At 39.4% G+C, this 72,089-nt stretch overlaps 1 protein-coding gene across 1 annotated transcript; it reads right to left on the reverse strand.

Moving 5' to 3' along the window:
- Positions 1–6,894: 6,894 nt before the first annotated feature.
- Positions 6,895–43,889, reverse strand: TXLNB (taxilin beta). Its single transcript, XM_079939432.1, has 10 exons — positions 43,841–43,889; positions 41,163–41,615; positions 34,540–34,631; positions 29,098–29,268; positions 24,888–25,082; positions 22,943–23,062; positions 19,132–19,206; positions 11,867–11,959; positions 9,641–9,736; positions 6,895–8,403 (listed from the first exon to the last, which is right to left on the reverse strand). Exons 2-10 carry the CDS (start codon positions 41,599–41,601, stop codon positions 7,270–7,272), a joined length of 2,415 nt encoding a protein of 804 aa, XP_079795558.1. The 5' UTR covers positions 41,602–41,615; positions 43,841–43,889; the 3' UTR covers positions 6,895–7,269.
- Positions 43,890–72,089: the final 28,200 nt, after the last annotated feature.

Below are 72,089 nucleotides of genomic sequence, written 5' to 3' on the forward strand. Positions count from 1 at the left end.
GGACATACCCATAGCCTTGCCTGAGGATGGGACTTGTGAGTCAGTGGTGGCCGTCACCTTGGGCTGGTGGTGTATGCATGTATTTCATGAATAGCTGCCACTACCACTTACAGCCTCACCCACCTGCATGTTTGTTCAGAGGCAGATTGTCAGCCAAAAAAGAATGAGCCCTGTGACACTGCAAGCAAAAAAAGGATTAGCTGTGCAAACAGAAGTCTGCAACAAGACATGATCCTCTGAAAAACAAGCCAGCCACATGCCTAAAACCTCATCTATAGTATTTCAGCTTTTCCGTTCCCAGCCTCATCGCGCACACACCATTAACTTGCACACGCCAGAAACTCTCACACAGCCACACACTTATGTAGGCTCACGTCAACTTAATATGCAGAAATATAGTCACATACAATTATAAACATTCACACAGAACTACATTCATACCACACACCTGCACAAAACTACACACATACACTGATACATGTTGCACATACATCCTCATACATGCCCTCACATACAGGTACGCACTCACACACATTATACATTCACACACAAATAACCACACACACATTTCATATAACCTTCCTTCTCTACCAGGAACACACACTTTCTCACCTGGAGATCTGGGTAGCATTTGTAATAAAAATGCTCCCAGAAGTTTCCTTCCTGCTGTTTGGCTGCTGAAATTTGTGGGACAAGTAGTGGGGGGGACACTCAGGCCTGAGTCAGATGACCAAGTGCTCTGACTGGGAGCTCTGACTGGTGCTCTGACCAGGGGCGACCACAGAACCTCACACATAGAAAGACTTCAATATTTATTGAGAAAAATCAAAGAATTTGTGATTTACCCCATAATCTTTTCTTTGTCTAAATTTTAAAATTAAAAACAACTTTTTATTAGAGTAATTTCTTGTCTCTTTCCCCTTGCCTAACTTCTAACAGACATGCCCAAGGTGATATGCAGATCTCTTATACTAAAACCCTCTCTGGAGAGTAGAAAACCCACATAACTTCCTAAGTCTTTTGAGAATGTAATCGGAGCTGTCAGAACCTTAGAGCTCATCTAATCCAAGGCTGTCATTTTATAGATGAGTGAACTGAGGCCCAGAGATATTAAGTGATTTCTCCAAAGTCACCCTGCTGGTTGGTAGCAGAACAGGGACAAGAGACTCAACAGCCTGATTCCTGGACCAGTGCTATCCTACACTTTTCACTTTGGACTTGACTGATTTTATTCCAGGGAATAACTTCCTGATAAGACTCTTAAGGAAACAAGTCTTAACATATAATATACACTATATTACAGTAGTCTATGAGGAGTTATACTGGTTTGGGTAGAGCATTAGCTGTATTCTAATAAATCTTGCTTATACTATCACACTGCCAGTCCTCCAATCTGACATATGTTTAACCTTGTGACTTTAGATGTGATGAAAGCATCCCTGTTGTACTATTTCTATAAATTTCAACTCTGACTTTCTTAGTATATGGGATCCCTGAATATTCCATGGTTGGTTGCATCTGCCTGGTAGTTATTAGAACAATCTCAGGTCACAACAGTTTTTAGCCTTGCCCTACTTAATAGATATGCTATAGCTAGTGATGGTGACCATCATTTCATTAGAGCAACAAAGCCACTAACTGTCTCATTAACTTTAAAGAGATTAGATTTGTTTTAGATCATTGACCTTTATTTAGCCAATGTAATGATTTATGGTATTATCATATGTTTCCTGTCGCTTCATAAACTGGAGTTGGACTTTTTTTTGTTTTGTTATTTAAGGCATTTGTATTTCTCTAGAGTTGGTTTCTGATATTTATATAATTTTTTGAGCTGTGTTAAGTTTAGACGTCTTACTCTAGCCCATGTCCAGTAGATTTACTTGGAAATTTGTGTATGTGTGGTGGGACGTTTAAGTGCATTGCATGGCATAACTTTTTCAAACAACATATAAGTGTGCTGTGTATCTGTATTTGCACAGTCATGCTTATTCTAAAAATAGTATAATATGCTTCCATGTAAGCATATAAAATTTGAATAACAGTGTGAACGCACAAAGCTGGCAGCTGTTAACAGCTATTACTCTCACTTGAACTACTGCACCTTCCCCCAAAGACAAACTAACACAACGTTAAATAAAAAAGATAGGTAATTTAAAATACACTATGATAAGATTTCCCTGGTGGCGCAGTGGTTAAAAGCCTGCCAATGCAGGGGAAAAGGGTTCAAGCCCTGGTCCGGGAAGATCCCACATGCCACGGAGCAACTCAGCCTGTGTGCCACAACTACTGAGCTGGTGCACCACAACTACTAAAACCCTCGCGCGTAGAGCCTGTGCTCCCCAACAAGAGAAACCACCACGTTGAGAAGCCCACACACTGCAACGAAGAGTGGCCCCCACTCGCTGCAACTAGAGAAATCCTGTACGCAGCAACGAAGACCCAATGCAGCCAAAAATAAATAAATAAATAAAATAAATTTATAATAAAATAAAATACACTATTATATAGTGAATGCTGACAGTGGTTGTTAGGGTGATAGAGTTGGGTAAATCTTCACTTTTCTCTATTTTCTAAATGTTCTATAATTTTATTATTTTAATACTAAAAAGACCACATTTATTATTTTAAAAGAAAGGCAAACAAGAAGAAAGAATAAGACAACAACACTGAGAAACATGTTTGTAAAAATTTCCCCAAGTCGACATTACGGTGTGGAGGTGTGTGAATGTCATTATGGTTCTTGCCCTTTATTATAATCCTGCTTTCACAAAAGGGACCACCAATTGATGTGCCACTTCCTTTATTGCTCTTAATAGTCTTAAAGTTTTATCTTTTTATTTTTTCTTTTATATAATAGCTCTCTCTCCTTCTTTCTTCCCCTCTCTTAACATATGTCTTCGTGCTTTTCTTGTTATGGTGGTTTTGTGTTATTTGTTATGTCATCCATTGACTGTCAGTTCTGAAATAATCAATCTGACACCTAGGTATCTTTTAATTATGATATGAGGTAATTGAACATTATGATATGCCACTTAAAAAAATTCAAAGTTAAAATATAAAATATAGCCAATATTTTATAATAACTGTAAATGGAAAGTAACCTTTAAAAACTGTATAAAAATTTTAAAAAGTGGATTTAATTAAAAAATTAATTTGGGGTTAAAAAAGAGTAAAAAAAGTTTTTAATATTAAACAGTTCATTCATTCATTCAAAAATATTTGCATATATTGCAAATAAATAAGTTAATTAAATGGGATCAACGTCGGTGTTAATAGAAAGTCTGAGGCTCTAATATCCAGCAGGAAGGACTTGCATTCAGATTTTGCCAAGGTTGATTGTCCTGCTGAAGTGATTTGTCTTGTTTCTTATCTCCAGATAGAGTGAAACAGCTTCTGTGAATAGTTTTTCTGCCATGGATCAATGAATTTGTAGGTTGCTTTTGCTAGTTAAATGTTTCTGTCAAATATCCTTATTCATGAAGAAAATGATTCCTTTTTATACTTTGTCCTTGTCAGGAAAAATGATAGTAGGTATCCTTTGAAAATACAGGTGTAAAGACTCACCTATAGGAACAGAATTAAATCTGTGTCAAATTTTATACATGTGTGTTGTGTGCATATGTGTGTGTACATTCACACACATATGCATCAGTAACTAGCATTTGTGGAAATTCTATCAGGGGATACCACCAAGGAGACGCGACTTCAGGTATTGAGGATACAACTGAACAGTGTTGAGGAAAACCTTTATTGCTATCACTTATGAATGTTTCTATTCTCACGGAATGCTCTCATGGTTGATCTAATGATAACTTTAATTTTCAGGTTCAGAAACGGAAATTAGTTAAGCCTTGTGAAAATTTAACCTATATACTCTACTTGCCTACTTACTTCCTAAATCCTACTTGCCAGTTTATGATGGGAACAAATTTTAGAGACCAGAGTTATCATTTTTATTTCATATCTTCTTTTAGTGAATCCTTTACATTTTAATTACTTTCATTTTTTCTAAATACTGGATTTAACTACTGGTTAGAGCAGGGGCTAAGGAAATTTTCCTGAAATGATCTCTCTCCTCGCTATCTCTTAGTCTTATTGAAAAGCAGCTTCAGTTTTGCAACATACACATAATATTTTCATTATTTAAAAAAAAAAGAGCTATTTTAAAAATGTGTATCTATACCATATGAAAAAAGCAAGGTTTAATCTTTTTTTTTTTCATTCTAGCTAAGCAACCCTCTTCTCCAAGCATGCTAGGAAATGCTGCGTTCCAGAAGCCCCTCCCGGATCAAGATGGGTTGGGGAGAGGGAATAAACAAAAGGCAGAACAGTGGGCCTCTTCCGATTTTGTTAGAGAAAAGTCTTGAAGCAGGTAGAAAAAGGAGAAAATGAGCTGACACCTTCTACACTCCCTCCCTTACTCCTCAGAATATTTCTGTGAGGGCACATGCCAGAGAAGTTTGTGGAAACATGGTCTCACGGGAGACTGGAACTGAAGCGTGATAGGTCTGCAGCAGCGGATGGCCAGGCCGAGGAGCCTGGGTTCTGCTCTCTCATTAGGCCTGGGCTGTCACATTCTCTCTCTCTCCCTTCCTCCTTCCCTCTTTTCTCTCACCAAGCGCACGCGTGCGCACACACCCACACCAAGATTTTCAAAGTGTTCATTCCATGTACATTCTACTCATAGACCAAAAATTCAACCAAGAGAATATAACCACAATCTTTGTTAGATATTGTTGAAACATAGAAGTAACATAAGTAAAAATAAATATAAGTGAAAAATTTTAAAATAAAACCACTACTGGAGCATTTGGGAAGAGAAGTGCCTTTTTAGTAAATACATAAATTATAGTTATTTAATTTAGAAAATACCAATAACTTCAGTGTTTCTGGAAAGTAGACTTGGCATCTCTAGAAGTAGTTATATGACCTTGATAGAGAACAGAAATTCCTTACTCTTTTGGGCCTTGTGAGTTATTGTTATAATTAGTAAGGCCAAAGGACTATAATAAAACATTCTTTGAATATTAAAATAATTCTTCCAAAGCCTATATTAAGCCTTGCAAATTTCAGGCAAGTTATTGTATCTGAAAATCTGCCCAAGATATACACCTTAGTGAGTAACGTGTTGCTATGAAAGCTTTTGGATTGAAAAAAAATGGACTTTTTAGAATATTTGATTTACTGGATTTCGGCTCCTCTCCTGCCTGTTTCTCTTGCTAAACATTCAGAGTGAGACTTTACTATGATTATCTAATCTTACCCCATTCTTGGAAGTTCAGCCTCTGTAAATAATGGGAAAGGAGACCCTCCTGGATTGCTGTAGTACATATTTGGCTCTGAATTAAATGAATGTTTAAATAGCTAAGATTTTCAGTTAATGTTGAATTTGGCTGGATACACTGTGGTTATAAAATTTTAAGCCTTTAAAAATACATGGGTTCTGCTATCTTCCTGATTTTTTTTTTCCTGACTAGCATTTTGTTACTACCCTCACTGTCTGCTTCAAACAAATATTATGGAGTTTACAATTCTTATAGCATATGGTTGCTGCCTACAAGCACTTTGTGTGCTTTAGCAGACAGCCACATGCAACACTGAAAAATGATTTCTTGGATGAGTAGTAGAGAATCTTGCTTTAAACCATTTTTCTACTTGAGTTCAACTTTTAAGGTAGGGTTGGGTTAGATCTGTTTTTTCCCTCGCTCCCTCTCTTCCCTCCTATTTCTTTGTTGCAGTCTCTCTTTACTCTAGATAGAGTAATTCATGCTGTCAGTATCATTAGCGGTTCTTGTCACGCAGTAATAATGTAATACTCATGTAGACAACCCCAGGTGTTTCTAGCTTTTGCATCTCCTAAATCCTCACCTATTTTTCAAGTCATTTTGAGTAGGGACCCACTTGTCCTTTGCTTTGAACTTCTGGCTGTACAGAATTCATCAAAGCAGAAAATGTGTTGGCTTGCAAGCCTCATCACTCATATTTAAACCCTGTGTGGATTTGTTTTGGAAAAATAATAGCTTTTACTAAGCCATAATTGAGATGAGGGCTGAATGTAATTTCCTGCTGCCAAGGAGAGGGTTGGAAAGAAGGAGCAGAAGCTTTGAGAATATAGATTAGGGCAGTGACAGCAGGAGGTGGTGGGGAAACCCTCTGGAGAGAGTGGTAGACAGCAGGGAGGCAACTGAAGAGTTGGCAGGGCCAGGTGAATATGCTCTCTCCAGACCTCTAGCTCAAAAGCCGGGGTACCAGAGCACAGACTCTCAGCCTGAGGGCCCTCAATCCCTCTATTCCCACCTCCCTTTCCCACTTCCAACCCTTTCCTTGCAGGAAGGCGTGAGTGGGCTGCTTCACCACATGAGGGTGTTGCAAGGCAAGGGGCCGAGTTGTGTAGGATAAGCAGCTGCAAGAGGTGAGCAGTCTACTGCTGTGATTGTTCCCCCATTTTTTAGGGCCTCTTTTGGCCATCTTTGTGTCTATGTGCTCTGTATAGCCTTGCGATCTAACCCAATCCTGTTCTGTCATTTAATCCATTGGTTGAATTTATTGACCTACCATTGGGTTACTTATTTTTACCCAACATTATGTAGCCTAATATTTGTGTTCTGAACCTATTTCTAATTCACAGAGCTTTAGTCTACTGTAGTCCCAGGTGCAAAAGTAAGAGATAATTTTTTTGATAAGCATCTAAATATTCTGCATGACAGAAAGCCAAAAAGAGATGATAGAATATATGTGTAATATATATTTGCATACATGTGTATAAAATATACACGTGTATATAAGTGCATAAGCACATATATGTATATATTCATACATATACACACACAATGTATATAATGTTTAAATGGAACCTGGTCATCCATTACTTACTATGGCACTTATTAAACTCTATGGAAATAAATAAAGCATCACATTTTCAGTATTTATATATTGTGATGGGAGTCTTTAAACACCAAATCTTACTGTTGATTAAGAAATTGAATTAAGTACCATCTTAATGGCAAATTAATATAAATTTGCTACTCGTATGTTTTGTTGCCATTTGAGAAAATTATCCTATCAGTGTTAAATAGAAAAGCTCCAAATCAGTTATAAGTTGAGAACAAATAGCAAAGGCTGAAGGTACTCCGCATAACATATTAAAATGTCTTGATTCTAAATAAGTCTCTTCCATTAGACGTCCCCAGCCCTTAACGCCTCTTTCAGGAGACAATCTGTTAGGACGATGGAAAGTCGGGAAGAACAGCCTCAGAAGGCAGAGGAGGCTTAGTCGACTCCTTCCAGATTGGTGTCGGCCACTTTGGGCAGCGGGGGCCCAGCTGAGGCCCCTCCTGGCAGCCCCTTTGCTGCTGCTGCTGCTGCTGCTGGGGGCTGCCTCCTGGGCTCACATCTAGACTCCCCAGCTGGCACGTGCTCTCCCGCTGCGGGCGGGGGGGCACGAGCGTCTGCCTCCATCACCCATCGAAAAGCCTCTGCCGGAGGCTCCGGGGCCTGGCCGGAAGCTGCTGCCTCTGGCTTCCGGGTCTGCCCGTTGGCTTCCATCACCGGTAGAAATGCTTCTGCTGGAGGCTCCGGGTCCTGGCCGGAAGCTGCTGCCTCTGGCTTCCGGGTCTGCCCGTTGGCTTCCATCACCGGTAGAAATGCTTCTGCTGGAGGCTCCGGGGCCTGGCCGGAAAATACTGCCTCTGGGTTCCGGGACTGCCCGTTGGCCTCCACCTCCCGTAGAAATGCTTCTGCCGGAGGCTCCGGGGCGTGGCTGGAAAATGCTGCCTCTGGCTTCCGGGGCTGCTCGTTGGCCTCCATCTCCCGTAGAAACGCTTCTGCCGGAGGCTCCGGCGCCTGGCTGGAAAATGCTGCCTCTGGCTTCCGGGGCTGCGGATCAGCCTGTGGTGCAGCAGGGGGGCCATTGCCTTGGGCCTGTGCTCCTGACCCTGATCTGAGGGGAGGTTCTGCCTCGTTGCCTCCCTCCGCCTCAGCCTGAGGACTTGGGGGTTGCAGGGGACTCCCTGAATGGCATGCTGGGCTCAGAGGGGATTGTTCCAGCCCCTTGAGGGCCGTGCCGCCGCTCCCTTGAGGACTGCTGACTTCTGTTTGGATTTCTTTGGACGCATCGAGGGTTGACTCTGGACGATGAATGACCATGAAGGCCGCGGTCAGATTTTGCACAGCATTGTGAACACTGTTGGCTTCCTCCGCATCTGCCTCTTCACCCACGGAGGTATTTGACTCCGGTTCGTCGTCGTCAGAGGTGAGCTGACCTTGGTCATCCTTTTCAGGCATTTTTGTTTCTCTAATTTTTTTATAGAGTTCGTTTCTCTCCTCTTGTAAAGCTCGACAGAGGTTCTCTAGCCTTCCAATTTTCATCACGAAGCACTCATATTCTTTAGCTCTCAGTGCTTTCTGTGATTTAAACAGACACACACACACTTATAAAACGACATGAAAAGCAAAATTGCCAGGATGCTCTATGGAGAGAAGCAAAACCATTTGTCCAGGAATTTGTCTGTCAGGCTCTGACCACAGGGTGGTGGCTGGACAGATACTCTGTCAGGGACATCACTTCTAGTTTTGTACTGTGTTGGAGACTCTGGTAGAATTTTAAGCCACGTATTCTTTTCTTTAGAAAAGAAAGATAGCAAAGCTTCTCTCTGCTTCAGTCTAGGGCTTTTAAAATCTTATAATGAACTTCCTGCTTCTAAGACTTAGAAGGCATAAGTAGAAGTTTATGACAAAATGATTGAGATGGACTGGGTCTTGGCCATCAGCAATGCCTTATCTGTTCTGTAGATAAACTGCTATATGCTAATCCAGCAACTGTTTGATTTATGTTTATGAATAATAAGCACATTTCTTTGGAATTGGTTGCAATTTGGGATGAATTGTTAGAACAGTAATTATATCCAGAGAAACTCACCACACACTCATTCATGATGCTGCTTGAACTGTTCAATTCTCCTTTCCTCTAGAAATGTTGGTGTGTTTGTGCATGAAATCATCTTACTCCTTCAGCCCCACCTTTGTGCTACTCTGTACCTTTTTTTCCCCCACTTCTTTACGTGGAGACGCCTTCACTTGAAAGCCCTGCCTCTCAGGTTAAGGACCATGTATCTTTGCCTTTATGGTCTCAGAATCTCCAGAGCCTGATGTAATATCAGTATTTAAATGCCTGTTGGAGGAATTAAACAATATATCTCTGTATCTGTCTATAAAATAGCACATACCCTGGGTGCTTGGGCTAGTGTCTTCTCTCAGTTATGTTCAAATCAACTAATTAATTTATTCTGCGCCTGTATTGTGTCAGGCACCAGGGAAATTCAAGGACAGGTAAAACACTCATCCTGCCTTTAAGGAATTCACGGTCCAGCAGGTGTGGTGCTGCTTTGGGGACAGCTTTGGAATCAACAAGTAGGCGTGTGACTTAGGGTCACAACACTCTTTATGAGTCTGGACCTAAGACTAAATTACTAAATTGACGTTTGCTCTAATTATTTTTATTACAATATCATATACCACATCCCAGAAAAATTCAGCTCTTTTTCAAAAGTAATTATTTTGTGGTATTAGACCGTAATTATTTTCTGAGTATAAATATATTGACTAGACAAGGGAAGATGAACAAGGGGAAAAACTTCCTCACCTCTTCAATCATGTCCAACAGAGCTTTGTTACAGTTCTCAAACCGAGCTTTCCACGTGGCTGTGTCCTTTTCCAGCTTCTTCATTTTCTTAGTGGTCTACAAAAATGAGTGTTTTAATGTTAATTCTGAAGAGTTAATATATCAAAGAAACTATCAGTTCCCTATGTGACTTCAAGAAAAGTCCTTTCATTACCAGCTGCTGAAGCAAGCAAAAATTCGATGTCAAGAAATGATGACTGAGTGGAGAGAGTCATGATTTATTTTTGAATCATCTAGGTCAGTGGTGAACAAACTTACTTGCACCAGAGCCAATTAAGGAGAAAGGAAAACTACTTAAGGACTTTCTGTTTTGTCATTGCTTTTTCTTTTTCTTAAAATAAAAATAGCCTTATTGAGTTCCAAGAATAAGCTTGAAATTTAGATTATTTACTGTACTGAATGGAAGATTATTAGTGAGAAGGTCGGCCTGGCTTTTCAGATGTTAAAATGTTGATAATATCTGGGCACATCTGAGAAGTAGCCACACAAAGGCAACTTTCTATGTTCTCAGCCTTCACATTTGTAGAGTGCAGTAGGATTCACAGAATGTGATTACATGCGTTATTGCTTTCATCCTTGAGACAGTCCCCCAAGGAGGGTTCTGTTTTCACTTCCACTTTATAAACGGGGAAACTAAGGTTCAGAGAGGTGGAGTAATATTCAGGTGAGTTAGCAGAAGAGTAGGGCTGGAGTTATTTCATTTAATGCAACATGTGCAGAGTGCATGCTAGTTGCCAGGCCGGGCTGGGTGTAGGGCATCCAGAAGTTACTAAAATGAAGCCTGGCTTTTTCAGACCTGAAACTACTCACGTTCCTGGTTATAGGAGCTCCTCCTCCTCTCTGCTTGCCTGAAGGACAAGGCGTGTGTTCAGGTGCAGTTACCCTGGATGAACCACACCTGGGCACTGGCTGCTTCATGCTAACCTGCCTGAGGCGGGTCTGCTTGGAGGCTAGAGGCTGGGCCCAGGCAGTTGGCCCCTGGGCCCTATAGAGAAGCTATGTGAGCCTTGAGTGCTTTTTTATTTTGATCATTTCTTAACTGACTTAAACTTTTAAAAGTCATCAGCACCTTTAGGAATTTGATGAAATCCATGGGACCACACCTAAAGAAATGCAATATGCATATCAAATTTTTTTGCTAATTCTGCTAAGAGTCTATAAATTAACTCCAGATAGAAAACTCCTTTAATATTTATTCCAATCTTAAAACTATGTAATTTTGCAATAAATAACAGCATTTTTACTACTCTAATATTTATTCCAAATTAAAACTCTGTAATTAAAAAAAATTTTTTTAAATGGATGGATCCATCGTGGAGTGAGAAAGCTGTAACTTTTAACAAATGTTGGCCCTTTAAGTTTGCTCATGAATTGTGAAATTTATCATATTAGTTTATGAAAATTTTTTCAAAGAATGCTTTCTACACTTAAAAAGGGTTAATGCCAGTGCCTGTTCAGAAACACAGTTCTGATGCTGATTTTATTTTGGGAAGACACTGAATTAAACAAAATATAAACAGTATGTCCAACAATAATATTAGCACCTTATATCTGTAAAAGACTTTTAAAAAGTTTAAGACCCTTAAAAATACATTAACTTATTTGAACTTCACAATCTTGTCAAGTAGGCAAGGGAAATCGTTTCTTAATTTATAGATAAGGGGGAAGTTAAGTGAATTGTTCACTGCTACTTGATGAGTAAAAACACACCCAGACTTCATCTCCTCATTCAACGCCCTGTCCGTTATATCTTATTACATATATTCTCTTCTGAGAAGGATCCTATGAAATGGTATTTTCTACTCTAACATTCTGCTTTTGCTTATTTGTATGAAAATTAATTTTTTTAATCTTTAAAAGATTAGTTTTTAATTTCAGTATAAACAACATAATATTAAATTTCTAGCTCTTATCTTTTCTTTTTACACCTCTCCATGGCCTAGAAAATGAAAATATTCTTCCTCAGAGTGAAAATGTATCCTAGTGTTTTCAGACTCTTCCTAAGACTAATTCACCAGATACTTACCGATAAAAAAAATACAGTCCAAATCTCATTTGCATGTATAAATGTTTCATTACTTCATGAAATGCACTGAAATATCTTAGCAAGAGAAAAATGAACCCAAAGGAGTGTTGCGTGTCGAACTAGAAGATGTCAGTATTTCGTGGGGGATAAGCAATACTCACTTTCTCCATTTCCTGTTTGAAGGTGGCAAACACCTCATTGCTTTTTGCCAGTGTGCTCTGAAACGCTTCAAACCTTTCAGAGTAGACAGTAAGCTGTAAACAGGGGAAAGAGTAGATTTGTTTTAGGACTGCTTTCAGAATGCTTCCAGAACAAAACAACATGTCATTGTTTATTGTTTGAGAACAAAAATGATATAAGGTTATTTTTAATACAATGTTAGTGATATGTTCAATTCTTTTTACTACGAGATCAGCCTAGGTCAGTGAGTATGATTGAAGTACTTCTTTAAAGAAAAATGAAATAATAAAATACATCATCACCATTTCATTATAACTTTTACCAGCAAACATTTTTTGAGCATTGAACATAAGCACTGACTCTGTGTACAAAAGCATTTAACCTGTAGTTCCTGTTTTTGAGGGACCTGCACTCCTGACAGGAAGATAATCCCAAAGACAACTTGATTATAGGACAGTGAATACAAAGTACCAAGTCAGTTAAGTACTGATCAGAGAAGGAGGTGAGTGTGGCAGGTGATCATTTGAGCCACAGTTTTGTGGAGAAGGTGAGCCTTGTACCTGGTCTTGAAGGAAGCAAGAATGAAGACAAGTATGGGCCAGACATGGACGAGGGTTGCTGCATTATGCAGGTTGTGCTATCATAAGCAATCGTCATTTCCCTTTTTGACATTGTGGTTTTGTGTATTTATGAATACAGTGTTCTAGCCAACAGCAGTTAGTTGTCCCTTTTCAAAAAAATCGGTTTATGATACCAATTTTTTTATAGATGGAAATAATGAGTCTTGAGGGAGAAATGCCTTTTTCTAATTTGCACCAATAAAACATCATAAGGATTAGCCTGGGAGTATGGAGAAGCTTTGTACCTCCACATCCTTAATTCCGAGGCTTGTATTTGGGGTAGGAATAGGGCAGGATAGGGAAGGAGAGTGCATAAATCCTTGATTGTTACTGACAGTGATACAATAATAAAATCTTTTGAAAATAATTTTAGGATAGCACATTTTGAGTGAGTGGAGATTTAATATGGGTGATTCTTGTTTACTAACATGGAAAGTTTCCGTTTTCAAATGAGACTTTGGTACTCTGACTGTCTGGAACAGTCTCAAGTCCTCGGTTGGGCGCCAGCTGGCTGGTGGTACTTGTGAGACTGTCCTTTCAAAAGCAGAGAAGAGTGACTGACCGAAAGCCAGTAGGTTGGAGAGTTCCCAGTCTTGGGGATGGGAGTTAGAGGAAGGGTGTGGGAATCAAACAACCCCTAGAACCAAGAAAATTTGCTTATCTAGGATGGCTCATTCTCACATGATTCAGAATAGCAGGGTTTTATTGCAGTACACAAGAACAACAAAATAACGTAAAACTTTTCATAGGACACAGATTTTCCCAAGTCAGACAACAGTTGACCATCATTTTGAAATCAATCATTAACTCTGTGGATATGTGATAAAACTTGAGGTAACTCTAGTGGCCTAAAATTCTTCTCATGATTCTTTGGCATACAGATTTAAAAAGACTGGGTAACGTGGCAGAAGGGAATTCATGGCCAGGAAGGTACCCTAGGGTTTTACACACATAGTGCATAAGACAATACAGCTGACCCTTGAACAACTCAGGGGGTGAGGGACACTGATCCTCCATGAAGTGCAAAATCTGTGTATAATTTATAGTCAGCCCTCTGTACTCCCGGGTGCTCATATCTGCGGTTCCCCATCTGCAGATTCAACCAACCTTGGATACTGCGGTACTGTAGTATTTACTATTGAAAAAAATCGACGTGTAATTAGATCAGCACAGTTCAAACTCATGTTGTTCAAGTGTCAACTGTACTTGATCATTATATGCAATGCACTCTTGATATAGTCTATTTAATTGTTTCATTTTTTCCCAAAGTACTGGCTGAGATCCACTGAACCTTGATTTCAGGGTGAATGAATAGGTCAAGTCCCTCAATTTGAGTGTAAGCTCCTGTGGGACTGGCTGCCTGTACTGCCCATGGTCTAGTGGTATAGGGTGGGGACAGCTACCCCCAGCTGATCCTCTTCACCTATCACAAAATCCATTCATTTGTATTTTTGGCCAAGCCTCCTGTTAACTTCTTTTCCTTACTTTCTCCTCTTTCTTTTTCCAGCTTTTCAGTAATTCCAGCAGAAGTACAGGGGGTTCGCAGATATGATCTCCTGAGCTGGTCCTCCCAGACCCTCTCCTGCACAACTAGACCCTCTCTCTAGTTGTAGGCTGCAGACAGGAAGGGAAGGAGTGGGCACGTGTGCGGTGCATTTCGCCTGCACAACCTTGACAGGCTCAACGGGGGCAACCACACGCACCCCGGCCAGCTCTCTCCTTATTCTTTGGGCAAAATGTTCTTTTGGTGTATAAATTCGGCAGATTTTGTTTCCCTTCCCCATGTTTTCTTGTGGCATGGAGAAGACAGATATACCAGAGTTCCAAGGAGTAGTGTCTCACTTCATTACCACTTCTGGCTTTTTTCTAGTGACCATCAACTTTTTCTCTCTTTTCATCTTTTAAATTGGGTAAAATACACATAACATAAGATTTGCCATCTTAGCCATTTTAAGTATATAGTTCAATATTGTTAAGTATGTTCACATTGTTGTACACCCCAATTTCCAGAACTTTTCATCATGCAAAACTGAAACTCTACACCTGTTAAACGATAGCTCTCCATTTCTTCCTTTTAGTGACTGTTTTTAATAGTCTGCTTTTCTTCCTATTTGACCTCTTTGTCATACGTGGCAAAACCTGTATGGACTGTACTTTTCTCAAGTAACCAACTCTGTCACTCTTTATTGATACGAACTAAAATGCACACTTCCTGTTTACTTTATGGATATGTGTTTGGTCATATTTTCCCTCTTACTATTATGCTGACATGATGCATGTTTTTTTTGTTTCGTTTTGTTTTTGGTTTTTTTTTTTGCGGTATGCGGGCCTCTCACTGTTGTGGCCTCTCCCGTTGCGGAGCACAGGCTCTGGACGTGCAGGCTCAGCGGCCATGGCTCACGGGCCCAGCCGCTCCGCGGCACGTGGGATCTTCCCACAACGGGGCACGAACCGGCGTCCCCTGCATCGGCAGGCGGACTCTCAACCACTGTGCCACCAGGGAAGCCCATGATGCATGTTTGATGTGTCATATTCCCTCTTTCACTTTGGTATTTCAGGGAAGCGTGGAAGGGACATCCAGAGGTCTTCCTCAGTATTTTTACCAGAGGCAGAAATATAAACAAACTATTCTAGGGTTAGTAACAACAACAGTTGCCCTGACATTTCACTTTTAAATGGGCGGAGCGGCACACACATTCTTTTACCTGAGCACAAATTTTAATTACAAACATTCATAGCATATATGAAACAGAAACGTGTCCAGGAATTGTCTTAGCCAACTTGGGAGATTTGGTTTGGGAACTAGTCCAATTATAATAGTAATTGCAGAGGAATCTCCTTTCATCTTATATAGATAAGGTGAGGCCTTCTGAGATTAAAGACTATGAATACCCATCTTTAACAGTTGACTCACTGATCTTCCCCCTGGGGTAGTATTTTGTGTCCGTGCTGCTGTGTTTTGTGGGTATTGCTGACTTCCCACATCTACCACCATCTTCATTCTTATCGATCCAATGAACACTCTATTTGTAGCCACAATTGTATCCCATTGATCATCTCTGACATTTACTCTATTGCCTTGGTTTGTATAATTGAAAGCTAAACATCTCTTCCCTAAGTGAGAATCATGCCCCAGATTGGCAACATGTTGTCTTATGACTGAAAAGTGACTTCCGCCTAGGAAAACACAATCTATCCTTGATATTTCCTTTGCTAAGACCATAGAAATGGAGACTAAGGCCTCTCCTTCCTACCATCCGACTCCTTTCTTTCTTTCTTTTTTTTTTTTTTGCTGTATGCGGGCCTCTCACTGTTGTGGCCTCTCCCATTGCGGAGCACAGGCTCCGGACGCGCAGGCTCAGCGGCCATGGCTCACGGGCCCAGCCGCTCCGCGGCATGTGGGATCTTCCCAGACCGGGGCACGAACCCGTGTCCCCTGCATCGGCAGGCGGACTCTCAACCACTGCGCCACCAAGGAAGCCCCATCCAACTCCTTTAATTGTCAAACCAAAGGAAGTGTTTGAGTGCCTTGCAAGATCATCTGTGATAGACTTTGTTTTTCAAGGTTTAAACATTTAAAAAATATAATGCTGATATTTTTCAAGAGGAGCTCATTTAAACATTATTACACATAGGGATTTGGGGCCTCTGTATTCTTCGTGATGACTAAGTAATTATTGCAGTTCTGAAAATGCCTTGAAGACAAAAGAGATAGACAAGGGAGGGTCCTTACAGAGAGAGCCACGTGCCATGGAAAGCAAGGTGATGGAGGAGGCAGGGTTATCTAGTTTAGCTGAGTTCTTCAGCTCTGGATATTCTCTACATTCATAAACTAGAGCTGAACGTGGTTTTGAGATCATCTTTTCCAGTGGTTCTTAAACTTTTTTTCAAATAAAGACTTCTTTTGTCTCATATATCATTATGTGGATCTTTACCTATGAAATAATACTAATGTTAGCGCATACACTAATCAGTTGTTAGCATTTTAATTAATATTTATCACTAGATTGTGAGTTTAATTAGGCAGGGATTTTTGATTCTCTTATTAAGTACTATATTTCTAACATCTAGAACCATGCCTAGCACTTAGATGCTCAATAAATATTAGTTGAATTAATTATGCTTACTATGGGGGCAGGCACTAAGTGTTTTTTTTTTTTTTTTAATTGTTGAATGTGTCTACTCTTTTGTTTTTTAATTAGTTTATTTTTATTTTTGTCTGTGTTGGGTCTTTGTTGCTATGAGCAGGCTTTCTCTAGTTGTGGTGAGCGGGGGATACTCTGTTGCGATGCATGGGCTTCTCATTGCAGTGGCTTCTCTTGTTGCAGAGCACAGGCTCTAGGCGCGAGCTTCAGTAGTTACAGTACACAGGCTCAGTAGTTGTGGCTCGTGGGCTCTAGAGTGCAGGCTCAGTAGTTGTGGTGCATGGGCTTAGTTGCTCCGTGGCATGTGGGATCTTCCCAGACCAGGGCTCGAACCCGTGTCCCCTGCATTGGCAGGCGGATTCTTAACCACTGTGCTACCAGGGAAGCCCTGAGCTAAGTGTTTTGAGTGCATAACTTGAAAACAAACTGCATATACTACATGTTAATTAACTCATTTTCCTTCTATAAACTTAATCAAACATATGAATAACTGCCATCCATGCTGCTAAGCAAAAGCTGATATAATGTCAGAAACAACTACATTTTAGATAGTAGCTGCTGCCTTATGTGCTATTAGGTTTTGGAAATACTGAAAAGTAATGGGCCTCCCAGAGGTCAGAGGACTCCAGCTTGGGATCATTGATCCGTTACAACATCCTTATTTTACAGACCAGGAAATTTAGGTCCAGGGAGGTTTAGGTGAGCTGCACAGAATCAGACAGCTTCACAGTAGAAGAGCCAGGACTCTGACCCTGGTCCCTGGGTTCGACCCAGTATTGAGGGATGAACGAGGAACACTGGCAAGTCTAGAACCCTGGGTGATACTTTTTCAAACTTGAGTGGGTATAGGTGGGAAATTGGATCACACCTTTATGTTATTTCACAGGTCATTAAAGACCTAGATTCTGATACCAGCCAAATGAGTCACTCTCTAGCCCAGAGTCTAGTGGTATTAATCTATTCTTCATTTAACATAGAGGAATAGAGATTGCTTATAACAGATGGAACAATGAATAGCTTCAAGTACTGCCTGTTGTACCCCTCAAGGCTCTGTGCTGTGAATGGGACAGGGATAGAGCCAGAAGCCCTGACTTGCTTCTCTGGACTCTCCCCCACAACAGCCCCCGCACTGGACAGTGAGGTCACACCTCCTTTCCCCCCTGCCTGCCTCTGGTTAGAAAACTGCCACTGCCTGCCACCCACCCCACACCATGATATGATGTGTTCCGTGACTGCCTAAAGGATCACCTTGAGTTTGTAACTTTAGAGTTTAGTCCTTCGATTCTATTAATAGTGAAAAAAAATTACGGTTCGTATTTCTATGTAGTTAATATTTTTAAACTATTTTGATCTACTAGTGGGGGAAACAATTCATCATTGGGTTTTGTACACACATTGGAAAGGTGTGCTTTAGGAAGGTTACATATCAAAATGTTATTTTGTTTTTGTCTGTGTAGTGGTATAATTTGTGATTTTAAGTTTCTTGTTTTTCCTACTTTCCTTTTTAAAAAATGAACACGTAAAAAGAAAAATGAACACGTATTCATTGAACTTGTTCATTCATACAGTGAATTTTTTTCACAATGAACAAATATTCAGCAGTCAGCACATAAACATTTACAAGTGAATTATTCAAATCTTAAATTAATGCTGCCCAGTTTGGAAGGCTTCTGATTTTCTCGCTTTCTGTGAATTTGCTCTGTGAGATTTTACAGTCCCTTTAGCACTTGGGCATTTCTCCCAGCAGGGGAGCTAGAGCCCCTCTGTGGCCCGGCCTGTGGCAGGATGGCTCTCCTGGAAACTAACAGGGAGTGTTTGCCAGCAGGGGCAGAGCCCCAAGGGCACCAGAAAGATGGATAGGTCTGGCTTTCCTCCAGAGCCAGTTGTTGCATGAGGCTTTATTTTTGAGCCTGAAATACGAATTCCCATAGTCTAATCAAAACATACACATAACATCACGAAGCCAAATCAAAATGGTTTCTGATGTCTGCCATTTTTAATCGTGTGACACTGACAAGGCCAACCTCTGATAGCACAAAAACGTGGGTGCTGACTCTATTTTTCTAATTTCCTTTTATTATAAATAATGTCAAACAAGTAAGGACATTTTCAGTATTGACAGTTATAGATGGTGCATCTGGACAGTTACATTTTACCCTTACCTTGACAGGTTAATGGGGGAGGAGAGAGAGGACATATGAACAGGTAGGCAAGGACCTGGCCACCAGCTTATTCTGGTTGTCCCTCATTTGTATTGATATGTCAGCAGACCTTTTGACTGGAAGTTGTTGGTGCAGAGCATTTATTTTTCTTAGGTATAACATTGTACTTTTATTTTTACTTAAAAATAATAAATATGAAGTTATTCTTCATTTCCAACTTCTGTCCCTACTTCCCCTCCCACATGGAAGGCCTCTTGCTGACTACCTTTGGTTCACAGCAAGGAGGGCACACCCATGCATTGTTGTACCCCTACTTCACCTGAGCCTGCAGGACTGTCTCTTGTTCCTTCAGCACTTTGGCCTGAAGTTTCCACTCTGCTGCCTGGTTCAGCAACTGTGAGAAGAGAATGCATGGAAAGACTCATTTAGATTACCGTTTGTTGTAACTTGTGTGTAAACTTAATTACTTGCTAAGTAATCCTCTTAAGTAATTTTGGGGGAACTTTGCAAAGAATCTAAGAAAGCTAAGAAAACAACTAGTTTAAAAAGTTTGATTCTCAACTAAAAATTAGTGATTCCAATGGAAAAAAAAAAAAAGAGGAAAAAAGTCTCCAACTCAAGCATGAATCACACAAAATTCAACCTCCCACCAAATTCTGGACCCGTCTGTAGAAATTCTGGCCAACTATCATTCAGCCTCTGCTTGAACATTTCCATAATATTCCCACCTGGGGCATTGTTGTGAGCAATTGTTCCTTTATATTAAACCCAACTGTTCCTTTATATTAGACCACTGTTCTCCACCATAGTATGCATTGGAATCTCCTCAGGGGCATGTTAAACTGCAAATCCTTCTCAGAGAAAATAAGTTAGGAAGTATTAGGGTGTGATTAGAATCTGTACTTAAAGCAAATACCCAAGATGGTTTGGATATTGGTGGTCCATGGATTATACTTTGAGAAACACCAGGTTAGAAATTTGACCTATTACTCCAAATCCTATATAAGGTTTACAAAAGAAGCCTCACCTCTCTTCTATAAGGCAGCCCTTCAAATACAACCAAGGCCCTCATGTCAAGTACGATCAGAACTGGAACTCATGGGTTAAATTGAAAAAGTTGTTTTAGGCGTAAAAATGACACATACATATGTAAGACATGTTATTTTAACTTAAGATGTATGTTCATTTATTTATCAATTTTGATGTAGGGCTGTGATCTTTGTTTTGGGTATGGATCTTCTGATTGGAATTCGGAGGGTTTTTGCTTGTTTTTACAAAAATCATATCTATAATATGGCATATAAGATTTATAATTTTTTTAAAACAATACTGCTAGAACCTAAAGACCTAAGATATTTGTAAAGCAGCTTGATTGGATAATTCTCTAGAGTTTTACAACTTTCTTCCAGTCTTTTGTAGTTGCTCACATCTAAGTTGACAGTTTTTTTTTGCTATTGGCCTACATCTAGGCTTTCAACTCATTAAGCATAGTTTTTTTTAGAAACAACTCTTTCTTTTAACACATATTTCATCAGTTTATGTATCATTCTGTTGATTTACATAATACAAAACCAAGGATAACTAGGAAGAAAAGGTTTGGGAGCAAAGACCCGATTCTTAGTAAGCTCTATCTTACTTAACATGGGCAACCACGGGTAGATATTCCAGAGTGGCTAACTAGCCCCAGGATTCAGCATGCTGTGGCCACCTGTCAGCGTGCTTCCAGAGAACGGTGAACATCATGGATAACCTGGTTAGTCAGTCAGGTGGCTGTCAGTTAAGAAGTTTCTATTTTATTTCAAGATAGGCTGATATAAATTTCTTTTTGTTTATTCATGTTGTAAAAAATAATGTTCATTTTTGGTATCAGAACCAAAAATAATAAAATCATTATTTGTAAAAACTTGGAGGCATCTTTTTTCTTATCCAAGTTAGTCTTGACCTCTCCATTTGTAAAAGGGGGTTGTATATGTCCCTCCATGCCTCCCAGTGAGCAGTGAGGATCAATTATTATAGAAGTGCAATTGACTCACTGTAAGAGGGGTCTGAGGCAGCCGCGGAGTGGAAGACCTGCAGCGCCCCCTCTGGCCATCTGAGCTGTGTGGCTGCAATGTACACGGCCGGCCCCTGCTTGACCACAGGGGCCCTGTTGTGATGGGTGGTTCCCGATGAAGAAGGAAGAAGGAGGCTGCCTGTTCTTGAAATGAAGAACGGCCCCTCCCCTCCCCTGCAGCTCTGACTTGATATTTCATCACTTTCAAAAAGAAGTGTCAGAGCTGGAACCCAGGAAGGTAGCCGCTAGCTTTGAAGAACTGAGGGAGACTACCTTTCTTTGACTTGTACCTGCTGTTTTGCTAAATCAGGGAAGGAAAAGAGGGCAGCATGCTAGTTTCTTGCTAAGGTTGAGTCACTCTGTGTCTGCCCCCCAGTCTCTCTCACATGAATCTTTGCCTAGTTGTTCCTCTCTCATGCCTCATATATTAAATACCAAAGGTACTGATATTCTGTAGGAAGCATATCTTACCTGAGAGTAATTACATCAACAGTGGAGTATCCGTTTTCTTGGATTCTGAATAATAAATAAATGCTTTACTTCTTACTTTGAGAGCTAGGTTGTAGATGGATTTAATCAATTAATCTTTTTATTAAGAGCACATGGACATCTGATTTGAAATTATGCAACGTCCACCAGGTTATGTTCTCCAGAATTTATCCTTTTGTTGCCAAGTTTGAAAACCGAAGTTTTAAAAAAATTCCTATTCTAACAAATTGAAATGATTATAGTCTGATTTTAGGCAAATGCAGAGCTTGTGATCAATTGTTAAATGGCTACATTTGAACAACTGGTCCATTGACTGTGTCAAATCTCTCTCTCCCCAGCAACAGACACTGCTTTAACTCATGCCTCTGAAACACATCTCTGAGTGTGATGTACTATCACAGAGCTTGGGCTTTGGGGACAGATACACTGGAGACGTGACCAACACATCTCGGTCACTTAGTAGTGTGTGACCTTAAACAAGTCACATATCCTTTTTGAGCCTCAATTCTCTCACCTGTTTTGGAGTGTTTGGGGTTAATGAGTTGTCAGTAAAAGCCACCACTCAGTTTCTTAAACCAAAAACTCAGGAGTCATCCTTGACTCCTTCCTTTCCTCACTGTCACCATCTTCCTGTTCAAAGCATTGCCTGTTGGTTTTACATTAAAAACATAACTTTTATCCACATCCAGCTCTCCTTCTCCACTGCCACCTCCCCAGTCCAAGCCGTCGTCAGATCTTGCCCAGATTGCTGCCTAGCTCTCTTCTTGCTTTCTTGTCCCTCTTTAGTTCACTCTCCACCTACGAGCCAAATTCAGCTTTTACAGATGCAAAGCAGATCATGTCACTTCCTTTGCTAAAACTACCCAGTACTTTCCTATTACATTTAGAATAAAATCCAAACTACATTTCAAGCTTACAGAGCTATACAATTTGGCCCCTGTTTACGTCTGCAATTTTATTTTGAAATTTTCTCCCATGGGTCAGCCTGCTCTTGCCACCCTGACCTTTTCCAATTTCTGGAGGATGCCATGCCGGTTCCAGCATTAGGATTTTTGTCTCTTCTGCAGACACTGCTGCTGGAGACCTCCTCTCTGACTCCCTCTTATCAGGCAGGGCGCAGCTCAAGCGTCCTCCTCTCGGTAGGCCTTCCCCAATCACCCAGTCTAAAGTAGGTCCTCTCCTTCTGCCCCATTCGAGGTTCCTCCTTATTTCCCTAGTAGCACTTACTATTATATGAAATTATCCTTCCTTATTTGTTTTGTTGTTTATTGCGTCTCTTCCCAGTTAGATTCATGCTGGAGTGTGGCCTTCTCCTTCTTGTTCACCGCTACACCCCAGCACCTAGAAGGGTGCATAGCTCATGAAAGGTGTTTGAAAAAGGTTTGGTGAATGGATGCATGACTGTTTTAGGTAAAAAACAGTGTAGTACAGTGTTTCCTACTGGGCTAGCCAATTTCATTCTCCAGGGAAGCTTAGGCTCTTTCTCCATCAGTCTAGTGCTCTATGACTGTTGTCAAAAACAACATTCTCAGGGGTTCTCTGACCCCAAGGCAGACCAGACAAGCACACAGACTCAGGTGATAAGTACATATTCCTTTTCACGTTTGTGTTGCTCCTCTGCTTCCTTCATCATTTCTTGCGCCTGCTCGAGTTTTGCATCCACCAGCTTCTGCTGCAGTTCTCTGTGTTTAAATATTTTGTCCAGGTGCTAAGAAAAAGAAAGTGCACATTATTAAGCTTGACTTATTATTGGTGCTGAAAACAATGTAAAAAAAAAAGTAATGTTGACATAAACACGTGTTCGCTGGGTTTTAAGATTTTAAAAAAAAAGAGGAGAATAAATGCATTGGCATCGCTTATGGTTTTATATGAAAGTCATAAATTGGTGGAGTCCCCTGCATTTTGCACTACACAAAAGTGGCTGCAAAAGGTGGAGGTGCCAGAGTTCAGCAGTGCTAACTCCAAAAGGTCCGAACAGTATTTTTCTAAATTTGGTAACTATTAGATATGGCGCTAGTAAGTATGCTAGGCAGCACAGACAATGATGTATGTTGCAAGGGCTACAGCACTATCACTTGGTATTTTGGTGCTTTCTGTGAATATAAAACCACTTTTAATCACAACATTAATTCACTTTATCATGGTGAATTCTCCTCTACATGCTTGCCTCAAAGGGTGGTGAGGAAGCCCTGAGGTAACAGCCTGTGGCCTTGGGTCTGGGACTGAAACAGGAACCCCTGACATCAGCTCTGTTTCTCTGGTGGGCAAGACGAGGCTGAGGGTCACAGGTGAATTGACACGCAGATGTGCTGCTGCCTCCTCCATGCCTTTTGACCTCTTGACTACCTTGGTGAAGAGAAACTTCCAACTCTACCTCAGTGTGGAGAATTTCTTGGTCATTAGGAGGTCCCACTGGCAAGAGGACATGTGGAATTCCATCCTTGGGCCTTACCTAGAACCAATCCTTGGAATATACAACTAGTCTACCAGGCCATTCCCATATGAGATCTCTCTGAAGAGTATGGACATTTTCTTTTTAGCTCCTTGCCTTTTGTTTTCTCCTGGACCTCCACTTCGGAGCAGGATTGGTCTTCGTGACAAGATAAGACGGTAGCATGGCCTTATGGCTTACTGTGAGGAGTTTCTTGATTTACCTAACTGCTATTACCACCTTCTATTGGCTCAGGTTTTTTCTTGATAAAACCTTAGCATGTTGCCAACAGGGCTACTTTGACTATGTTATATTACATTTTAAGGCAGATATTTAAAATTTGGGTGGGATGGGAAAAGGGATATGATATATCAAAATCCTGAGGGGGCATCTGGAGTCTTAAAAACATATTGAATATTAAAGTTTAATTTTGGAATAATAAAAGATCCTTATAGTCCCCCTAATGTAAACCATTGACAACAAAACTCTTTGGCTTTTGTGTCTATGGATAAGTGATTGAATCTCGTAGCCTCTGCTTCCCATCTATAAAATGTGGATAATATGTTATCATCTGGTGCATAAGATTGTTGAGACAATTACATGACATATTGTATGTAAAGTATAATACTTAGCACATTGCCTGGCACAAGCTAAGCATAAATAATAATGCCATTATTACTATAATTACTATATAGTAATATTTTATATGTTATTTGATTGTGGGGTATATACAATGCAGACTTTTAATTTAGGTGACATAGTAATTCTTAAGAGGGAGTGTGTGAGGTATTTCTTGGTTCTGTAGAGAGAGTTTCAAAAAGGCTGAGAAATACTATTTTCAAGAATAACTGTGTTCACGGCCCACCACTTTCTATTTGTTACCTTTGCAGTGATTCCAGTTTTGAAGAAGTCCTGTATGACTTTCAGCCAGGTACTTTGTAATACCGTCTGTTTTTATTTTGGCTAGTAAAAGAAATCCAATCCTAAATATTAATCAGTCGAGAGGGCTGGCCATAACTTTGTCATTAACCAAGTTCCCCACCTTCACAACCCAGATCCGGTTTTATTGCAGTGCTTCTAAGTTGTTTGATGTGGTTCTCACCTCCTCTCTGAGCTCATACTGATCAATGATGCTTTTTAGTTTCTCTGCGAGCTCAGTGTTCTCCTGACAGAGCTTCATATTTCGCTCACTCTGCTGCTCGATCTGGGCCTGGATATCTGTGAGTGTGCTCTGGAAATGACTTGTGATCTCCTTCCTTTTCTCTTCTTCCTCACGTGCCCTCTGAAGGGTTTCCTCCTGTGGATAGAAAGCAAACTCTTGTTATGCTGGTTTACACGCACCAGGGTTTACAGAACTCAGGGTTTGGTCAATGAAAGGAGATTAGTGTGCAGGGTAAGAAGGATGTTTTTTCCTCAGCTCTCTAGAGGTAACATTGCTCAGCCCCAAAATAAATGCTTGAGCAAAGGTTTTAGCTGTGAATACACGGTCACTCAGAGCAGGTGCAGCAAGGGCCTTGAATTTGATAGTTGGTGATGAGTAGGCTTGTTTTATTAAAGACAACGGGTCCCCTGTTGAGTGAATAAACTGCAGGGATTTCTAACAGACATGCAGCCCTAAGGTTCTGATCTCTTGGCTGTAGCCTGGAAAAAAAGGCCACTTGGAAAAAAAAAAAAAAAAAAAAAAGGCCACTTGGTTTTACTGATTGATGGGACATATCATGTGTTCCTTTGGTTTGGTATAGAAAGAAGAACAATAGATCTTATGCCTCTATAAAAATGATGGCATATTAATCACATGATTGTATTGCCCAAGTTTTTTAAATATAAGTGATCACAGTATAAATTTTTTTTAGTTAAAAAAAAAAAAACTTTCATCAAAAAGCTTGAAAAGGAAACTAAGATAACCATAGATGAATTACAGCAATTCAAGAATGTAAAAGGAAATCTTAGAAAATATGCTGCATATTTTTTTATCTATATAAATTTATGTATTTATTTTTGGCTGTGTTGGCTCCCTGTGGCTGCACGTGGTCTCCCTCTAGTTGCGGCGAGCGGGGGCCACTTTTCGTTGCGGTGCACGGGCTTTGTGGTGGCCTCCCTTGTTGCGGAGCACAGGCTCCAGGCACGCAGGCTTCAGTAGTGTGGCTCGCGGCCTCCAGAGCTCAGTAGGCTCAGTAGTTCTGGCACACGGGCTTACTTGCTCCACGGCATGTGGCATCCTCCCAGACCAGAGCGCAACCCATGCCCCCTGCATTGTCAGGCGGACTCCTAACCACTGTGCCACCAGGGAAGTCCCCTATGCTGGATATTTTTTGAAGGAGCAATCATCCATTGTGTCTCATAGGGTAATGGAAATGTTCAGTGTAAATTTTGAATTTGAAAGCAATATTATGTTTCAAATCTTCTTTAACTCTAAAATGAAATATCTAATATTCTCCTCTTCTACTTTGTTAACATTTAAGAATTGAAAATTAACTTTTATATCATTGCTGTTCTCTTTTCTCCTAAATCAGAAGTCCCCCTTCATTGCTAACTGCTGACAATGTACCCAAATTTTCCCCATATCTATATTGAGAATTATTTGTGTTGTACTTATTCCTCTCATTCTTTTAAAATAAAAGGGCTTAATCTTGCTACATCATACCGAAGATAGAGACACTGCTGACAAGTGTTACAGACATTTTAGTATTCCTTTAGTTCTGATTAATTGTTATTATGAAAGCTTGCTTCATTGTTGGCAAGTAAAATTATACTGCATTTAGTTGCCTACCATGATCAAATTGTGTAACAGGATTTTTAAAAAGAAATCCCGATTGAAACAGAAGTAATTGTGCAAATCTTTATTATTACAGTAGAATAATGTGATCAAAATAAAAGTTGATGCTGAAAATACATGCTCTGGAAATATTTTAATTTATCATTACGTATCCCCTTTCTTCTACAATATTTGCATATTTTCTAACTCTAATATGACTCCTGATATCAGAATCATAATTTATTCATAGTATAAACATTTATTGAGTGGAAATTTCTTAGGGATATTGTAGAAGAAATCTACACTTCCTAATCTGAAGAAATTAACTATCGGAGATGTTATTTCCCTGAACTTTGAATGCTAACACTTACTATATGTATTTCACTAAAAGTGATTTTGGCGTCTTTTAAGAGCAGTTGAATATACATGTGATAGTGATTGTCTCCTTATTGTTCCCGATTAGTTTAGAAGCCAACAACCTCCTAGTCGTAGAATTATACTCCATGATCTGAATGTCATTTGCATTTATAACTATTCCATCCATGAATGAATGAGTAAATGAAAGGACCACCCCATGCTACCCAGCAAGTCTGAGTTTTTCACTGGCCACTGGCTAGAGAAAGAAGGTATGGCAGTTAATATGGCAGTAAACACATGTCAAACCATCATAGCACCCAATCCTGGCCCGCAGAATGGCGTCTTGCATTTTACATTACATTGTTTTTCAATGAGAGAAAAATAAATGTACTGCAGTCATAAAATTTGAGTCCACTGGTAAAGAAAATGCAATCATTTGGACAATGTCTGAGATAAAATTTTCTTTATCATGCAGAAAATTCAAAGTGAAAATTAATAATGCAAAGAAAATTGAGGGACAAAATCTGAAATAACTAAGAAAACTTTTCAAGCATCACTGTGCATCTTAGAACCAGTGCTGTGCCTGGGACACAATCCATGGGTATTCAGTATATGTTTATTTAATGAATCAATAAATTATTAATTTACATATAGACATATGAATAGCTTGAACTAGAAGATTCCTATAGTCAAAAATTGATGTAATTAAAAGAAAGAAGTAGGCAATTTCACAATTATAGTAGGAGATTTTTTACACCCATCCCTCAGCAATTGATAGAGCAACAAGACAAAAATTCGGTAAAGACATAAATGATCTAGAGCTAATTGTTACTTATGGAACATTACACCTAATGTGTATGTAAAAGCACTCAGCACAAGTCCTGGCATAATAATGCTAATTAATTCCATTTCCATAACTGGAAGCCATTACTGAGGGTGTGTGGGTATAGCTACAGGATCTCCTGCCACTTGCGTCATTCTGTCTTTGAATGCTGTCCAAAGAGATCAAGCCACATGATTCCATCCACATCATTAAAGGAAATTTAACTTTTATCTCCTTACTATACAACGCTACTGAAAGCCAGGAGATTTATGTAAGCACAGAGTGCTATTACTTGATTACATATCTGAAGTTGAGGATGATGACCCCATTCCCATATAACCTGGGTTTCGATTGTCCCAGTGCAATGATTAAAGAGATGTCAGAAGCCCATCTCCTACAACTCGTAATTTGAGAGTTAGAGTTCATCACACTGGCCTCTCATTTCCCAGATATCGGAAAACAGTTTTGGGATATGAGGAGCCATTATCCTCTTCCATTTTTCTTCCTAACTCCATTGTAAAAACTTAGCGATGATCTTAATCTCTCTGTTTCTTAAAGTATCTTCTTTTAAACACGTGTAATAATAACTATCTCACAAGAATATTGCTATCTAATTAATTCTTGTTTGTCAAAAGCTTTAGGATCTTCAGCTGGAAAGGGGATTGTGGATACATGCAGTATTATCTTGGAGAGCCCTGCATCTTGCTTCACTGGATGGAGCTAGTGTCTGTGTGTAATCAAATTAACCACACTGCTAGAGGCTTACGCTGTAATTAATGAAACCCATGCAGACTGACTGAAGTGATCAGTCTATTATTTTTAGATTGAATAATTAAGCTTGAAGAGCTTCACTGTTTTTTCGAGTAGCTTCTTTTTTCCGGTGACTATTGACATTTTAGCTCTGAATCTTGCCTTATTCTGTCAGTTAGCTTTGTGTCAATTTATTTCATGTCATGCAGATTTCATTATTGTACAAAAAATGTTGAATTTTTATAAATTTGTATTTTAAAGAGTAGAACTAAGGCCTACCTTAAAAAACAAAACAAAACAAACTCAACATAAGGAAGAGGAATGGCACACATTTTACTAAAGGTCTGCTCCACATCAGGTACTATGTGAGCACCTTACATGTGTGGCCTCATTTAATTTTTCCCTGACCACGCAGCAAAGTTGGTATAATCTTCATTTTATGGATGAGGTAACAGGCTTGGGAGGTAAAATAATTTATTGCAAGTTACAGGTGAGCAAGTGGCAGGGCTAGTATTTGAACCCAATTCTCTCTGATTCTAAAACTCACACCCTTACCGTAAGTAGCAGAAGCTTGTGCCTACAGAGCATGCAACAAGGTGTGTTATGTGGGGCCTCGGTGACACATACCTTCAGTGTCTTGTTGTGTCTCTGCAGCTCCCGGCACAGACCCTCCAGTTTGCTTCGTGCAAGGATAGCTTTGCTGTGTTCACCTTGTAACTGGTCCTTTTCTTTTTGGATCTGTGCCTGTTTCTTCTGTAGGAGTTTTAACTTCCTTTGCTCAGAGCGATGCTCATCCAGCTGGATGTGGGGATGCAAATGTGAAAGAAAACGGCAGGGATCTCTGTTGAGTTGATAGAAAACGACCCAAAGAGGAAACGCCTAAAGACGGCTGTATGGTTGTTTGGAAAATGTTTTGCTATTATCACTGTCCCTCTGGAATCAAAAGAACTTCATAAATGTTAAGTTGGCAGTACTTGTAGATATGGTTTTAAGAGCATAACATTTATGGGTTTTGTTCCTTCATCATTCTTATTATTGATCTCTTTTGCTTTGATCTTCTTGGTGGTCTAGAAACAGTTTTATCTTTCTTGAGTCTAATGAAGTCAGTCAGTATAGAAGCATGTCTCAGAATTCATGATAATGCCTTGCGTTAGGAGGATAGTCAGTGGTGTGTCTGCTTGGTTTACATTTAGTTTTCACAATTCTTTCTCAAGACAAGCTTTAGTAACTATTTTTAAAAGGAAAGTGAAAAGCAGCTTCCTAGCAGACAGAAGATGAAGTCTGTGGTTATGAGAAAGGGGGAGCGGAGAATGTACCCCTCGACTACTTAAGGATTGATGATCTGTCACCAAAGTTTCAGAAATAGCCACTGCACAACCCAACAGCACACATGGCAGGTGTGCTTAACAAGCCTTGCTCCCTGCCCATCTCCCTCACCCTCTGTACTTGTGGTGAATAAACCATGACACTTGTATCTGCTGAGCACAGGTGGGGCCTCTTCTCTCACTTCTCCAGCAGCCACAGCTAAAGTATCGAAATCAAGGGCGGCATGGAGAATGAAACCAATGAACCCCTGGGCTTTCCATCTCGGGATGCTAAAGTTCTGAGGTAGGGCTGCCAGGTAAGATGTAGGACACCCAGTTAAATCTGAATTTCAAATAAATAGTGAATAAGTTTTTAGTAAAAGTATATCCAAAGTATTGCATGGAAGGTACTTCTACTTAAAAAAAAAATGTTGGTTTACCTGAAATGCAAAGTTAACTGGGCGTTCTGTATTTTTGTCTGGTAAATTTGGCAACACATTTTTATGGAAATCTTGTTGGAATGGGGGGAGTTGGGGGTTCAGCCTCCAGAGACTAGCGTAGTAGGAGTGTGGATCCCAGATTGATGATCAGTGTGGCCACGAGCAAGCTGGAGCCTTTTTCCAGACCCATTTCCTCTGCTGCACTTAGTTCCCTTAGAACCTGAATGGTGCATAGGCCAGGAGGGTACTCATCCTAATAATGACCTTCTTGGCTAATGAAGAGGAAAAGGCCTGGGAGCCTCTGGGTGCTTCTGGACCCCAGGTGCTCCTGGTACCTCGCAGAGCCAGATGCAAATGGATACACACACAGCGTGAGCCCTGATACATGTCTCACTTACCCTGTCTTGAAAAAGCATTTGTTCTTTCTGAACTAGATGAACAGGACTGTCACACTTTCTTCAGTTTACATCTTATTTTAATCCTTTCCTCCCTCCCTCCCATCAGCCTGAAATGTCCATGATAAACCCTTGCCAGATTAAGCTGGGGCTATTCATAATGATGTTCTATCTTCATACTTCAGGACATTTTTTACTTATTAGTGAGAATTAGCATCAGGAAAAACTAAGTCCGTATTACTATAAATATCGATTGAAATTGGTATCCTTCTTGAGGTTCAGTTGGAAAACCAATTATATTTTATTATATATTTCTCGTGCTAACCTCATGTTGCACCATAGTTATTAGACAGGGGTGAAACTTCTCATACTTGTGTTCATACTTTATATGACCTATTGTCCTTTCTTGACATTTATATGTTGTTATTATTGTTATTGCCATTTTGGTTCAGACTTTACCTTTGGAAGATTAAACCATTTGTCAGGGTTTCTCAACCTTAGCACTGTTGACATTTGGGGACAGATCATCCTTTGCTGTGGAGGCTGTCCCCTGCATTGTAGGCTGTTTAGCCGCATCCCCGGCCCCTACCCACCGGATGCCAGTGGCACCCCGAACTGTGACATCCAGAGTATCTCCAGAGACATTGCCTACTGGCCCACGGTTGGCAAAACTTCCCCTGTTTGGGGGAACACTGCCCTATGTGTGGATTTATCTGAGCATCAGGAGGAGGATACCTTGCATGTGTTTCATAAGTTGCAAGAGAGGATTTGTGCTATACCTCACTGGCCATTTAAATGTTCCAGTTTTAAGGCAGGATCATACACATCTGAAATATAGCTAGGTCTGTCTTGCTTTGCTCTAAATAGAACCCCTTAACTTGCTGACGATTTTTTTTAGAGTGTGGCTAATTTTGTTCCATACTTCAGATTTATGTGAATGCATATGGGGTTTCTTAATGAATGAAAGCAAACGTATTGCAGCTGGGTCAACTTCAGTCAAATGCTGGCCTTGTGATTTAATAATACCCTTAGACATGTGTCTTCTGTGCAATTCTAACAGGCATATAAGATTTTTATCTGGAATTTCTCTTGTTCTCTCTTTTTTTTACTATTAAGTTAAAAAAGTAAAATTAATGCCAAGTAGTAACGTTGTAACTACTTTTAAATGGAGGAAATTTGCAAAAAATATTTCTTCCAGGTCATTTCTTAATTTAGTCATGAGGTGTCCTTATTTATTAATGAACTTATCCTTATTTATTAGTAAATACAATAGTTGATGATATTACAGGATTTAGAATCTGTAAGGATGAGTGAGCTAGGGTGACAGTTTGATTCACAGCCTTGAATTTAATGATTTATTCTATGTTAACACTTGTATTTCAGACACTCTCCGTATTAATATCTGAATCAGTGAGCAGGGAAAATAGCTTTTAAGTGTCCAAGTAAAAGATTGAAATTCTTCATAATTTTTCCTTTCTGAAAAGGATATGTGATGGTGTTTGGGGGTCAATTTTCTCCTATTCATTTTTTCTAGAATGATATTTTGAGTTTAACAGTTTATTATAGGGTATGATACAAATGCCAAAGTATAGTAAGACTTGAATTGAGTAGAATTTCTGGAAAAATAACTTCTGTGGGGTTGACTTCTTGGCTAGGAGAGTGAGTGGGCTTGGGGAGTTCCTGGAGACCAGGGTGAACAGCCCTGGCTCATGAAGAAAATCTTGGAAAGACTGGGTAAGTGGTTTTTTCCCGATAATCTGCTGTGGGGCTACAGCACCATAAAGAGTAGTAGTCTAGAAAGATGCCCGGTTCATCCAGGTATGGAACATGGCACTAGGAACTAAATATGAATGGCCTTGGTATGAGTGAGTAAATTGAAGGGCAAAGGGAAATCAATGTAGTAATTATTGAAAAGAGCAAGGACGGACAGGTGAGGATGGGGCCAGATTTTTGGGAAAAATATTAAATTTGACACCATTTTATGGCACTGAAATTGCTCATGAGTGGTTAACAGCCAATGTTAAACAAGTTGCAATAAAATTGATACACTAATACTTGGTTTATAAATTTCTGCCATTCTTTTGGAAAACAATATGGCCATTAAAAAAAGCATTTATACTGCTTGATTTAGTAATCCCAATTCTGAAACTTTTTCCTGGGATCATAAAAGAGAACGAACAGATCTCATGCATGATGATGTTCACTGCATGAATGTTTGGTAAAACAAACACTGGAAGGAGTCTAAATGTCCCCAAATTAGAGAACCAGTAGATAAAGTCAATTAATGGAAAATTACATAGCTTTGACAAAATATAATTATGAAGACTACAAAGTACATGGGAAAATGTCTGTCATATGAGCCAAAAAAACAGATACTAAATTATATGCACCTTATGATGGTAGTTATACAAAAGGTATCTCTGAATGTATGGCAGAACTGGAAAGGAAGACAGATAAATCAACGATTGTGTTTTAGATTGTAGGATTAGAGATATTTTTACTTGTATATTCAGCATTTTCCTTATATTATTGTGATGTGGTTTATGTGATTAAAAAATAAAAGTATTGTTGGTAGAGTTAAGCAATCACTAGTCATTCAGGGTTTCAGAATTTCTCTGGGTCTGTTGCGTGACAATTCAGCATAACAGGACGCATCGAGGTACAAGGAAGAAAGGAAAGAATAAATAGGGATCACAGTGCTAAAATTAGAGTAAAAAAAGAAGGAAAACAAGTCACTCACTAAACTCTACTCCATCAATAGGGATAAGATGCAGCCAGAGACCTGAGGGGTTTGTGGGTCTCAGTTTTGGAGACCTTCTTTAAAAAAAAAAAAGGAAAAAACTTAAAAAAGAGAATTATGTTCAGGGCCTCAGAGGGGCCCATACAAGTGAGAGGCACTTACTCTTTAAGCTTCTTTGCTGTAAGGTAAATCTGCCTTCAGGGGCAGTTCAATCTACTGCCTGGAGGAATTGTTTTGTTGTGTGTAGGGGCTTAAGTTTCATTTTCCTGTCACTGCTTCTCCAAAAGAAATAAGAAAGTGGAAAAGAAATGAGGGAAAGAAGCAGAAATGAGAGAGAGGTACACTGCCCAGCCTCACTTGAGAGGACACCACATCTCCTCAGTGGGTCTCGTACACCTCAGGGGTGGTGCACGGAGCTCAGGTGCCACTCCTTTAGCCAGTTTTTGTGAGGGTTCACTGAAACTAGGGGGGCTGGCTTCACTAAACCCTCCTCTTTCTTCCAACTGGCCTATTATAAGAGTACTGGCGAGGAGACCATCCACTTCACAGATTCTCTGAAGTCTGGGAGTGGCTTCCCTTCCTGCCAGTGGTCCTACCTTATAGAGAGGGAGACTGCATGGGAGGACCTATAACTGGAAACAAAACAATCCATGTCAAATGCTTTGCCATCGTGGGGGACAAGGAGAAGAATGTAGATCAAAGAGAATGAGTGAATGAATCAATCAATAAAGTCATCAAGAATAAATGAGAATGTGTCACAAACTGAGGGGTGGGATTAACCCTCTGCCTTCTTGAGGGGACCACCCCCTCAAAAAATCTGTGTACAAGAACCGGATGAAAGTTTGCCTTTATTCTAGTGTATTTCTGTTTTATTACAAAGGCAAAAAGAACTTTTAAATATTCACAATTTTTAATTATGATTCTTCCATCTCCCAAATTATGCACATAATTGAAGGTGGAGTAGACTCCAACTGTATCCTCTTTCTTCCTTTTGCTGTTATTCCTCAGTTTTCCTGTTTCTTTTTATTTCTTTCTTTCTTTTTTAAAAATTCTGCCTTTATGAATTCTGGCTTTGATTTGTCTGAGGTAACCAGCTATAATGATATACCTGAAAAACTAACAGCATCCTTTTCTCAGCTCTAACCAGAGCTTGAATCTTTCTGACAAAAAGGGCTAATCAAAGAACTTACCAATTCAGCATACTTCTTGAATAAAAAATCAAGCTTTTCCTCAGGAGTTTGCAACTTGTTCAGATTTTGCATTAGCAGATTGGCTTCTTTGCCTTAAAAGAAAACAAAGACCATAAAGACATTTTAAAAAATAAGTGTTGAACTTGATGTCAAATGATAAGAGTTAGAATCTCAGGTTGTCTGCTTGTTAGCTGCTATCCAACCTTGGCCAAGCCACTTCACTTGTCTGAGCCGCAGATGTAATTTTGTTTTTTTTCCCCTGTATGAAGGAATGATACCTATTTTGCAGAATAAGTGATTAGATGAGAAGTTTGTAAAAATGTGTGGTACAGTGTCAGGCTCCTGGTAGATTCTCAATAAATGTCTGCTATTAGGGTAGTCCCCAAATTTTCATCCCCAGAATCCATTCTTGTTACTTCCCCCCATGTTCTAAATATTCCAAGGGATTTTGAACATTCTGAAAATATTCAAAAGAATAAAAAACACTGACTTTATGAAAGAATAAATCATCCACTTCCCCATGTTAATTATCTAAGAAAAGAAGCAAACCAGCCTATCCAAATATCTGACTACTGTGAAACAGCCAGCATTAATACATGGAGCTGTTAAAATTCCAGCCCAAAGCAGAGAAACATGACAGTTTAGGCTGCCCATGTTTTTGGTTTTGTTCCTTTAGTACCTCTTTGCTCTTTTGTGGGGGGGAGGGGAACCAATTCTCTTGTTTCTGTGCATGAGGCTGCTCCATGAAGTTTGGGTGGAATGACTCTGGTTGTATTTCCTAACAAGTGGGGAATAAAGTCAAAATATAGAGAAAATGGACCCAAGACATGCAGGGCCTTTTTCATAGGCCTTTTTGTGTCTCTCTGGCTGCAGATTTAGCCTCCCTGGGTCTTCCCTTCTCTCACCCAGGCCTTAATCTCTGTTGGCAGTTTCATTTTGTTTCCAGCTGGAGTTTATGCTACATTTAAAAACTCATCTGTTCCTGATTATTTGACAGTGAGCCTCAGATTCTTTCTTTGCTTTCCCCATTGTTCTTCCTTTTGTCCTCTTCAGCTCACACTGCCTGGTTAGCCTTTCTGTGATGCCTGGAAATCTTGTCTTTCAGTGCCCACTGGGCTGAGCATTGTAGGCAGGAGCCAGACCCTGAGGCCTACGTGTAGGTACCACTGAATGTATCTTTGCAAACAGCAGGGCCAAGGTGGAGCAGCATCCCCATCCTCACCCACCTGTGACGGCCACCCTTTCTAATCAGGGTTGGGAGGTCAGACCATACAGTGGAGCCCAAGTTTCCTGATATAAATCTGCTTAAGAATATTAACAACTTTGACAACCTCTCCCCCAAGAACAGCCATGTCTCCTTTGCTGGAATTTTTGCTTTCATCCTGGAGAGGCAGATATATCATGGAATTAGGATTGCCAGATGAAATACAGGACATGGGACACACTCGTAGTAAAAAATAATGGTTTGTTTATCTGAAATTCAAAGTTCCCTGGGCAGCTTGTATTTTCATTTGCTAAAACTGATAACTCTAACGGCATCAAAGAATTTTAGGTCTAGAAGGAACTTCAAAGAGCACCCAGACAACTGGTTAATTTTATAGATTAAGAATCGAAAGCCCAGAGAAGTCCAAAGTTACATAATCAGTACTGGCAGAGCCAAGGCTTGAATCCAAGGTTTGTCTACTTGCTCTAAATCACTCCACTCCCATGTGGAATTTTGATGCCAGGGAAACCTAGAGAAATTAAAGGAAACTTTTTTGAAGAAAGTGACCTCATTCCTAACAGCTGGTTTCATCTATATTTGCCCAGTGAATCAGCTCAGATTAGAGACACAGTCTGAGACAGGGGAGAAGGTGGGGGTGAGTGGTGCCCCACCAGCAATCCAATATGGCCTGTGGCATAATGCTGCCTTTAAACTGGTAAGCTCTGCGCTCCGCCGCCACCAGGCGTGGCCTTGAGTGATTTCTGTAGCAGCAGGGACAGACTTGTGTTGGTCAGGCCATCCCCTCACCCTTGTCTTCAGTTTGTGCTCACATGCTGACTGCTGTCCTGCGTTGGAGGATCATCCATTAAAGGCAAGAGCCTGCACTGTTGGCCAGATTCGGCCCAGGACCCCACACAGTGTTTGGCCCACGGCAAGTGTTTAGTTACTCTTGGTAATAATAGAACAAAGCCAACCTGTGCACTAATATCATGTAAGTCAAGTAAACGCTGTCCAGAAGACAGCTCTGTGATCAGCTAGAGGAAAGGCAGGTCTTCCCCTCCCCTGTGACATTTAATGTATGCTTAGCATACCTCTCAGTGTGAGTATCAACGTAGAAAACCGTATCGTGTCTTGAGTGAGTCCAGTGGGCCTCTTTTTCTCTCCACATTCAGTATCTTCTCCCCCTTTTGTTTTCTTTAATGATGAGAACAGGTGTTTTTTGTTTTTTTTTAATTGTCACACTCACTGAGGTGTCTTTCTGCTCTCATATTCTCTTATTTTGTATAGAAGTTTAACATTCAGATGCATCAGTCTGCCCTTCAAAAATGATTTCAACAAAAAAATCCAAGAAACTGGAGACAAGCATGTATGGAATACGTAACTTTGTAACGTCAGAGAGCTTAATTTGTAAACTTCCATTGGTTTCACTGGACTAGAGTGCTGTGTGGGATTATGTTGAGGAGGGGGATAGACAGAGACCCACCCATCTTCTAAGAAAGGCTATAATTTACAATTTTAGGAAATGGGGTCATTTGGTGACAGTGTCTGACACAAGAGGAAAAATCGGCTTTATGTGTTTAAGGTGCTAGCAATTTCTTAGCTATAACTGTAAAGAAAACTTTCTTAAAAAGAAAACAACTTTGAGCCTAATAATGAGATTATTCCAGGGAAAACAAAATAAAGCAAAACCTTACAATAAAAAAGAATAATATCAGAAAAAGCAGTAAGAAATAAATACATCCATTCCCAACTTGGGTCAGAAGAAAGTACTCATCATTTTTCCCAAGACAAATTTTTCTTTTCTCTTACTTCACTTACTCCTCCAAACCCTCCTTTCCTTTCAGGATCTGGCCTAAGTTTGAGCTTCTCTATGAATCTACTCATAGACCCTTCAGTCTCTGTGGATTCCTCTCTCTCCTAAATTCTTCTGGTTTTCTACCATTTCTTCCAGAAAATTTAGTATTTATATCAAAGCAACAGTTTATTTCCTTCTCAGAGTGAAACTAGAAAAAAAATCAAGCTAAAATCTTATAAAATAGACTACCTGGGAAGGTGACCATTCTAAGGCAGAGTAAGTCAATGGCCAAAAAGATTTTAGAAAATCAATGTCCTAGTCAAGATGCTACTCAGAAGGTAGAACTGAAACTCACCTGTCACTGGAAAGATGAAACCAATTAACTGAACTGTAGCTCAATTAAATGCTCCTCAACCAACGTATCAATTATTTTTATATATCTTTGGCCCTGTAATATTAGTGACTTCAGGTCTGCATCTTGCTTTCTTTATGACTAATCTCACAACCACATCAATTAGTTGAATAATTTTTTTTTTGGCAGACTTTAAAACTCTCTAGGCTTTAATTTCCCTCTCAGTAAATCAGTGAGTTGACTAGATAGATTCTGAGCTCAGAATGGACCTGTGGATCAGCTTTGTTTTTCTCGTGGGTTTATGCTTCAAACCTATGAATTCCTACTCAATCAGTTATCAATCTAAATATCAGAAGGGATATTACATTTTATCATTGTTTTGTGCTTCTTACTACGTGGGACTTGTGCAGCCCACGTAACGCTGACAGAGAAGAGATTAATAAGACACTTGTGAGCTGGAAGATGGGGTGGGGGAAGGAAGGGGGACACTTAGATGTTAAGAGGACATGTCATGGTGCTGTATCATGTGGAATCTGTTTTTCGTTTTGGTCAATGCCAAGGAGAAAGTGACTCCACCAACTAAAGAGATTTCAAAGTGTTCCCCCAGCTGCTCCAGTGTATAATATGTTAACTGTGGGAGGATATGCAGCCTGTAAAGGAAAAACAAGTCTTGAGTGCTTGGGTTGTAGAGACATTTCCCAAATATTCAGAGGTGTTCTGTGAAAGATGGGTGTTTTTGGTCCAATAAATTTAGGAAATGTTGTAAACTGTGCCCATCACTATTGGAGATTTTTCACTATTGTATATATTAGAGGTCAGAGAGTTCTGGCAGTTAGGAGACAAGCTTGGTCTGAAATCTCAAATATCCCAAAGTATATACTTTGGAAAATTTGGGGTTATTGAGTCAGAACATTTCAGTATCTCAAATGTATCAATAAAGCAAATGTTATCTGATAAACATACAATAATTAAAGACTCATCTTTGATCAAATATGTAAGCAAAGACTAAAGATATATCTTCAGGTATGGATTGAATGACATACTAATATTCTATAAAAGCTTCAAATAGTTTCTAAAAGAAGACCACAGCCGGCACTTTATATTTTCTCCACATGGGTGGAGGAAGAACTTTCTGAAGCATCAGAACCATTGCTTCCGCAATCTGTTTGTGTCAAAATTACCCAGGGTGCCTTGGCCCCAGTCCAGACCTACCAATTCTGAATCTCTCTGCTCAGCCACAGCATTTTTGACAAATTCTGCATTTGATTCCAATGCACAGTAAGTTTGAAATCATTGGTCTAGACCATAGTGTAGTATCATTTAATTGAAAAATAGCCAAGAAACCTGTGAAAACCACTTGCAGATAATTGAAATGATGTTTAAAATATTTAAATTAGCTTAAAAATATTGTTTTGGGCTTCCCTGGTGGCGCAGTGGTTGAGAATCTGCCTGCCAATGCAGGGGACATGGGTTCGGGCCCTGGTCTGGGAGGATCCCACATGCTGCGGAGCAACTGGGCCCGTGAGCCACAACTACTGAGCCTGCGTGTCTGGAGCCTGTGCTCCGCAACAAGAGAGGCTGCGATGGTGAGAGGCCCGCGCACCACGATGAAGAGTGGCCCCCGCTCGCCGCAACTAGAGAAAGCCCTCGCACAGAAACGAAGACCCAACACAGCCAAAAATAATCAATTAATTAAAAAAATTGTTTTAACCCATAATAGAGCTGAAATAGTACAATGTTTAGAAGAATATACTGATAGTGTTCAGAGGAACAGCATGAAAGTGTCAGCAGCTTATACACATGTAATTAGAGTGGACCCACCTGGGCACTCTGATCACAAACATTGGTTCTGATAAACATTCAGTTGAACTTTGGTAACTTATTGAAAGTGGCAGAATTAGTTGTGAAATTTTTTCTTTCTTTAAGAATTTTTTTGATTATTTGGTAAGTATGCAGTTAATACAGACTTTGAAATAACTTATGGAAGACAGAATAGAAACCAAAATTGGTCATGTTTAACTTCACCCCTGCTTTCTTCATACCTATCCCCCCATTATAACACATAGGAATTCCTATGTAGAAGTAGTTTCAAAGTGATAAAGCCAAAGAACTTTCCTGGTTTGGAATACTTAAAATCATTCACCTCTGCGATGTGATTTTGTTTTATCTTACGGAAAGTTTAACAATGACTAATGTAAAAGGTTATTTCTGAGATGCCTTGGATAGGGAAGAAAAAATAGCTCTGTAACACAGAGCAACTTTATTCTGTTTCCCAGAGTTCCAAAACACTAAAGTGATTCTAATCTTGCACTTTAGAACTTGGTGTTATCTGGGTTCATCTTTATGCTAAGTAGGTAAAGTAGCTGTCTGAATGTGTCCTTTAGCCCTTCTTGAAAGCATTGCCAGCAGTGGTTTCACGCGCCAAAGTGAGGTCCTATGACAGCATAGACATACTTTGGGGTTTACACGTAACTTGTCCACTGGAGTCTGACTCCAGTGCCCATGATCTTTTACTCTCCCACACTGTCTTCCAGAAACGAATAAGATGGGACCACTGTCTCAATAGATTCTCCCTCCAGCTTGGGAGGCAGGTATATAAACAAATGATTGCTGCAGAAAATTTCATGACGACGGAAGGTGATGCTAACTACCTGGGCATGTCAGGGAATGTATCACATAGGAGGTGGTAATTGTAGTGAGTGTTTCAGTGAAATTCACCAAGACAAGCAGAGGGACGCTCCTATGTGCAGTAACATGCTCTCACTTATAGCTAAACAATTAACTCTCTCATCCTTCTTTCACAGCCATTTTTGGTGTTACCAATCCTCCGTGCTCTCCTAACAATTTTCCTGTGCCTGTTGTAGCACTTATCCTATATAACAATTAGTGTACATGTTTATTTTTCCCTCCAGACCTAGAGCTCCTTAACAAAAGACTTTTTTATCTTTGTGTACCTCATAAAGACTAGGCATTAGTAAATATTTGCTGAACCAGTGAACTAATGAGAGTAAAATTGTTTTCTGAGATTTTCAACATTCTATAATTAATACATTTCTGAAGAGCTTTGTTAAATTAAAAAATATTTTATATATGTAGTAATGGAACACACTACTAAGGGGCTGAGGATAAGTACAGTAAGGTACTGGTGATCCTGAAGGAAGCTATTGTGGTAAAATCCAGATATGAGATGTGGCTCTTAGCAAGATTGGAGGAAGTGCCCCTTTTTAGGAATAATTCAAAGAAAAGTCATACATTAGAATGTAACTACTTGCCTAATCCTTTTAGAATTTTCTTCTCCAGTTTTTGCTCTTTATTGCTGACAGGCTCTTTGGACGTGGGCGGCTCTCCAGAGGCCGGAGGTTCTCTCTCCGTCTCTTCAGCGGCCTCCTCGCAGGCCCTGTCCTCATTGTCAGGTGGTGCTGCGTTCTCAGGCTGCTCCTTGGCCGTGGTGGGACCCTCTTTCCCTGCCGTGCTGACAGCAGACCCGTACGTGTTAATGATGTCTTCCAGTTGTCGGTTCAGTTCTTCAGAGATATCATGGGCTCCCCGTTCAGGCTGCACACCTGCCTCCTCCTCAGGTGCTAGGAGTGGGGTTGAGGAATCCTGATCATCTTGCTTCTCAAGGCCATTTTGACTGGGCAATACTGAACTGTCCCCCACAGGTGTTGACTGTGGCTCCCCCGACAGCTGTACAGACTGATTGGTCTCCATACTGGGAGTGGTATCTGGTGGTAAGCACAGCCAGCGTTGATGTGGTTAACCCAGTTACAGGTAAATGGTAAGGCTATTCCCACATGGGCACCTACTAATTACAGTTTCTAACATAGAATGAATGTACTTCCACAAACCGTCAATATTGCAATTAGTTGAGTAGGAACAGTGAGAAGCATCTTTCCAAATCGAGTCTTACCATTAGCATATTTTTGGTTTTGGTCTTTAAATTCTGATAGTATCTCCTATTACTGATGTTAACAGAGTAATTCAAGATACCGTTTTTCATGGTCATATTTGTCATTTTGCTTAGAATAGCCAGTTTGTGATACCATTCTCTTATATAATTCTATGTAGATTTACAGTCGTTATAAATACATAGATATATACATTTAACGTTTAAATTTAAATTGGTGCTTTTTCCCCAAAGTTAAAACATTGAATACAAGAGCCATTGACCTTACTAAAATCATTCATAATGATAACATTCTAAACTCTATTTTAATCCATATTGATTAGTATGAGTCCATTAATATAAATGAATTATTATATTGGATACAGGAGATACTTGCTTGTCTGGTATTTTCCTTTTCCCAAATGAGCAACATGTAATTGTCAATCAGAAAAACACTTTTTATTTTCTGAAGTTCAAACCAGCCTCATTTTTGGAATAAGAGAGAATGAGGAAAGGTATAAATTAACTAATGAACTTGTATGGAAACATGGTGATGCTCATAATAACAATTCCTTGAGTTTCTATACCTTTTTGTTCTGATATAAAAACTGACTTTCTTTTAGAAAAAAAACAGATTGCAACTTTCTTGTCTCAGTCAAGGAGCTCTAGGATAACAATACTTGTTAAGAAATAGAAATGTCTAAAAAGCAGGGAGGGAATGAACTAGGGGAATAATCCAGGTATAATATGGGCTCTTTGGAAATAGGGGGTGAGGAATGGGCTGAGGGTTTCTGGCTATCACCATTTCTAGTGTTGCAGTACCTTTGGCTTAGACCTTTAAGTTATGGTGCGCTTTATTTGTAAATAATATTTAATGGTGATGCTGCTAATTAGCAGCATACAATTACGACAGGGTCCTAATAACACACAGGTTTTGCTGTTGTGGTGGCATGAAAGCGAAAACGAAAACATACTGCTCCATGTGCTATGCAGCTTCCTCCTCTGGTTCTTAGGGCAGGCAATGTCAAATGCTCGAATGCAAACAACAGAAAATTCAATGTACAGACATTGCCACCTACCTGTGGCCCTCACCAAATACTCATTAACTTTGAAGGAAGTACTTTTTTCTCTCATTTATTTTAATTCACCATCTTTATTATCAAACGATGCAGTAAACAGCTTCATTGTCTTCATCACTGGAATTCTTTATCCTGACCCCTGCTTGTTGGGCACACACATCTATATATAACTTGTGCTTCCCCTGAACTTGGAGAAAGACACATGGCACCTGCTGTCCAGCCAGAAGTTATTTTAAGCTCTTCTAAAAGGAGCCCTGGCCTTTAGCACTTCGTCTTTGGAAATCAAGGGAAGAGAATACTTTTTAAATCAAACTGAAAACAGTAAACATTTATTGGTTTAAATCCATATGTGGGTTTTAAAGTGTTAGGGAGCCTCCTGAGGATGAAATAAAATCTAAAGTAAACCAAACTTTAAAGCAATGAATTTAAAACTGATTGTCCATAGGAATTTTAGTGTGGTTAGTCTAAATGCAAGCGTTTTGTTTGTATTTGATTTATTCTTCATTCATCAGAGGCCATAATCATTGATTTTTTTAATATTAAGTCCATGGATCTCCTTTAAACTCATGCTCCACATTTACTTTAAAACAGAATAACTGAGTTGTTGTAAACCACAGGACAACTCAATTCCTAAAAGTAGCCTCAAGACAAATCCACAAGAGGAAAAAAACAAAGAACTCTGTTACTTTTAAATTCTCTTTCTATATCAATCAGTTTTACAGCAAGGGATTATTTCTGTTTTATTTTCTATAAACTTCATTGCCCATCTTTTGCCTCCTCTGAGAGAGAATTTTTCACTTGTCCTGGCAGTCCCAACAGATTACCACACACACATCCCTTCCTGAGCAACACATTTTAATTGTAAATAAAACAATGGAAAGTTCTTCAACAGTTCCCTGGCAGTCTCAAAGTTGCAAGTTTTGAACACCACAAACCGCACCCTACATCATCTCACAGGGCTTGGGGGAGTGTTTTTCATACTTACCAGAAGGCAAGGTGCTAAGCAGAGAGAGAAAGGAGAGGCAAGAGGCAGCAAGCTAGTCAAGCAGCAGCAACAGCAGGAGACAGGCGGGGGCTGAGTTCTTACCAGGAAGAGAGAAACCAAACACACACACACACACACATGCAGCAGGAGAGCAGGGAGGGGGTGGGGAGGGGAGAGGAACATCCTGTGACACAGCAAGAGAGAAATACACTCAAGCTTTAGTAGCTGTCTCCTGGGCAAATGTCTTAGAAAAGAGAAGCAGCTGGTACATCTTATCAGACTCCATGTTTTGTCCTTTAAAAAATATTTAAACTCTCAGTACATAGCCCCTTTGCTAGCGCAGTTTTTCACCATTGTTGTTCTTTGGGGCAGAGATCAGTTTTTCTTATTTCTTGGTTTATTTCCAGTGTGGTCTATGATTCATCTTCTTTTTTTACCACCTTCTTATGCTAGCTTAATTAGTGTCAAGTTTCTTATAGGAATCAAGGAAAAAGAAGAAACATGGCATAACAAAAAGGAGATGGTAGAAACACTTTAATTCTTATGTCATTGTTTGGTTTTGTCCTAAAATTTGAAATAAAAATTTAGACAGCTCTTTTGGCACTGGGTTTAGTGCCATCTTCATGTACATGCTAATTGGCGTGACCTCAGACCCCACGTCTTACTCAGGTAACTGCCTTTACTCAGGGAAGCCCTGGGGAAGCAGTTGCTTTTTCTTTAGTTGCAGGCTTTCCCACCTTCCACAGTGACTTTTCCAAGTCTTTCCCACCATCTCAAGCCTTCAACCTGTTCCTTAATCCTCCTCAGAAAAATAACCTCCTCTTCATTCACCATATAATGCCTCTTTCTCTTAACCTACGTCCATTCCCCTTTTCTTCTCTTTCTGGAGAATGTGTTCCCACACTTTTCCAAGTTGGGTTCCCCCATCAGAGTTTCTGCTCTTGGGACTGGCTGGGCATATTGATAGCCACTGTGTTAGGCAGAATCATGCCACCAGAAAGACTTCCACATCCTAGTCCCAGGAACCTGTGAATATGCTATGTTACATGGTGAAACAGACTTTGCAGATGTGATCAAGTTGAGGATCTTGAGATAGACACACTATCCAGAATTACTTGGGTGGGTCCCTTGTAATCACAAGGGTCCTTGTAAATGAAAGAGGGAAGCAGGAGGGTCAGAGTCAGAAAAGAAGATTTGATGATCCAAGCAGAGGTCAGAGTGATGGAGGGACACAAGCCAAGAAATGTGAGGACCCCCGAGAAGCTGGGAAAGACAAGGAAGCACATTTTTCTTGAGATCCTCCAGAAGGAATGCAATTCTGCTGACACCTGATTTCAGCCCAGTGAAACTCATTTTGGATTTTTGACCTCCAGAACTATAAAAGAAGAAATTTGTGTTGTTTATAAGCCACTAGATTTGTGGTAACCTGTTATAGTAGCAAAAGGAAACTGAAATAATCCTACTCTCCAACTTTTTTTCACCCCTTTCTCCAAGTTCAGGGAAGGCATAGGTTATAGATAGATGAGTACCCAGTAAGTGGAGGTCAGGATAAAGAAATTCCAGAGAGGAAGACAGTGAAGCTGTTTACTGCATCATTTGATAATAAAGTTGGTGAATTAAAATGGGTGAGAGGAAAAAGTACTTCCTTTGAAGTTAATGAGTACTTGGTGAGGGCCACAGTGAGTGATATTTCATATTGGATTGTAGCAAACCAGCCCGGAGAGATCTCTCAGTAAATACAAACAATAAGTCAGTGCTTCTCAAATTTAAGTAATGTACATATTCTCTTAACAGAATAACTTAATGTTGAAATTAATTTAAAGGAAGAAAGAGAACTCACCATGACTGAAACAAATTATATTATTATTTGTAACAATATATACTGATGTAAAAATAGGTATAAACTTCTGATACTTAGTTATTATATGATACAATTAAAAAATATTATTTAGAAAACCCTACAGAACCAATAAATACAATTCAGAATAACAACATTACTTTTATGTGACTGATAATATTTTGCTGAACCCAGATTGCTACTTGCAACATGAATATGGTACTGGCTACTGGTCCTTTTGAGTTCCTGGCACTCTTCTACAATAGGCTTTATGAAATGACTCAATTTCATCAACACTTGGTCCATTCAGATTACTACATAAGTTTCATTCATATGACCTGCCATAATTTCAACTGGACTTCCTTTGATATTAATGCATCATTTATTGCTCTTTCTCATCTTCCTGCAATTATTAAAATAATTGGTGCTAACTTAACTAGATGTACACATGATAATGAAGGCACAAAATGAACGATATACATGGTAACACTGAAATGACAGCTACCCAGATAATCCAGAATTGACTTACACAGGCATACCTTGGAGATATTGCGAGTTAAGTTTCAGACCACCAAAATAAAGCTAATATTGCAATAAATAAAGTCACATGAACTTTTTTGTTTCCCAGTGTATATAAAAGTTATGTTTACACTGTACTGTAGTCTATTAAGGATGCCATAGCATTATGTCTAAAAAAAACCAGTGTACATAGCTTAATTAAAAAATACTGTTTTGATAAAAAATGCTAGCCGTCATCTGAGCCTTCAGTGAGTTGGAATATTTTTGCTGACAGAGGGTTTTGCCTCAGTGTTGGCTGCTGATTTATCAGGATGGTGGCTGCTCAAGGCTGGGGTGGCTGGGGTAATTTCTTTTTCTTTTTCTTTTTTTTTTTTTTTTTTTTTGTGCGGTACGCGGGCCTCTCACCGCTGTGGCCTCTCCCGTTGCAGAGCACAGGCTCCGGATGTGCCATGGCTCACGGGCCCAGCCGCTCCGCGGCATGTGGGATCTTCCCGGACCGGGGCACGAACCCGTGTCCCCTGCATCGGCAGGCGGACTCTCAACCACTGTGCCACCAGGGAAGCCCACTGGGGTAATTTCTTAAATAAGACAACAGTGAAGTTTGCCACACTGATTAACTCTTCCTTTCACAAATGATTTCTCTGTAGCATGCAATCCTGTTTGATAACATCTTACCCACAGTAGAGTTTTCAAAATTAGAGTCTGTCCTCTCCAACCCTGCTGCTGTTTTATGAACAAAGTTTATGTAAAATTCTAAATCGTTTACTGTCATTTCAACAGTCTTCACAGCATCTTCACCAGGAGTAGAGTCCATCTCAAAAAAACACTTTCTTTGTTCATACATAAGAAGCAACTCCTTATGTTAAGGGTTTTACCGTGAGATTGCAGCAATTCAGTCACACCTTCAGACTCCACTTCTAATTCTATTTCACATCTGCAGTTACTTCCTCTACTGAAGTCTTGAACCCCTCAAAGTCATCCATGAGGGCTGGAATCAACTTCTGCCAAACTCTAGTGAATGTTGATATTCTGACCTCTTCCCATGACTCATGAATGTTCTTAAAGGTATCTAGAATGGTGAATCCTTTCCAGAAAGTTTTCAATTTACTTTACCCAGATCTATCAGAGAAATCACTATCTATGGCAGCTATAGCCTTACAAAATATATTTCTTAAATAATAAGACTTAAAAGTTGAAATAATTCCTTGATTTATGGACTGAAGAATGGGTGTTTTGTTAGCAGTCATGAAAACAACACTAATCTCATAGTACACCTCCATCAGAGCTCTTGGATGACCAGGTGCTTTGTCAATGAACAGTAATCTTTTGAAAGGAGTCTTTTTTTCTGGGCACTAGGTCTCAACAGTTGGCTTAAAATATTCAGTAAACTATGTTGTAAATAGATGTGCTGTCATCCGGGCTTTGTTGTTCCACTGATAGAGCACAGGCAGAGTAGATTTAGCATAATTCTTGAGGGCCGTAGGATTTTTGGAATGGTAAATGAGCATTGGTTTCAACTTCTCTTCCTAACAAGAGAGTCAGCCTGTCCTTTGAAGCTTTGAAGCCAAGCATTGACTCCTCCTCTCTAGCTGTGAAAGTCCTAGATGGCATCTTCTTCCAATATAAGACTATTTTGTCTACACTAAAAATCTGTTTAGTGTTGCCACCTTCACTAATTATCTTAGCTAGATCTTCTGGATAACTTGCTGCAGCTTCTATATCAGGGACTTGCTGCTTCACCTTATACTTTTATATGATGGAGACGGCTTCTTTCCTTAAACCTCATGAACCAACCTCGCTAGATTCAGACTTCTCTTCTGCAGCTTCCTGACCTCTCTCAGCCTTCATAGAATTGAAGAGGGTTAATGCTCTGGATTAGGCTTTGGCTTAAGGGAATATCGTGGCTGGTTTGATCTTCTATCCAGACCACTAAAACATTTTCCCTAACAGTGAGAAGGCTGTTTTGCTTTCTTATCATTCATGTGTTCACTGGAATAGCACTTTTACTTTCCTTCAGGAATGTTTACAGGGCTTCCCCGGTGGTGCAGTGATTGGGAGTCTGCCTGCCGATGCAGGGGACACGGGTTCGTGCCCCGGTCCGGGAGGATCCCACATGCCGCGGAGCGGCTGGGTCCGTGAGCCATGGCCGCCGAGCCTGCGCGTCCAGAGCCTGTGCTCCGCAACGGGAGAGGCCACGACAGTGAGAGGCCCGCGTACCGCAAAAAAAAAAAAAAAGAATGTTTACATTCATAACTTGTGCATGAGACTTAGCTTTTAGCCTATCTTGGCTTTCAACACGGCTTCCTCACGAAGCCTAGTCATTTCTAGCTTTTGATTTAAAGTGAGACATGTATGACTCTTCCTTTTACTTAGAGGCCATTGTAGGGTTATTACTTGGCCTAATTTTAGTATTGTCATGTCTCAGGGAATAGGGAGGCCTGAGGAGAAGGAGAGACAGGGAAACAGCTGGTCGGTGGACAAGCAACACTTATCCATTAAGTTCCACATCTTATATGAGCGTGGTTTGTGGTGTTCCAACAAATTACAATAATAACATCAAAGATTACTAATTACAGATTGCCATAAGAAATATGATAATAATGAAAAAGTTTGAAATATTTGGAGAATTACCAAAATGTGATACAGAGACATGAAGTGAGCAAATACTATTAGAAAAAAATGGTACCAATAGACTTGCTAGATGCAGGGTTGCCTCAAACCTTCAATTTGTAAAAAATGCAATATATGTGAAGCACAGTAAAGCAAAACTCAGTAACATGAGGTATACCTGTACATATTAATTACAATTAAATGAATATACAAACACACTAACTAGTGGCTCCCAAGAATCTGTCTGTAACGTGGTAGAGGCTCAAAGAAGGCAACTAAAAAGACAAATCAGTAGAGCTCAGTGCTTTATTATAAAATCAATCTTTTTTTTTTTGCGGTACGCGGGCCTCTCACTGTTGTGGCCTCTCCCGTTGTGGAGCACAGGCTCCGGACGCACAGGCTCAGCGGCCATGGCTCACGGGCCCAGCCGCTCCGCGGCATGTGGGATCTTCCCGGACCGGGGCACGAACCCGTGTCCCCTGCATCGGCAGGCGGACTCTCAACCACTGCACCAGCAGGGAAGACCAATATAAAATCAATCTTGGAGCTACTGTAAGGAATAAATTTATTTTTTGAAAATAACATTGTTATGTAAGTATTACAAGAAAATAGTTGAAAATGATACTAAAAAGCTTATCACGAGAAACGGTATTCCTTTGTTCTCCCCACTGTCCCTTCCTCCAACTTTGCCATGCTCCCCAAAGCTCCCCAGGCAAAAATATTAAACTATTAAAGATATTGCTTCTGTGATTTACTTCCTCATTTGTAAATAAGATGCCTAGATTGCTGTCTGTCAACTCATCAGTTTTTGACATTACCTATTGTCTTCCCATAATGATAGGTAAAGATTTAAATTATTTACACCACTTTTCCTTTCCTTATTTCTCAAGAAAATTACATCTCAATTTTTAATTCATATCTATGTTTTCATTATTGAAATAAAGTTCAATGCTAAATCAGGTAGAACACTGTGATAATAGGTCCATTCTTTTGCAATTTTCTGTTTTTCCTGGAGTTAATGATTACCTTTTCTTTTTATTTGTTTCGTATTGAGAACACTCTGTCTTCCCAACCTGTACAAGAACTCTGTAAAATACCTCTCTATGCAATTTCCTCCAAGATCAAATCTATCAGGTAATTTTATACATTCTAATATTTCTTGGAGATATCACTTCCATGTACCAACACCCTCAGAGCCTTGACTTCCTGCCCTGGTCCAGTTTGGTAACTTTCTTGGTCTGCTGCACAGCTGTGGTCCTAGCACTTCCTTTGCTGTCATCCTGGGAATTCCCTTTACCTTTCTCATGTTTCCTAATTTCCATTCTTCCTCTTTCTTGGTTTACTTCCTCATTTAGTGAAACATATTGTCTGTTGGCTTCCTGAGAAAGCATTTATGGGAAACTTTGTACGCCTCAAATGCCTTTTTGCTACTCTTGTACTTACTTGATTAATTGGTTAGATATAAACCTTTTTACAAAATGTAAAAAAAAATTTTGGATGAAACGTTTTTACATCTCTATCAAAGTTTTTAAGGCATTATTCCCTTGTCTATTCATTTCAGATTTTTTTCTTAAAATTTTATTCCTGGTCCTTTGTATGATCTATTTCTTTTTTCCTCTCTGGAACCTCTTAGAATCTACTCTTTAACTCTGATATCATGAAGCTTCACAATAATAAAATTTGATGTGGGCCGTTTTTCATTGATTGTGTTGGGTGCTTAGTGGGTTTTTAAATCTGGAGACTCATGTATTTAACCTCCTTCCCACTTTATAATTTGTTCTCACCTTGTTCTCCTCTGGACCTCATATCCCTGAGTCCAGAACCTTTTTGGTTAACTTTCTCCAGAGAACAATCCTCAGGTATCCCAAAAAGGTGGAGAGAGGTTACTTGACTTTGTGATGTGGAGTTGGGGACCCTTCGGTTTAACTGTTCTCCTAGTTAAAAAACCTAGTTAAAATACAGAAACCAAACAAAAGACTAGCTATCAAATGATCCCATTGTAGTCTCCTGCCTTACTATTACTTTTGATAGTATCACCACTTGCTGAGTATTAACTTGAAATTCTTTAGCCTTTTCAGAGTCTACCAGGCAAATTAGCTTGCTTTTCACTTTCTCACTGCCTTTCCTGTGGCCATCCAGCCCTGTTTCTGTCAAGCACACTTTTTCTGTGGGATCATTTGCCATTATGTCTTGTGTTGTAGTCCTCATTCATTGTGGTTTGGGGTTTATGGATTCAGTTCTTCTGATTTCATTGATGTTAGAGTTTCTATTTCTGTTTCTTGTTCTTGTTTGCTAGTGAGTTTTAGAGGAGAAAGAGGTCAGAAAAAAATCTTTATAATGTCATCTTGGATTCAGGGAGATCTACTTAACCATTTTAATAGTCCAGCAATGAAATGAACTATCTTCCAAAGAAAGAAGCTCCACTTTTGGAAATATCCAATAAAGCCTGGTTGTTCTTTCTTTTAAAGATTCTGAAGAAGAAATTTCTGCATGGTGGGAGCAGTGGGGGAGGATTAGATTAAATGACTCACTTATGATCTCTTTCAAATATAAGAGTTTATGAATTCTACCACGGGCTTAAGAGAAGCAGAAATCATATAATAATTATGGCTATAATCCTGCAAATTAGGCAGCCTCCATATGAATTCCAGTTCTGTCTTTTACTTAGGCTCTATTTTAATTTCTTCAGCTTTAATTTCTTACTCTGTAAAATGGGACTACTATTTTATACGGTTGATCTGAGATTAACACAGTAAATGTGATCTATGTAATGAACACTAAGTTAACTAATTCCAGTAATGATGCATTTAAGACAAGCCTGTGAAATGGGAATTAATATTTTCTGAACTAATAGCATTTTGAAATTGTTGCTGTTTAGAATCGAGTTTAAGTGTGAGAATCTATTTTATCATTTCTTGGTCATGGTATATATACACTTGACCTGGGTTAGATTTGTCTTGGGGTAAGGAGCAAGTCTGTACACTCTGTTTTCCTCAGCAGACATCACCTTTGTGTTTCTAGAATAGGAGAAAGTGTGGGCTTGTGGTCAAGCAGAGATTATTTTCAATTAGTCTGAATACAAAACCATGCAGCAAGTTACAATATTCGATTCCTATGGTGATACCTCTTTAATTTGTACTAGCTGTGTGTAGATGGTCTCCAGAAGTGAAATGTATGATTCACACCCTATGAAAAGAATTTAGTTTTATTACTTTAAAGTGAGAATTAGTTAAACAAGGATTGTCTCTGTTAAAGGGCAATGTGAAGTAGCTTTCACAAATAAAATAAATCATTTGAAATTTGCATAAGTATTGGGTGCCACACTTGGAAAGAAGAACTCCACTTCTTAAGTGTAAAAATATTTACACTTAAATATTTTTTCATGATAACAATTTAATCATGAATTTCTTCTTATAAATAATGCAGATAAATTTTAGAGTAAGCTCCTTTACACAGATTCTCTAATCTCAATTAAAAAGATTTGCTGCATGCATTCCACAAGGGAGATTTGGCTCATGTCAATATTTTGTTCAAGGAAGGTCAGAATAAAATCTGTCATATCGCAGTAATATTGGATTCATCTCTGAAGACTCCCTCCCTACTGCATTGCTGAATGTAGTAGAGACCCAGGAGCATGGGACTGTGTACGTGTGCACTGAGGGTAGAGCTGAGTTTTCATGGCCACCAAGGACTGCAGCAATGGCATTCTCCAGAACAGGCTTCACTGTTCTAACCTGCCGGCAAGGGGGCTGGAAGACCATATGGCTGAAGCATGGTGATGTTTCTCCCCTCCATCCTGTCTAAACCTGTGTCACCAACAGTTTATCCAGCCGAGTTCTAGGATACTATTTTGGGTAGTGGTCTGCTTGTTGCTGCAGCTTGGCAGGAAAACCCTGCTGGCATTCGAATACTCTAGCATAACCCTGGGGGCAGAATTCCCGAACTCCAGGGTTACAGTCACTTCATGGTGTCCCCCTTCCTCTGGCTCATGTTCCCCACAGGAGACTTGGGAAATAGATCCCTTTTGAAAGAACTCTGGTCATAAGATACCAAAATTAATGACAAGAAGGCAATGATGCAGACTGACTGAAATGTCAGTTGCTGATGTTCCCAACTTTGAGGACCTGTGGTTTTGCACTGGGACTTGACTGTCAGGTGTATTTCTTTCCTCCATCCCCTCTTCTCATTCCTCCTTGTTCCGCGGTTTGATGGTTATAGTGGCATCTGCAGAATCTTGGCAAGGGAAGGGATCCCACAGATCATCTTCCCACCTCCCTTGGACTCAGAGGTCCTGTCCAGAGCCACCCTGATCCATCCTCAGGTAGATGAGATTTGATGAAAAAAAAAAATCAGCCCTTCCTAATAAGACAGCACTGCTTGCCAATAGTTAAATAAAGGAATCAGTTCTCCAAAAATGATAGATCCATGGTGTTTTGCCATTCGAGCATTGTGCCTCCTTTCAAAGGTTTGCCAAAGGCATCTCTTTCAAATAGCTTTTTTTTTTGAGGTTCGGTAACTAACACTTTTAGTGTTAGTTTTTTGTTTTTTTGTTTTTTTTAAGATGTTGAGGCTAGGAGTTTATTAATTAATTTGTTTTTTTGCTGTGTTGGGTCTTCGTTTCTGTGCGAAGGCTTTCTCTAGTTGTGGCAAGCGGGGGCTACTCTTCATCGCCGTGCGTGGGCCTCTCACTATCGCGGCCTCTCTTGTTGCCGAGCACAGGCTCCAGACGTGCAGGCTCAGTAGTTGTGACTCACGGGCCTAGTTGCTCTGCGGCATGTGGGATCCTCCCAGACCAGGGCTCGAACCGATGTCCCCTGCATTAGCAGGCAGATTCTCAACCACTGCGCCACCAGGGAAGCCCCTAGTGTTAGTTTTTGATTGATTTGATTTTGATTTTCTTCTCCAAGGCTCATGAGTTCTCCTTTCCCCTACCTGGGTGTCATGAGGCTCCACTTCTGCTGTTGATCACAAAGCAATTCTAAGAAGGGGTCTAAGGTTGAAATTATGTTTAAAGGAAAGCCTTTCATTTTGATGTGTTAAAAAACAGGGGTGTGGTGGTCACCTAATTACGATGCGGTGAGTACTCTTTTCCTTCCTTCTTGCAATGCAGTTCTTATCAAAGAGTATGGACCTATTTTTAAATTCTGAGTGTATGGTCTTTTTCTCCACAATAATTTGATAGAATCTGGAACAACAGAAACCCTGAGAAGGCAGAGGTGGTCAGTGGGTTAGGAGGGAGTGAGCAAATGGTTAGAACTCTGATCCTTTGCTTTTTAATCCTCTTTATTATGTCACCTCCTTACCTCCCTCTGTGTTGCACGGATGCCTAGGCTTTGTTATTTTAGAAACAGAGTATTAATTGAGTTTGTCTATCTGCCTGCCTAGTCTTTAAGAACACTTTCCTGTTCTAAATGTCTTTTGTGACTGGTTGTCCCTAGATTCGATTAATTTACCATGTGCGGGCCTTGATTCAAGTTCAGGAACTGGAAAGGAAGCCCTCACCTCTTCCATTCATCTTTGAACCATTTTGTAATCCATTCTGTATCAATTTGAGTTGTACCAAATTAATCATGTTAATCAGTTAATCTTGTTTATCAGTTATGATCCTAAATTGTAGCTGAATCCTGACAGAGCTGCCATGTTGCCTAACTCCAGGGGTCACTGTTCAAACAAGATAAATGTGGGCCCCACTGGTTTTCTGCAGTATGATGGTCCTAGACTCAACCTGGAACTGTGGCCAGAGGGAGTCACGGTATCCTTGAAAGGACAAATTCCTAACTGCCTTCCCCACAGATATGCAAGAGAGATTGCAAAGTCATTAAAAGCACGAAGAAAAAATGCAGGGGAATCCTCTCAGCTATCTGTATGGTGCCACCAAGTGCAAAAGATGACTTCTTTAAAGACTTTCTTGTGGGAAAATGTAACTATTATTAAAAAGTAATGAAAACCCAGCTGTAAACTTCCACTCGTAGCCCCAAATCTACCTTCCTATGAGGTCCCCATTGGTGAAAAGAAGTTTTCTATAGATTGTCTGGAAATAAGATTAAGTCCCTGAGATGGATCACTACATCCCCATGGATTAGAAGAGCACAGCCTAGAAGTAATGGGTTTGGGTCCTCACCTAAGGAAGTGCAGTCCTGCAGTGTCCCACACAGAACGGGAAAAGGGGCCTCGCCAGGAGAAGTCTGTTCACAGAAATCAACACTTCCACTGCCTGAACCTTACTTTTAGAGTCACAGGGTGTAGATAAAAATGGACTAATTCCCCCCAGAGTACATATTTAAATATGTATAATCATAAATAACTGTGTGTGCATTAACAAAACAAAACAGAAAAACAAGAAACAGAGAAGCAAGACAAAACAAACCACACTTGGCAGGCTACTAATATATTTAACGTTTTTAAAATTCAAAATGTAAAATTCAGAGATCTTAGAATCTAAAGAATGAGTATCTTTTGAGGGGGGGAAGCAACAACAAGCAAACAATGAAACAAAAACCATACGCTTAATTGAAACTATGAGGCTTTATTGGTAAGAAGCATATCTGTAAAATTGGAATATTTTGCTTGAATGTGTTTTGTATATTTAGCTAAAAAAATAGGATGACAATATAAATTTATGTATATAAAGTTAAATATTATATGAACTAAGCTGTTTTAAATGAATACTTTTTTATATCAGAGACTTAAACTCAAGAAGAGAAATTTAACTTTGTACAAATAAGAAAAGAATAAGGTCATGGAAAAGATCGGAATCTTGGGCCTGAGTCTGAGAAGGGAAAAATGTGATAGTTTGAAAATCTGTCCTAAATAGTAAAAGTCCCAGTTATAGAAAAACAGGGGTTGAAAAATAGCAACAACAAAAATTAATCTGGTGGGTTTTTAAATAATATTTATTTCAAAATTTGGTGTTTTTTAAATTAAAAACCTGTTAAAATTTCAAAGGGTAACCACACCTATATTGTATAATGGAACTGGTAAATTAAATGTGATGTCGTGTTTTTTCTCTATAAGGATAAGTGACAGAAAAACTGAAGTGAAGATATGCAATTACCTTATGTAAATGTACATAGTATTTCTATTGAACTGTCTCATTTTGATGCATTCTGCTTGTTTTCTGATATTCTAAAGTAGTTTCTGGAAGATTGAAAAATGGAGTCCAAGACTGAAAAATTGGAGTTCTACACCAGTGTCATCTATAATTAAAGATATATGTGTTTTTGGTACATGAAAATTTATCAGATGATATATTCAAAATAAATGAATTTTGGATCATGGGTCAGAGGAGAGACTTTTAGTCTAAACTTCAAAACTCTTGAGTTTACACGTAATGTTATTTGCATGTGAGGTCTTTCTTTGATCTTCCTGAAGAAAATTAAACACTTTGAACTGGCCCGGGCTGGATGGAAGTGGTATTCACTGGGACAATCACTTAGGTTCATTAATACAAATACAACATTCCGTGATATATCAGTTTGCCAAGGGAATGAGAAAATGTTTTGTGGTATATACAAGGAAGTGCTTTTGGCTTAGGAAAGAGACCAGGGTACGTTTAAAGAGTTTTATGATAAGGGCAAAATTTAGGAGAGCTAAATTTTAATTTAATTACTAGAAATTAAAGAGAAATGGGAAGAATCAATTTGCCCAGCATCCCCTTGGATAAATGAATTTGTACTTTTAATTGTGCAGTAAGTTATAATGGACCACATAGGGAAATTTTTCCATCCTTTCAGACTGAACTAGACTAGCTGTTGGACTTTCTTCCAAAACTGGGTATTATAACCAAGAAGGGTAGTGACCCAAAGCTTCTACTTCTAACAATGCAGAGCTGGCAGTGATGAGGATGCAAAAGACCTCACTCAAAACCAGTTGAAAAAAAAAAAAGAAAAAAAAAAGAAAGAAAAAAAAAGAAAAAGAAAAAAGAAAAAAAAAAAACCGGTTGAAAAAAGTGAAGCAAACTATCTGTCGAACAAGCACCTACATAGCCACGGAGAATGAAGGCTGAAGAGTGAACCTATAACTGAGTAGCTGGAAGGATCCCATCCTTCCTGGGATCCCTTCTCAAAACAAAACGGCTACCCAGAAAGTACTGAGTTTTCGTTAGTACTTTATCATCCATATTGATTTTGGGGTGGGTATCTTGGAACTCTTAGTTCAGTAAGGAAAATAGGAATTATTCTTGCTTGTGTAAGAGAAAAAGTGCTACAATTATAGAATCCCTCAAATTACATAGGAACATTGTAATTCTGGAACAGAATTAGAAATATCGATATAAACTTTGAAAGAAAAATTTGTACCTTTGATACTGCAATAACCTAGGGACAATGGTACCCCATGTTGCACTCTATCACCCAGTTCTTGCTCTCTGTATTTTTTCACTAAAGGAAACTAAGGATCCTTGGAGAAACATCTCAGTCTATGCTTGGCTTAGAAATATACCAGATAGCTTGGATCATCTTGTGCCAGAAAGCAAGAAAGCTTTCAAAGATTAATAAACTCATACCAAAAAGACATAGGAACCTACCTAAAAATCTACCACTGAAGCTACTGCTGGCCAAAGTTGTGACATTAAAAATTATAATAAATCTTCCAGTTAACTTAAACACATTTAATCTATTAAAAAGCCGTGATTCCCCAATGATGAACAAATGGAAAAAAAAATTACATTAAGTTTTGGAAAGAAGATGAAGGGACTAGAATTTATTACTGCTGAGCCTTGTCATTTATTTGGTGTTCTTGGCTCATTTATTGTGTCTATAAAGAGTATAGAAATTAGCTAATGCTAAATATATCAGGAGGCATTTTCTGACACAAGGTGGGATTGTCAGTAGAATATTCTGTTATGCTGTGCCTACAAGTCAGAAAAACACCACAGGAAGTAGCCACAATTCATTTGTATCAGTTTTTAAATGATGTAAAGAATGTGAAAGAATGCAGTGCTGCAAATGTTCTTCTAGGTAAGTGGAAAAAGCAAACATTACCACAAGGCAAAAAAGGAGGTCCATTCAACCGCAGGAGCAGAAGCCAAGCCTGCAAGTGCATGTTGAACACACCAGGAAAGGCCCAGGACAGGACAGCTCTTCAGATAAAAATAAATGCAAACAAAAGAGAAAAGCCTGAGGTGGCTAATGAAGAAACTACAGGAGACTCCTGCAGAAAGCAGAGTGGCTAAACATGAGTCAGTCTGGTCTCTGATGAAGCAAGTGAAAAAGAAACCAAGTCCAGCTGTGTAAACCAAGTCTCACCAGTGATCCTCATGTGTTTCTCTTTTTGTTAATCTCAAGGTAAACATTTGTATCAATTCATTTATAAATGCAAATATTTGGTAGCTCTGGGAGGACGTTTGAAAGGGAAGAATCTCACTTCTTACTCTATGTTTTTCTTTTTAACATATTTAGGTAGGTGGGTTTGTTTTGTTTTCTTTTTTTCTTAGTGCAAACCATTGTTAAAAAAGTGAATACTGTTTTCTTTGTCAACTTAGCATTCGATGGGCTGCAGAAGTGCAGTTTTAATAGCCTACAATATGAAATGTAACTAAATAGCAATTTGAAGTCATAATCATGCATTCACATGACAAATATTTTAAATGACTTACCTTTTTTACCCATTTTTAAAAGTAGAATTGTTCCCATGAATGCTTGCCTCCTGTCCTTAGCTCTTCCATTAGAACTGTGACATCTCTGATACTGGTAGTCCAGTTTTCCTTATTACTTTAATAATGTGTTGAGAAAGATTGGACATTTTTGAGCATGTGGTGTATATGTATTAAATTACAAGTTGGAGGGAAATTAGGTCTAACAGCTTATCATTATTTTAAAATATTGGTATTTGAAATCCTCTATTTAAGAACGATTTGTCTGCAAATTTTAAGATAGAAAATCATTGGAAATTTGCTATGGATTATAACTCATGAATTAAAAATTTTTCAGTATTAAGAATTATTTACAAATAGTTTCATAACATCTGTGGGCTGATTATGGAACAAAAATTTCAATTATGAAAAAGATTAAGTGGAAAGGCATCTATATGTTTTATGTTGTTATCCGCTTATAAGTTTTTAGAGTCAAAGACATATTTACATAGTTTAAAAATCCCAAACACACCAAATGGATCATCCTGTATAGCAGTTATAGGTTCCTATAGGTAGATGAGAGAGTTATTAGATACTGTAAATCCAGGAAAGTGGACTGGATGATAACCTTGATCAGAGTTATGGAATATTAACATAATAACTATTAGTAGAGTTTGCATGTATCTTCAACTCTTGGGAACATGTATCCTCCGGTGTTGGGAATTATCTGTATCCTCCATCTGTCTCTAAATAGTAAATAACCTCAGTTAATTAGGAAGGGAGATATCTTTCGTAATAAGTATGCATCTGTTAATCCTCAGAACATTTAGAATTAAGTATGGAAAACTTAAAGAATCAAAATGATTTATTAATATTAGTGTCAAGTAGGGAACTATAAGATCTACCTAGAAAAATATTCATGATTATAACGTTTCATTGAGTTTCATTACAATGATCTATTTACCCATATCACCACTAGACTGTGAGTTCCTTGGGAACAAAGATGGTGTCTTTTATCTAAGTGTTCTCAACACAGTGACGGGCCCAGAGTCAGTGCTCAGTAGAGTTTTATGAGTAAATAAAGTCCTTAAGGTTGTAGACAGATTTGGTTCTTGCAGTATCTTCTTCCAAAGAGATCAGAGGAAAGTCTATCTCATTTCAGTACTGCTGAGCTGCCCCCACTTTGAAGGCTCCTTCTGATAGCCATTTCAGAATGTAGTGGAAATAGAGGAAAACATTTCTCTGATGTTTTTGATGTTTAGTCCAGGTCATGTTTACAGATGGGAAGGGTCAAACTTCAGGGATGCTCCAGAGACACGGCCCTTGACATTCTCTGTGAAAGGATGTGCTGTACAAAGGTCTGCCTGCCGGCAACTATGCTTGAATGCCACATGGTTTAGGCATGGAGACAGTTTTCCTGTCAGACCCTGACTAAGCATTTGTTATGTGGAGCGATGGATCATAAATTTCAAACCACTTCCGCATGGCAACCCTTAAAATGTCTGAAAACCGTATCCCTTTTATCTAACAACTCCTGCTTTCTTCCGCTGTTCCTCATATGACACAGTCTCCAGACCTTTCCTGCACCGGGTTTTCCTCTTTTAATTTGTCTGTGTTTCTCCTACCTATTGTCTTGAAGGTCCAGAAATGAGAACCTTATGGCCTGACTGAAGCAGAGAGCAGGGAACCCTTGCTGCCTTTCTTCTGGGCACTGCACATCATTGTAGTCAAAATGTCATCATCTGCCTGGCAGCCTTACTCTCACCATACTTGCAGTCAACTCAAATCCCCGTGTTTTGTTTTGGTTGTTTTTAATGTGATATGTTTTAAATATGATTTTCCAGTTCTGTATTTGTATATTTTGAACTAAATTGCTATTTTGAACCTAAGGATTTAACTTGTTTCTCTATTAAACTGATAGGTTGGGCTCATTATTCCAACTTATTTTGACATTTTGGAATGGTGGTTCTGCCATTAAAAATTTTACATTCCAAGCTTTTGCCAAACATTGTATTATCTTAGGAAGGAGGATTTATTTTGACATGTAAAGTTTGTTTTAACATAAAGGATGAGTGGTGCATATAGATATTAGGAGACCAAAGTGGTAGACAGCTGTGAACACTTGCTATTCTGTTGGCTGCCCAACATCCAAATCTGTCCATTTCAAACCTCATTCATCAGTGAATCAAGTTTGTTTGGGGGCAGGGTTCTGCGTACCTGTAGAAAGGTAAAGGGGACCGTTTCCTTCGCGACAGCTAGGAGTGAGCACATGACCCAAACTTGTCCAAACACACTCCCAACTGGAACTTTGAATCTGGGGAGTGATGCAGTGATGCAGGGAACAAAGATTATTTTCTGGGGTAGTGGTAAGTGTCCAGTGGGATGGAAAGTTTCCAGCAGTCCTGGTATTAACTGCAAGAGATTTTAGCGGCATAACCTTAATCAGAGTATTTCTAAGCCAAGTCTCTTCTGTTTAGATTTCCTTGATTCTTTATCATTTCCCAAACCTGATTCCCCATTATTTCTTAGATTTAGTAAGCTAACTGTAAATTTCCTTTCTGTTTTAAGTGTTCCAGAATCAGTTTCTATCATTTGCAACAAGATCTCAAAGCAGTACAGTACACAAAGTACACATCACAGGGCTTCGCAGATGCACATTAAATGGTGATTTCTTTTCCTCCTTGTTCCCTTCCCAGCTGTATTATAAGCTCTTTAAAGGTCTATTTCTCTTCACTAACCCCCTCCAAAAAGGTGCTTATTCTGTTGCCTTGTACAAAGAAAGCAGTTAATACTGCTTCTTGCCCAAATTACACACTTCTTAGTAAATTAGAACTCATCACTGATTCCTTAAAGGATCTAAACAGCGTGGGTGAAAATACAAAAAATGCCCTAGCAAGCAAATTGAAAACAGAAGTGGTGCTATAGTTCTGGCTAGTTTCTTTGGTTACAACGTTTATAACGCTTAGGAGGTGGGAAGAGTTAAATCGGTTTTGTTTGTTTGTTGGTTTGGATTTTGACCTAACAAACAATAGGGGAATTCCTTCTTGAAATTTTGCTTGGAGCCATACATTTCTAAGAATGGTTCTGATAAAAAATGACGTTCCTGTGTACAAAAGAGGGAGAAGATTTTTAAACTGTGGTAAATTTTTTTTCTTTAGTGAAGCGTTTGAAAATAATTTCCTTTCCTTCCTTGAAGACTGTAACAGTGAGAAGCCATCTTAGAAGCTGCCATGCACAGGGAGGTTGAAGAAGTCCTTCTTTGCGGAGGTGACATCTGAGCTGAAACTCAAATGACCAGACAGAACTGGCCATTCAAAGCCCCAGGGCAGAGGGTGCAGGCAGAGGAAGGGCAGGTGTGCCCCTAGCATCCCTATGCTGGGTTCAGCCTTACCCTTCGCCTTCCTCCCCCAACCTTGTTTCTTTTCAGACCCAGAAAGTGACAGTCAATTTGGAGTAAAAAATCCTTCATTGGAGATGTGCTGCTTCCTGTGAGATAATCTTTAACATTATTAAACAGAATACTCAGTGTCTCAGGCTGAAGCACTTGCCTCTGGGTTCCTCCAGCCACTGAGATCAGAGATATCTGAAGGGAAATGAATAGGTTCTTGACTTTGAAATGCTCATCAAAGTGTTCCTCCCCAAACGGAAGGTGTCCATTCTAACTACAAATTCCTACCCCTGCAATTCAATCTCTCAGATGTAAATTTCTGGCAGTTTGAGAATGGCCATTCTATCTCTCCTCCTAATTATGAAGTCTTCAGACCAAGATCCGGCCACCCAGCTACCTAATGAAGAAGAGTTTTAATTATTAAATGGGACATTTATATCTCCTTTTTGGGTAAATTTTATTACCATTGCACTGGAAACTAAAATGTCATTCTGTTTCACTTCCAGACATCGTCAAGTCTTATTACCTTTGTAAGTGTCATCAGCAAGGCCCATTAACATTCCCGGGAAATAAAAATAAAATCTGGGTAATAAAACGTCTAACCTTTTTCGTTTCCTCCGTGCTTAGTCTAGTTTCACTTGCTTATAGGGTGCTGTATGCGGAGGTCTTGCACCCGCCACTTCAGGCCAGAGTTCCTAGTGCCGAAGGGCTCCGCAGACCTGTCAGATCAGCGGGCCGTGTGCAGAAGCCCCTCCCCGCCAGGACACCTCAATTCAAGATGGCAGCGGCAAGTTGTGTGCAGAGATGCTGCAACCGGCCCTGCGATCTGGAGTGTGATCAACGTGCCTGCACCAACCCCAGGAGAACTCTGCCCCCTCCCCGCTGAGGAGAACCCTATAATGCGGCCCTGCCCGCGCCTGTCCTGGAGAGCATATATGCTAGAGCATGCTCTGCTCTTCCTTCTTTGCTCAAGGAAGAAAGCTTTGCTTTGCTTCTGAACCAAACTCAGTCTCGTTCTACTGGCTCAAGTGACACTGGGCAGGAGGACCCTCGTTGGGGCCTGATTGGAAATGTTGGTGACATGAGTACTGATATGTAATAACTGATGGAATCATGATTTAAATAAGTTGGTCAAGAGCTAAGTCCAGAGGAGCAGAGCCAGACATGTATTCTTTCTGCCTTCCCTGCATCTTGTGTCATTGGGAACACGGGTTGACGAGGTGGCCCAGCTGCATTTTGAAACTTTGCATGGTAGAAGCTGAAGAAACTTCTTAAAAAGTAGCCAGCATTTCTGCTTGCTAAATTAGAGGCACAGCTTATCTCTGGGCCGTACCATTCTTTTATTTTGCATAAAGCCTCTAGAATGGATAATCGAGTCATACAAATGAAAATCAAGCATCTGTGGGTGGATCTTTCTGCAGAGGACATTGTTGCTGAATGCTCTGTCTAGTGATACAAAGTGCATGGTGTATTCAAGCCCGGACCATGCCTCTGAGACTCTGAATTTTTGTGGGGTGTCTAGGGTAATGAATTTAGAATCTGCTGCTGACAAACCTTTTGCATGACCTTGTGAAACTGCAAATGCTCTTCCACAAGTAATTTGTGGCGGTTAGCCTTTTTTTTTTGCATGGGATGCACTGAACTGGAGAGCACTGAAAGAAGGCCCTCCAGAAAGAATCTTGACCTCAGGCTGGAGGAAAAACAGTCAAAGAGGACAGGACTGGATTTGCTACAGCTCCACCCGGATGGGACTATTTGTGTCCTAAATGTCACCAGGAGTTAAGACAGAATCTGGGATGGCTATTACTGCATTGTTCTGTTCTGGTGCCATTGTTCTCTTGGGGTTGCGATGCAACACACTCCTGTGGTCGAGGACTAGACTTCCTGTGAAGGAGACATTTCTTCAGTCCTCCTTGAGCTAGAGGAGCTAATCTTAGGACCTTAAACTTGAGGAAAGGTAAACAATCTTTCTTTCTCATCTTAAGTGATCCTGGACCCGTAGGCACAGTTACATGCAGAGCATTCCTGGGGTTAGAATAGCCGTACCCTTACTCTGTTCAGGCTGGCTGGGGACACCCATGGAGACCATGAAAGCAAGTTGAGACTGAACTGTAAGGGTAGCATTTATAAGAGACCCTTCCATTTGGTATCTTGTATCAGAGAAACTACGGTAGTTTTGTTAAATGCTGCCGTCTGAACATGGCTGCATCATGGAGAGGGAAGGGTCTGTCTCCTAGGCTGGTTGGGTGTTAGCAAAGGCCATCATCCAAGGCGTGTAGCTGCTTCTGCATCATGGTGATCTCAGAACATGGATCAGGAGAGACGAAAGGAAAGTGTACCTTGACCAGGAGTTTGGGCCCAAAGAACCACATGCTGGATCAGCTGTGGCGCACATGCGAGAAGGAGCTCAGTGGTGCTTTCAGAAACAACCGAGGAGAGTTTGACATGGGAAAGTTTTATGCTGGGAGGGTAAATTTCTGATAGAAACAGAACTGGAAGCTTATTTTTTAAGACATCTGTGTGACAGGAAGCCGTAGTATTAATTTATAAGAATTTTTTCCCTTCAAAATGGGACTTCAAACTTTTCAACTTTACCTGGAACAATACAAAGTAATTTTTTTAGTTTTTATTTTTTTAACATATTACTGGCATGAAAGAGTAAATTATGAGTAAAATTCACAGTCTTTGCATTCTTTGCATGACACCTGCATCCATGTACTTATTTGTCATACCTCTTATTGAGATTATTACTCATTTGAATGAAGTAATAAAGAAACAATTATTTGAATACAAATTTCATAGAAGTAGAATATTTATAGCATCCCAGAAAAATTTAAGTTTCAAATTCTCTTTAAGTAGAATATATTATTAAAAACTGGGAAAAGCAAGGATGGATATCTAGGCAAGGGAATTTGAAATTCTTTATGGAAATAAAATAAACAATAGAAGAAAAGAATTTATACCAACATGAATAAAATATCTGTGGGCCAGTTTTTTAAAAATCATAATACCTTTCTTGTAACTTTAGAAATAAGTCATTTAATCATAAGGATAATAATGGGTGTACTATTTTAGACACGGAAACTTTACAGAGAATTTGGATTATGAGATGAAGTTTAGAGATTAAAAAGAAACAGTATATAAGTCTATAGGCTTAAATAAATGGAAAGAAATTAAAAAGCTACGTTATATAATTAATGATAATAGTAAAATCTCTTTCAGTTGAAATAGTAAGTGAAAAATGACAGGGAGAAAATATGTTTAGTAAGAATATAGAGAATGATGTAAAAATCTTATTAGGCAGAGTAGTTTATATCAGATCGACTCCTTTCCCCTGACAAGAACAATTAAAAAAAGATAGTAAAGGGCTTCCCTGGTGGCGCGGTGGTTGCGAGTCCGCCTGCCAATGCAGGGGACATGGGTTCATGCCGCAGTCCGGGAAGATCCCACATGCCGCGGAGTGGCTGGGCCCGTGAGCCATGGCCGCTGAGCCTGCGCGTCTGGAGCCTGTGCTCCGCAACGGGAGAGGCCGCGGCAGTGAGAGGCCCGCGTACCGCCAAAAAAAAAAAAAAAAGATAGTAAAATTTATTAAAAACAAAAAAAGCCAAATAGCATTTGGAGGCATCAAAGAACAACTGACAACCTGTTAGGATTAACAGGATAAAACCCTAGAAACAAGAGCAAGACATTGATGTAAACCTGATGTTCTTTATTGATTATCCTGTGAAGCCAGTTTCCAATAAGAAAGTGGCACAGGTGTGAAGATAAGCAGAAAGAAAAGTCTCAGAACTTTTGGTAGGCTCACAAAGTTGGGTAGGCAGAATTTGGAGCTCAGTATGACAAAAGTAGCTAAGACTTTAGGGGTCAAGACCCTGGAGAAAAGGGAATTGCAGATAAGTAAGCTTGATATTCTACAGTTTTTTTCCCCGTAAGTGTATTTGATAAGACACACACAGTGAGAATATAAGCAACAAAGCAGAAAGTGGAAGCTAAGATGCTAACTAGAACGTTAGGCAGTTTCACAATGTGTAAGAAATAGAAAAACTGGATTCAGATATTTCCAAAGACCTCCTGGATTTTAATCATCTTATATCTGATTGGATCAAAGTGATCTATAACTCCTCTGTCTTCCAGAAAAAACAAAACAAACAACAACAACAATAAAAAACCAACAACCTCTGTAAAGAAAGATATCATCCAGAGCCCTTGTAATTCATCACACATGCCTGGCATTCAATAAAAAATTGTCAGGCATCCTGAGAGACAGGACAGAATGGCCAAAAACAAAGAGAAGAAGCAATAAAAACAGACCCTAGGGTGATCTATGTATTGGAGTTATTAGACAGATGCTTTTAAATGGTTGTGATTAATATATTTAAGAAAATAGATTAAAGAGAATTTTGCCGGAGGACTGGAACCTATAAACACGGTCCATGGGAATTCAGGAGTTGATAAACACAATTATCAAAAGATTTCATCAAATGAATTTAACAGTAGATTAGACAGCAGAGTATTACTGAACTGCTAAGTAGAAAGTATGAAATAAAAAGGATGAAAAGTACAAAAGAGAACAAGATATATATGGCAAATGGTGAGAGTAGTTCTTGCATATGTGTAATTGGAGCCCCAGAAGGAGAAGAGGGAGAGAATGGGGGATAAGCAATAATTGAAGAGATATTATCTGAGAATTTTCCAAAACTGATACAAGACATCAAGCCAGAGATTCAAGAATTTCTATAAGACCAAAGCATACCTAGGCACCGCTTAAGATTAAAGTCAAAGAGAAAATCATGAAAGCATCCAGAGGATAAAACACATCAGCTCTGAGGAGAAAAAAAAAGATGAAAGTTGGATGACAATGGAATGATATTTTTGACATGCTCTAAGAAAAAACCTGCCAACTCAGAATTCTATAAGCAGTGAAAATATCCTTCAAAAATGAGAGTTTAATAAAGACATTTTTTAAAAACAAAATCTGAGGGCTTCCCTGGTGGCGCAGTGGTTGAGAGTCCGCCTGCCAATGCAAGGGACACAGGTTCGTGCCCCGGTCCAGGAAGATCCCACATGCCGCAGAGCGGCTGGGCCCATGAGCCATGGCTACTGAGCCTGCACGTCTGGAGCCTGTGCTCTGCAACGGGAGAGGCCACAACAGAGAGGCCCTCGTACGGCAAAAAAAAAAAAAAAAAAAAGATCTGAGAGTTTTGCCAGTAAAATTGATTGATGTAGAGATACCCTCAAATATTAATTTATATAAATGAATAGACTAAAATGATGAATTCACAGAAGGTAGTTAACTTTTGGGGGGGTTTAAGAAAGTGCAGCTTTGTTCAGGATTTATTAGCTTACTTTTCTCCTTTTTAAAAGGAGCAACATGGGAACAAATAAATCCTTTGGAAGAGTACTTCACATTAACTAATGAATGACAATAAGGGCCATTTGCAGAATTTGAGAAGCAATTGTAACAGGAAGTGATGGGCAAATTTAGAAAGGCTTAGCAAAACACAGCATACTAAAATGGCAATTAAGTGAGTAAAAAGTCAAAAGATTATCAGATTAAAAAATAAACTTCTTCAACTTTATAAATATTTTGCTTATGGCTATAATAGAGAACTGATGTATACTTTGTGGTGATGATTAAATACAGTGCTTTACGTCTTTTTTTTAATTAAATCTTCTTAAAAATATTGAAATCTAATGTGATATTCTGTACTTATGCACTCTTTCTTTAGGATTCTGCTCCCAAATAATTTCTGGAAACCACAAAGAATATTTACACAATGAATGAGACAATCTCCTTTATTGCTAGTTTGTTATGACCTGCCAGTTTCAGTCCTGCAGAAATAGTGTTGCCAGTAAACTCAGTTTCCTTCCATTTTAGGTGACAGTTGCTCTGTCACCTAAAATCTAAATCTTTGGACCTAGGTTAGGGACGAGGCACTGCAAGTCTGAGGAAAGTTTTTCTCATATTTTAGTTTTAGTAAGAATGCAAAAGAAAGTTCCAAATGTTTCCACTTCTGAAAATCATACAGGGCAATAAGGAAAGTGCAAAAACAGTCTACATCTGATCATAGTGGTATTAAACTATAAACAGAAAATGTCACTACAGAGCCTGCAGATATTATATATATATAATATACATATAATGATAAAAGGGGAACACTACAAAAAGGCTCCACGCACATAAATTGAACAATTTGGGTGAAATGAATGAATTCTTTGAGATTCAGAAACTGCCAAAACTCACCCAAGATGAAGTACATAACGTGAACAGTTCTATAACTATTAAAGATACTGAATTTAAGGTTTAAGGCCTTCAGAGAAATAAGTCTATGGTTTCAGATCATTTCACTGGCAAATTACACTGAATATTTAAAGGAATAGAATGAATGCTATGTAATCTCTTCCAGAAAATCAAGGAGGAAAGAATACCTCCCAAATACATTTTATAAGATCATCATTACCCTGATACCAACACTCCATCCCCCAAAAAAGAGAAAACTATGGGTCAATATCCCACATAAATATAGATATAAAAATTCTCCAAAAAATATTAGCAAGTTGAACCCAGTAATATATAAAAAGAATAATACACCACAGGCAATGAGGCCTGGGAAGGCAAGGCTGATTCAATATTTGGAAACCAATGAATGTAATCCACAATATTAATAGTGTAAAAAATAAACATAACTGTATCAATTGATACAAAAAAAGAACAACTTTTGACAAAATTCAACACCCATTCAAAATAAAAACCTGAACATGAATGTTTGTAGAATTCTTCATAATGGCAAATACTGGAAGCAACTCAAATGTCTTTCAGTGGATAAATGGATAAACAACCTCTGGTACATCTATAGAATGGAATACTACTCAGCAATAAAAAGGAACCAACTGTTAAACATGCAACCACTTAGCTGAGTCTCAAGGTGTTATGCTGCATGAAAGAATTCAGTCTCAAAATTTATAGACTGTGTGATTCCAATGATATGACAGTCTCTAAATGACAAAACTGTGGTGACAGAGAACAGACTAGAAGTTAAGGGTAGGGAGGGTGTGACTATAAAAAGATAGCACAGGGGAAATTTTGGGGGGCGATGGAACTGTTCTGTATATTGATTGAGGTGGTAGTTACGTAAATATGTGCTAACCTTTGTGGAATATGGAATTTTACATACCCCCCAAGTTCAATTTAACTGTATAATAATCTTTAAAATAATAATTTAAAAACACATTATAACTATATAGTCAGAAAGGAAAATGAATCTTTAAGAAACAAAGAAATCCTACAAACTCCATGTTCTATGAAAGTATGGTCAAAAGCAATTGAGATCAGCGAAATCTTCACGGGAATCCTTGATGAAGTACTGAGTTTATAGGGAAGAATGAGTAGCGTGAAGAGGGCCAATTGTGGAAAATATTAGAAATTACCATCAACATTCATTTCTAAAGGAGAAAGCACTACTCTGAGTGAGTAGGACTGAGAATAAATAGGAATAATTACTGAGGGAGATGGAGAATATGCCATGGAACAAACAGATGGAAGACACAAGTGGCAGATCTCAGGAAGCACCACTTTCTAAAAAGGAAGACAGGAGTTTGTTTCTCTGGGTAACTGTAGCCAGTGAAGGAACCATCACTTCTACCCACATCTCATTGACCAAAACCAGTCATATGAGCTTAACTTCCAGGAGAAGTACAAATCCACCACAGGCACAAATAATCGCCATAGTTCACCTTTCTGGTAATTAAATTCAGGCCACTTTCCTTCCTGCATGCCAAATACACTCAGCTCCTTTCTGAGGGTGACATCCCCCAGGTCCCGCCAGTCATGATATCAAATTCAAACTCCAGTAAGTCTGAGTGCTGTAGGATTGTCTCTTCATTAGGGGATGGTTCACAGGGGTCTCTACATCAAGTCCAAGTGTGGCTCTTCTTAATCTGGAAACCTATGAACTGAATGACAAGATATCTGCCTCCTACTCCAAAGTACAATGATGGATCAAGGACAGGGTAATGCAGAAGCACTCCAAGTAAGAACAGGAAATGAAGGGAAAGATACTCTAAAGATAGTGGCCCAAAGCTAGATAGACTCTGTGTAAGCTGTATATTGAATGGAGTATGGTTCCCTTCATATAATATTGTCCATGAAAATTTATTAACAATGCTTTCCTGATGCAGTAAGGAAAAATTGATCAAGATTTCTGGAGGTCAATATGGCAAAATGAAGGAAAGGCTTTAGAGATATTCATTCCCCAGTACTTAGTATTTTTGCTTCTAATAATTTATCCTGAGTAAAATAATCAGAGGATGCAGATATTTACACCCAAAAGAATGTTCATTGCAGACTTATAATAATACCAGAAATTGAAAACAACTGAAATACCCACAGGAGAAAAATAAAATTATTACATATTTATGAATTGGGATATTTTGAAGTTCTTAAGGACATGGGGACATGCTCATAATATAAGGTCATGAGGAGAGATGAGTTAAAAATTGTCCTTGTAGAATGATATTTGTATATATGTGAGCGCTTTTGTGTATATACACATACAAAGTGAAAAATTTGAGGAAATACGTCACTCTGCAACTAGGAGTTATTTCTTTATTATTGGTGATTACGAATAATTTTTATTTTTTCTGCACACACTTCTGTATAGCAATGTGCCCCACGCCCAGCTTTATATCTCTGTTGTTTGCTTTGTTTACTCTTTAGAACTCATCTAACATAATGGATGTTTTACTTTGTTTTTTCTACATCTTCTCCTCTTCTCTGTGTGCTCCATGGGGGCAGGAATTTTTGTCAGGTTTTCCCCTGCTGAATCCTCCATAAACATTTGCTCATTGAACAGTGCATGTCCCAAGACAGAGACTCTTGGGACAATCAGAAACTTTTTTTTTGATGTCATTTCCCTAGGTCCCTTTATCTCCTCTTCATTTTCAAATGCTAAGCCAGGATTTCTGTGAGAGATCAGGAGTAATTTCAGTTGTCTTTTCTTTAAGAAGCTTCATTTTGGGTCAGTGACTATGATTTTCCTTCACTTAAACACACAAAATAATTTTCTCAGTGTTGACCTTTTTGGTCAGCACAAGATGAAGTAGGGATTTGGATTGTTGTGTGACTAGAGCCTCTTCGTTTGCAAGGAACCTCTAGAGATTATTATAGTGATCCGAGGAAAAAGTGTTTACTTTTTACCCTACTTATATGATAATAAGGACACATGTACACTTGAGCTGGGGATGAACAGGAAAGTCACCAAGAATCATGAGGCACATCTTTTCTCTGCACATCTGCTCCATTTTCCTCTCTAGGCTTACTTACCAACTTCCGCTGCTTACTCATAATTTCTGTTTCCTCTTCAATTTGCAAGGGCCTTAGTCTACCTCAGGGCTTCCTTTCAGTCTGCTCCATCCCCCACTTCTAACTCAGTCAGCCTCTGATTCCCAAAATTGATCCAGCTCTGGTTTTCAACAGGGGATAGTGCATGGATTACTCTGGTCTGTGCCCACCCTATGTCTAGTCTGGTGCCTGTAGGGTTTGGAAAGGGTCCCATAAACCAAAATATGCCCCCAGGAACATAGGAGGTAAATGGAAGCCACCCTCCACTGTCATCTCCATACAAATGGGTTCTATTCAAGTTACTGTTTATTTAAGTCTTACAACTCCACTTTTGACCTTGCAAAGCACTTTAGGATACTGACATTGATTTATAGTCCCCATCTTCCATCGCCTTATCCTGGCATCTGATGTTAAACATGCAGCCTTAATGCATGAGCTTGGCTTTGTTTTTGGAAATCCCGGCCCAAAGTTTTTAGTAGGTTGGCCTTCAGCTTCCTTCCTAGCTCAAGGGACAGAGAGTAGCCTCTGTTTTGAGGAGTGTATTCAGTGTATTTTTATTTTTGTACTGTGACTAGTTCAGGACCACAGTTATAAAATGCCTTGCTTCTTTTATTATTGTGGTAGGGCTCAGGGCAGGCCGCCTCAAGATGTGCCACTCTGGCATGTGGATTATTTTGAGCTGAAAACAAGCAAAGCCCAAAAGACTCAGGAAGAACCTTTGAACTTCCCCCTAACTGCCTACAAGAATGTAAGACAGGAGGCCTGTCCCAGGAAGGAGCTATCACCTTGCATAACTACAGTAAAGATTAGGTGTGGTGAACAGGGAGGAACCTAGCTGAGCCCATTTGATCCAAGTCCTCTCTGTGTCCCATTGTCTTTGGATGGCCCAGCAAACATTTGTTTACCAAACATGAACTGTTTTTTATCTTCCTGTGAATGACCCTACTTCCTCTTGAAACCTCAGACCCCTGCCCCCTTCTCCTT

Source organism: Stenella coeruleoalba, assembly GCF_951394435.1.
Source record: "Stenella coeruleoalba genome assembly, chromosome: 12".
In the NCBI taxonomy this organism is placed as follows: Eukaryota; Metazoa; Chordata; class Mammalia; order Artiodactyla; family Delphinidae; genus Stenella; species Stenella coeruleoalba.

Excerpts from the sequence above, each read along its gene's own strand:
- TXLNB (XM_079939432.1), bottom strand. The coding sequence starts at position 41,601 with ATGGAGACCAATCAGTCTGTACAGCTGTCGGGGGAGCCACAGTCAACA. Across the intron at positions 19,207-22,942 it reads ACAAACGTGAAAAGGAATAT|TTGCTGAACCAGGCAGCAGA; the intron begins GTACTTATCACC and ends CTCTTCTCACAG. Across the intron at positions 9,737-11,866 it reads TCAAACAGGAAATGGAGAAA|ACCACTAAGAAAATGAAGAA; the intron begins GTGAGTATTGCT and ends TCATTTTTGTAG.